This window comes from Mesoplodon bidens (genome assembly GCF_964165515.1).
Source record: "Mesoplodon bidens genome assembly, chromosome: 18".
Classification (NCBI taxonomy): Eukaryota; Metazoa; Chordata; class Mammalia; order Artiodactyla; family Ziphiidae; genus Mesoplodon; species Mesoplodon bidens.
The window spans coordinates 48,933,032-48,984,237 of NC_138175.1; the positions used below are offsets into that span (position 1 = coordinate 48,933,032).

At 51.2% G+C, this 51,206-nt stretch overlaps 2 protein-coding genes across 7 annotated transcripts; both read left to right on the top strand.

Moving 5' to 3' along the window:
* Positions 1-844: 844 nt before the first annotated feature.
* HNRNPUL1 (heterogeneous nuclear ribonucleoprotein U like 1) lies at positions 845-36,184 on the top strand. 6 transcript variants are annotated; one of them, XM_081216725.1, is made up of 15 exons: positions 845-907; positions 6,558-6,686; positions 8,672-8,828; positions 10,559-10,632; positions 12,176-12,315; positions 14,333-14,432; positions 16,232-16,344; positions 20,990-21,256; positions 22,385-22,507; positions 22,605-22,733; positions 30,261-30,429; positions 31,065-31,346; positions 32,487-32,776; positions 34,167-34,361; positions 34,945-36,184. In XM_081216725.1, exons 2-15 carry the CDS (start codon positions 6,563-6,565, stop codon positions 35,059-35,061), a joined length of 2,280 nt encoding a protein of 759 aa, XP_081072851.1. In that variant the 5' UTR covers positions 845-907; positions 6,558-6,562; the 3' UTR covers positions 35,062-36,184. The 6 variants fall into 6 exon arrangements, with proteins under 6 accessions (XP_081072851.1, XP_081072846.1, XP_081072847.1 ...); XM_081216720.1 differs by lacking the exon at positions 845-907 and adding an exon at positions 2,348-2,828; XM_081216721.1 differs by lacking the exon at positions 845-907 and adding an exon at positions 2,349-2,828 and having other exon boundaries at positions 8,675-8,828.
* A 2,487-nt stretch (positions 36,185-38,671) lies between these two features.
* Positions 38,672-49,397, top strand: CCDC97 (coiled-coil domain containing 97). Its single transcript, XM_081215929.1, has 5 exons — positions 38,672-38,871; positions 41,869-42,324; positions 44,124-44,402; positions 44,875-45,004; positions 46,937-49,397. Exons 1-5 carry the CDS (start codon positions 38,814-38,816, stop codon positions 47,055-47,057), a joined length of 1,044 nt encoding a protein of 347 aa, XP_081072055.1. The 5' UTR covers positions 38,672-38,813; the 3' UTR covers positions 47,058-49,397.
* Positions 49,398-51,206: the final 1,809 nt, after the last annotated feature.

The following is a 51,206-nucleotide window of genomic DNA, read 5'->3' on the forward strand; positions in this document are numbered from 1 at the left end:
CCTTTCCCCAAAGGACAAACCCCCTCCTTTGGGGCCATGCTGCCCCCCTGAGCCAGTCCCTTATGCCCCCCGAACAGAGTGTGGACTCTGAAACCTCCAGAGGGGCTCAGATCACATAAAACTTTGTAACCATGCTTGTCTCATCTTGTCTCCACTTAGCTGTCATATGGCCCCTCTCCCTGGCAACTCAGTTCCCCCAGTAAAAAGGAGGGTTTGGTGGGGTCTTGGAGTTCTCCCCTCACTAAAGAGGGTAGAAATGAACATATACATAGACAAAAAGACAGGCAAACAAAAGCAGACTCACTGAAACCCCTAGTGAGGAACAGGCACATAGATATTCACAGGGTCACACAGAGACCCTACCCCTCTCCAAAGTAACAGACCCATGAATTAATGGACATACTCAAGCACACCTGGTCACAAATACGGAGACACAAATTTAGACACAGAGAAACACAAAATTACACAGATACAAACATGTTTACAAACATGCACAGGCAGGCAGTCACCAGGAATAGGAAGAAACTAGAGTAACAGACACAGACACAAATACTCAGACATATAGAGTACGTATAGGGCACTCACAAACCCAAACGTTCAGATTCACATAGAAACACAGGCACAGAGCACCTCCAATAATCACGAGCCCACAAAGGGACTCCTGCCAAGCCAAGCCCACTGTGTTTTGCAAGCATCGCAGGCACAAGTTCCTGGGTGTGTCCACCAGCAGATGGAGGAATCCTTGGCAGCGCCCGGACGCCCCCCGGTGGTGGCTCCTGCGAACCGAGAACAGTTCAATCCGGGCCACAAACTTTTTTAGAACAAATCATTGTGGGAAGCTGGGAGGAGAGAGGAAGTCGGACGTGGGCGAGGGGCGGGGTGTCTGGACTGGAACCTACGGGCCCACGTGAGTGTCTGTCCCGCTTCTGAGTGGGTGTTGTGTGTCTAGGTTGCCGTGGTGTAATCTTGTAGTGTAACTGTCCTGTGTGTCTTTATCATTTGAAGCCGCCTGCCTGTGGCGACCTTAGTGGGCTCATCTACACCGAAGTTTGGTGTATTATCCCCTGAATTGATGCTTCTGATCCCACACACGCCATTTGTTTATCTGTTTTGTGTGTGCGCTTTTGTCTAAGTAGAGGTTTTGTGTGGCTTTTGTGGGCTTTAGGTACGGCTCAGTGGGCAGCGGGCGTTTGCATTGTGTATCTCGATAGTGTACCTTACAGAAGCTTTGTGTCTTTTGAGTTAGAAGCGACAGGTGGTGCAGTGTTAGACATTGTGAAACTCTGTGGAGTTTAGTAGTGAGGCTTAACTACGGACCTGTGTGTTTGAGCTTGTCAATACAGACACCGAAAAGGCGGATCTACTGAACAGCAGTTTAGAGGATGTGGGGTAGAGGCCCCTGAAATTTCCGGAGGGGAAGGCTCTATGATCGCGTGCAGAGTGCCCATTCCACGTAAGATACCAACCATAGAGAAAGACGGTAGCGCAGCTATAAAGAGACGCCCCGTGAGATGTATTATCAAAGGGGAGAGAGTGTGATTCCCTTTACAACTTTTCTCCCGCTGTTAGTCTAGCCTCTATTTTCAAACCTTCAGGATTCTCTGAAGTCAAAGGGTTGCTTTTCATAAAGGCAACTGAGTTTCTTCCAGATTAAGAATAATTTATCTACTTAATCTCGATTTCGTGTACTTCCCTCTACAGCAATATTCGTAAGGCCGACCGTAACCAGAATGGCCAATCTGGGTAGGTTTTCCTAAAACGATGCAACTATACTAGCTTTAGAGAGATAAGACAGTAACTGAGATTGGTGGACAGACTGTTTCGAAACCGCCCTAACGGCAAGGGGCAGGTCCTTAATGAATTCATCTCTTTCCGGTTTCCTAAAGGCAATTGTGAAAGGGGGGCGGGGGTGTCTGCCGACCCTCCATTTGATTGGTTTCTAGTGGATTTACCCGTTTGGACTCCTCTAGGGGCGGGAGATTTAGACCAATCAAGATATGCGTTACAGAGACACTAGTTTGATGAAAGGACCGCACAGGAAAGGCCGTGGGGCGGGGGGGGGGGGCGCTCATTCTGAAATCTCATCACTGATTGGTCCAAATCTTTACTCCCTTTCCCTCATTTGACCCTACGGGAGCGGGCGCGCGGGCACTACCCAATCACCGCGCGCTCCTCCTCCCTCCTTTTCCCGCCCTCCCGCTTCGGTCCCAGCACCGACGTAGGCCAACGCTTCCTCCCCGGCAGCTCTTAAGCCCTTTCATTGACGTTCTTTTGAAAGACGCGCTCTGATTGGCTGAGTCCCTGGGCCCGCGCCCATTGCCCTCATGTGATGGCCAATTGGCACCCGTGTTGCATCGCACGGGGCCACGGAGGAGGGGGGAGGCGGTGGCGGCGGCCATTTTGAGCCGCCGCCGCCGCCATTGGAGTGGGGGCCCCCCCCTCTCCCCCTTCGCCTCCTGACAGGAAAGGTTTAAGGGGGACTGAGCCCTGGGAGGCAGGGCCGGGCTCGGGGGCCGCCCCGGGGGCCCGGGCCATGGATGTACGCCGTCTGAAGGTGAACGAACTTCGTGAGGAGCTGCAGCGCCGCGGCCTGGACACTCGCGGCCTCAAGGCCGAGCTTGCTGAGCGGCTGCAGGCGGCGCTGGAGGCCGAGGAGCCCGACGACGAGCGGGAGCTCGAGGCCGACGACGAACCGGGGCGACCCGGGCACAACAACGAGGAGGTCGAGACCGAGGGGGGCTCCGAGCTGGAGGGGACCGCGCAGCCACCGCCGCCCGGGCTGCAGCCGCACCCGGAGCCCGGCGGCTACTCGGGGCCGGACGGACATTGTGAGAGTGCGCGGGGCGGGGGCCGGGGAGCCTGGAGTCCGGGCCGAGGAAGGGCTGTGGGACGCGGGATCCCGGCGCCTGAGGTCGGGGAGAGACGATCTGAGGATCGGGGGATCGCGCCATCCGCCGCTGAAAAGGATCTGGGGACAAGGCCCTTGGGACGACCGGAGGGTGGATCCTGGCGTTCGGTGCAGGGGAGATACTGGAGTGGGGGCTCTCGGTTTCGGAGATGAGGAAGGTCCGGGGGTGTAGAGGATTCCGGAGCCTAGGGTTCGGAAACCGGAAGCTGTGGTTTCTGGAGCCGGAGAGAGTCGGAAGAACAGGAGGTTTTCTATCGGGGGGCCGAGGAGGATCTTGGAAATGGTGATCTTAGGGTTTACAGCTGGGTAGGCTTGGGAGCCATGCTAGCCCAGTCTATGGGCTGGGCGTTGGGAGCCGTGTTTTCAGGGCTGGGAGAGTTTTGAGGATGGAGGGTCCTGGAGTTTGCTGCTGGATGGGGTACCGAGAATTCTTATGGGTTGGTTAAAATGGAGTGCTGGTGTCTGGCCCGGGAGGGTCTGATGGACTGTGTGTTCTGGTGTTTGACTGGGGAGCACTTAGGGGATGTGGGAGACCACCACGTGATTGTACTAGGGGGACTTCCATCTGGCTGAGGATGGCCTGGGGGACTCAGATCCGGGGCTGAAAGGCCAACCTTGAGGCAGGGGCAACCTGGGCATTTGATGCTGGCAATCTGGGGACTTCTGGTTGACTTATAGAGGAGGTATATGGAACCTTGGTGTCCAGAAGCTGGTGGAGGAGAGAAGGATGGTTCACTGGGTGAGAGACCTGGAGGTCTAGAGCTGGGAAGGCTCTGAGAACAAATAACGCCGTGGCTACTGCTGAATGGTCTTAGATGAACAGTATGGGATGTTTGGAGAACAAGGGTAGCTGGGGGTGGGTGGGGTAGATAACAAGTAGATACTCGATGGAGTATTTAGGGGATTAGAGGGTCCTTGTGTCCAGCACAGGAGTGTGTAGCTGGTCTGTCAAATGTAGGGGAGGGGAGAGTGTGTAGGATGTGGAGGGTGAAAGAAAACCTGTTGACTTGGCTGGGGACCTCAGGGTGGAGTAGGGGGGAGTGTTTCTGAGGCCGAGCATCTCCACAGGAGGGCTCCTTGGTCCCCAGAAGCAGTTATTTTTGTGCTCAGGGATTGGAGGGGGCCTCAAGGGGTAGCTGGGAACCTGTGCATCAGCCAGGAGGTGTGACTCTGAAGGAGTCTCTGAAGGAGAGGGGATGGAGTAGATCTGTTACTTTCTGAAGGGAGGCGACCCCGGTATGGGAGGGACTAAATCTGGAGTTAGAAAAGGGTGGCTTTCTAGCAGGACAGGGATCGGAGAGGTTGAAGAGTAAGTAGAAAGGACTCTGGCATTCAGAGTTTGTGTTATTTCTCTGAAAAGAGGATATTCTCAGCCATAGGGCTAAGGAAATGGGGAGAACAAGAGGGTCAGAGAAGAGACTGGATTTGGGGTTGGCATTGGGTATTTACTTGTTGAAGAGAGATGGAATCTCCTGGAGCAGGGCAATCTGAGGGTAGATTTGGGGTGGAGAGCGATTGTCTAGAACTCAGATGCTGGGGAAAGTACTTCCCATTGCAGAGACCTGTGAAGGAAGGAAGGAGTGGCCCAGTGTGCCTGCCTAGGGCAGGCGAGACCCTGGCAGGAATGCCTAGGAAGAAGGGCCAATGGCTGGAGGTGGCTCCAAAGAAAAGTGATGTGCTTTAGAGCATAGACTCTAGACTCAGATTTTGTCTTGGGCAAGTCACTTCACCTCTGTGAGCCCTGGTTCCCTTGTGTGTAAAACTGGGATAATAATAGTGTCCCCACCCCCCAGGGTTGTTACGAATGAGATTACATTCGTAAGGGGCTTAGCACTGGGCCTGTGTGTTATTAGGAGGTGGATGTTTTAGAGAGCGGAGAAGGGCCCCAGAACCATAGCTTCTCTGAGCAAGGCTTCCTCTGTGAGCACAGGAGATTCTCAGAGAGATGTGAGGCTTCCGTGGTGAGAAGAACACTGTGCTTGGAGCCTGGAAGAAAGAAAATGGTTTGAAAGGGTCCCTTGTGTTCTAATTAAGGAGTTATTCTGCGTCTTCCTTTCTCCCCTACACCTTATAACAAAATCCTTTGGGTCCCTTTTTATGCCCCCCTCCAAACCCCTTCCTTCAACCCTGGTAAACAGACCTGTAGCAGACCACGTGATCTGTGGCTTTCCTCCCTTTGGCCGCACCTGGTTTGTGCCCAGATATATTTGTCCTCTGAGAAAGGATCCAATCAGTTAGCAAGCAGCAGAATAATCTGCCCTTCCCTGTGGTTCTGCCTCACTAGTCCTGGCACAGCCACTAGTAGGGCTCTGGAGGCACCTAGCAAAGCTTGCCCCTGGGGTGGAGAACCTGCTCACTACTAACCCTAGGTTTCCAGAGTTCTCTCTGGGTTTGCCTACAAGGTTCTTGAGGGAGTTTCAGGTTTTAGTCCCACCTCTGAGCTCTCACATGTGTCATCCCAACCCCAGGAATGTTTTCTCCATTCTGGTCACTGAATTATCATCACCTATGTATCCTTTGAGTCAAGGCTTATCTCTTACTTTCTGGGTCCCTGATCTTAGCCCCTGGTACTTCTTCATAGCCCTTAACCCAATCATAATTTTTGTGCTTACGTATTTGTTTAACGTGTGTCTGTCTTGCTAAACTGAAGGTTTTAGTGGGGCAAGCGTATTCTCAGCTGTATCCCAGCATCTGGTATGTAGTATGTACTCCATAAATAGTTGATGTTATTATTCTTTTTTCTTTCTTTCTTTCTTTTCTTTCTTTCTTTCTCGGTGCTGCATAGTTTGCAGGATCTTAGCTCCCCAAGCAGGGATTGAACCCTGGCCCTGGCAGTGAAAGTGCCGAGTCCTAACCACTGGACCTCCAGGGAATTCCCTGATACTGTTATTCTTGCCACCCTTCAGTTGAGTTCCTCCTGAACCCACAAGACACCTTCCTGAAACCCTTCCCACCTAACTCCAAATATTTTAGGATTTATCCCTAATGAGTCTGAAGGCCACTATTATCATGGCTCCTGTTTTCTTAACAGTTCCTTTCCTTCCTCCCCCATTTCCTCTTCAACTGAGATGGTTACCCCTGATCTTTACAGCTATTGCAGGGTGGAAGAGATTCTTAAAGAGGGTTGGCTATGCAGGTGGGAGTAGTGAATTGGGTCGGACAGAGGACTGGTTTGTGCTCTGAACAGTTTTTAAGGTTGTACCCTAAAGGTAACTCTCTAAGCATTATACCACATCACAGAACAGCTAGGCTGGTAATTTTTAAACTGTGCTCCATGGAATCCCAGGTGTCTGTGGAGTTACCTCCCACCCTAGTGGGGACTTAGAGGGCAAGGTCAAGCTGGACCCCTTCTCCTACTCTCCCATCTCCTTGCTTCAACCAGAGCAGTTCTGCTTCATTTGGTTTTGTATGTTGGGATTCTGTAGAACCCAATCACAGATAGATCTCCAACCTTTTGAGGGGCAAGAGAGCATGTCCTCAGGCAGCTGGGGCCCCTGATTTCCCAGGTGGGTTTCCATCTGAGGGTGTTATCCCACCTTTTAGCCTTTGGCAGACTAATTGTCCCCAGTGGGGATGGTGTCGTTTTGCATTAAAAAGCTACCTCTAGTCCCAAGAAACACCCTTCTAACTGGCCATTTTTTGTTTTAAGATGTCATGGACAACATTACCATGCAGAACCAATTCTATGAGACGCAGGTCATCAAGAAAGAGAACGAGTCAGGCTACGAGAGGAGAACGCTGGAAATGGACCAGCAGCAGCAGCAGGCCTATCGCCCAGGTAGGAAAGCGCACATGATCTGTCTCTCTTGAAGGAAATAGAATCTACGTGTGGGTGGCCCTTACCTTCTGTCTAGTTTGCATCTTTCTCTTGGGCATTCCACTTGGGCTTTGTCACTCTGGCAAGGTCTTTGTGAAGGAAAGAACTTAGTCCCACTCCCAAGTGTTAGGAGAGGGGAGTCTTCACGGTGTGTTTCCAGATGTTAGTACCAACGTCCTAGAGAGATGAGACCTGGAGGCCAATATTTGAGTCTTACTTAGAATCTTAGAACATGGAAGCCAGAAAGGACCTTCTAAATCTAGTCCAGTGTTCCCCACGTTCTGAAGGATATCATTCCAGGAGATATTATTAGGGACTTCTCAGAAAAAGGTTCCTTGGACAAACACATCTGAAAAATGCAGTGTATCCTATACCACCTCTGGGAGAGTCACTGTGCTCGTTAGAGCATTAAAGACGCTGAGAAGTCCTGGATTGGGAAAAACTCTGTCACATTGTTTAAACCCAGGATTTCCCAAACATGTAAATGTGTCTTTGTAGAACAAAGTTCCCTGTAGTGCCAGTTTGGGAAACCCAATTGTACTGTAGCTGTCTCCCCATTTTATAGATGGGGGAGGTGGCAGGGCCGGGGTTGGAACCAGGAGGCTGGCTTCTGGGCCCTTTGCTCTTGGTCAGTAAGCAGCACTCCTCACCAGTAGTGTCCTGGTGTTGGGGAAGCAGGGTCCTACCGTTGAGTAATGACAGAGCCAGGACTGGCTCCCAGTCTTGTGCTCCTTTCACTGTGCTGTGGCCCCAATGCCTTTTCTTAGTGAATCTAGCTGGTTCTATCTGATTCCATTCTGGTTCATCCACAAAGTGAAATCCCCAGACATTTCTTGTGGGTGGCTCAGGACTTTAATGAATGTAGGTTAAACCGTAGATTTGTGTCAGGCTCTGTGAGACTTGTGGGATCATTTGGCCCAAGGAGAGTATTTTCCGTGCAGTCATTTATCAAGGCCTCCTGTGAGCCCAGCTCTGTGCTGGGAACCATGGAAGTTCTCTTCAGGTGAGTGAGCACCATCTCTGCCCTAGCAAGCAACGAGCCTTCTCTGAGAGGTTTGGTCTGCATGCCCAAGCCAGGGGGTGATCCAGGGTGGTCTTGAGTTGAATGCTGAAATGTGTAGATGTGAGTGATCCACAGCATCCATAGATGCTGTGAGAGAGATGAGGCTAGACTGAATCCATGGGTTTCCCTTGGTAGGCACGGATTCTGGGAGTCTGCCTGAGACTGGGATTTTCCTGTGGTCCACAGCATGTTACTGACTTCCTATTTGTGGTGTGACTTAATGAGGCCATCACACCTGTGGGCTGGCTTAACTGCAGACCCTCCCTTCTGGAATGATTCTGGGCTTTGTAATAGAGTGATTAAAGCCGGTAGAGTTAGCTGTGGGACCACAACACTGTTGAATTGACTTTCTCCCCTCCATTGCTAGACTGAAGAAACTTTGTAAGGACTGAAGTGAAGAGATTCTTGGGGAGGAGAAATTAGAGAATGTGGAACTGTGGAATCTTAGAAGTTTTGGGGGCTCCCTCCCACTTGGTGCAGGCCAAGGTAGCTGCCAACTTTCATGGGGCCTTTGGCAAGATAGCCAAGGCAGTCATTCGCCTTTGGGTAGGCCCTTAGTGAGCTTGTCCTTGTTGAGTGCTGAAGTCCCCTCTCCCTCCCCACGAAGCCTGAGAGTTATCTGACTGACATCTGTTACCCCATCAACTGCTGGTGCTGATGTGCCTGGATGGCCATCCCCAGCCTCCCTTTATTCTAGCCCTGTTCTCCAGGACAGCCGTCTTGGCTCCCTCAGCAGGCTTCCATTGAACTCAGCAAGCTGCCTGGGCCCAGACCTCATCACCATAGTCAGGATCCTTCCAGTATCTCCTGAGGTAAAGGGGACCAGGAAGGTGATGGCTGAGGAGTTTCTGAGTGTCTTGACCATCTGGATTTGTCCTGACAGTAGAAGTGAAGACAGAGATGAAGCAAGAAGCACCCACCAGCTTCCTCCCACCCGAAGCATCTCAACTCAAACCAGACAGACAGCAGTTCCAGAGTCGCAAGAGGCCTTATGAAGAAAACCGGGGACGGGGGTATTTCGAGCACCGAGAGGATAGGAGGTGGGTCTGTGAGGCAGTGGTCACCCTTTTCCCAGTAGGTCTGTATGTCTGTAGCCTGGTGCCCACTGGGACCTTCGTACTAGCCGGGAGGGGCAGAGTGGAGTTCTCCCTCCCTCACACGCTCCTCCAGTTCTTCCTGCACTCACTGCCAGATTCAGCTTTGCTAAATATTTGGTCCTTCCCTCAGTTCTTCCCTTCCCATTACTTTCAGGGTAAAGTTCAAACACATGTGAGATGCCAGCCTGCCTTTTCAGTCCTTTGCCCCACTGCTCTGCAGTCCAGCACAGTGTTCTGTTCTTAACGGTTGCTTGATATCCCTCAGTTGAAAGAAAGATTTATTTCCTGACCTACTCCGAAACACACCCCTTCCATCCATCTGTTCATTCATTCATTATCAGCACTCATAGTGCTTTCAGACGTGCCCACCCTTGGGATAGACCCTGGAGGCACAGGTGATTTGGACAGTGGGTTTTGTGTAAGGGTCAGGAGCTCATGGGTGGGAGTGGCCTCCCCCCTGGTCATTTCCTTTTCCCTTCCCTGACCAGCCTTCCCCCTCCCTTCGCCCCCAGGCCCAGACCTACCCCTTCCTCCTTCCCTCCTTCAGCTCCTGTGTGAAGCCTTTTCCAATCAGGGAAACTAGGAATGATCACTCCTTCTCTATTCATCTGGGCTGGTCATCTGACACATTTTATTTCCTATCTGGTGGAGTCCATCCTCTAGTTAGCTTGTGACTGTTTAAGACAGGGCCTGGGTCTCATGGCTGTGACTCAAGTCAGGAGATGGAACCCACCTCTTATGAGTTTCTCCTACTACCCCCCATAGAACAGAGACCTAGAGCTACTTGCTGATGGAGGGCAGAGGAAGAGCACTTGCTTTCATCCAGGGGTGACAGGAAGCTTCCTAGGATAGGCTTACCATGTGATGATCTCTTTCTTCGTACCAGGCTCTGTGCTAGCCTTGGACTGGCAGGGTCAGAAGGGCACTCCACCAAAGGAAAGCCTGCTGCTGGGGGAGTGCCAGGAACTAGATGGGCACAGTGTACCTGGTCTGAGCGTATGGTGGACTGAGGTCATCCAGCCTGTCCCGGGCAGGACGCTGAACATTAGACTCCACACTTGCACCCCTTTCCCTTATTCCCATATGTTGGAAACCACCAGTATTTTCACATAGTCTCTTTTAGTATTTTGGTACAAGTGACTCTTGTTCATAATTAAGGACATTTTTAAAGAGAAAGAGACTGAAAAAAATGGGTCATTTCAAATCCTTTCAGATGTGGAGTTTAAGGAAGCCTGGAATATGGACAAATTGTAATAAAAGGTTTATCTAAATTCTTACAGATTCCCACTCCTGGCCCAGTACTCTTTGGGCTACCATAGGCTTCCACTGGTAACAGAGTTCAGCATGGAGGTAATTCTCAGCGTGTAAAGGGGTGGATCAGAATCTGGGGGTGTGAGAGAAGAGTCTTCTTGGAAAAACTTTCTAAATGATTCTGATGGCCCTCGTCAGCAGGGCAGGCCCTCTTCAGTCCCTGACCCTACCTTAGGAGTTAACAGTCATTGCTCTCACTGCAAGGATATAAGAGTCCAGAGTTCTTTTGCTAACCTCTGTGGCAAGAACTTGAAATCCAGGAAGCAGCTTGGAGGCCACTTGTAAATTCAAGCAGAACCTTCAGTTCCCTTCTTCCCTTGTCTGTCCGTTCTCATGTAACTTAATACCTCTTTATGACACAGGGGCCGCTCTCCTCAGCCTCCCGCTGAAGAGGATGAAGATGACTTTGATGACACCCTTGTTGCCATCGACACATGTGAGTCTTTGGAGTGCCTGTTTGATACTGCCTTCCAGTCAGTATTGGGAGGCTGCCTTAACCTTCACAGAATTCCTGCCCGGCACCATCCAGAGCCAGTGTTAGTTCAGATGTGAGAAACAGCAGAGCTCTAGAATGAGGGTGCTGGTTTGGAGACAGAAGATCTGATCTCAGCTCTAACTGTGAGATTCTGGGCAAGTCATTCTACTTCTCTGAGCTTCTCTTCAGGGAGGAATAATCCTGCCCTAATACCTCAGAGGACTTTGAGTGACGTTCATCAGAGAGTGGATACCAGAGCAAGTTGGAAAACCCTAGCACCCTGTAAACACGGAGGGTTGTCATTTAAGCGGGAAGGGAACCTGAGTGCTGCTGGGGAAACTTAACTCTTTGACGGCCGTTTCCCCAGTTTCCATCAGCTGCTCACGTTCCTGGTGAAACCAATGCCGTTTTGTCTTCTCAGGCATTAACCTGGTCTGTCCTCCAGTTCAGTTTTCTTTCCTCTGGATAAGTGGCTTTCCCCTTGACTGTGCATCTAAACACTTGGGGGAATGAATATAGAGGTCCTGCCCCTCCTCAGACCTCCTAAGACAAATTCTACGTGGTAGAGCCTGTGAATCCGAATTTTTAAACACACCCAGAAGCCCAATCAAGTCTGAGAACTGCACTTTTCAACAGAGTGGAAAGTTAACAGCAGTTCATTCGTGTAATTCTTTACGTAGCTCATGTTTATAGACCAGTGGCTTCATGCTTTGGAAGAGATAAAGACATCTCGTACACAGTCCCTTCTATCGCAAGATCTCAAAGACATTATACCCAGCGTAAAGCTAAACATTTTTTTAAAGTATTGGGTGGCGATGGTCCATGAAGCAGCATCTGACCAAATGCCAGTTGTACAGACCATGGCACTCAGCCTTTAGAGAAAGGAGAGAGCCTACTGGACGAGATGGTCAGAAAAGACTTGAAGAGGAGGGAGAGTCCGAGCAGCAGAGTCCTAGGCCCACACGAGGAGGTGGGAGTCTGTGGTGCACCTGACAGTGGTCCTGGGTGGTGGGTGTGGATCAGGGCCAGATGTTTGTGCAGCTGTTGGCAGCAGGAGTCTGGCTTCCACACTAATAGAGTTAGCATGGGAGATGGTTGAAGTGTATGGCAGTGGGGATTAACCTTTTTAAATTCTAAAATCCCTTGAAACTGGTAAGAATATGGATCCTCTCCCTAGCAAGTGTATATCCCCACTAGAAGCATGTGTGTATTATTTCCAGGGGCCCCCCGACAGCCATCCTGGGACCTCAGCCAGGTGAAAAACCCTCGTTCCTATGTGGAGTGGCTGTTTTCATCCTGTGCAGGCCAGTTTGCAGTAGTCTAGGGCCTTTGTGCTAAAAGGGAGACTGGTTAGGCGATGCGGCTGGCTTCTCATGAACCTGCCCCCACGGTGTGTCAGCTTGTGTACTCCTGGTTAACACTCTTGGGGAACTTACCTCTGCCTGTGCCTGTCCCTCTCGGGACCATTAAAACATCAGCCAAATACAGGCTTTTTCCTCCACAGATAACTGCGACCTCCACTTCAAGGTGGCCCGAGACCGGAGTAGTGGCTACCCACTCACAATTGAAGGTTTTGCATACCTGTGGTCAGGAGCCCGTGCCAGCTATGGGGTCAGAAGGGGCCGTGTGTGCTTTGAGATGAAGGTGAGTGGGAGCAACCAGACGGGATAGAGACAGAAAATAGGTCCATCCTTTGGAATAGCCTGTCACCAACCACCTTGGTCAGAGCCATGATTGCAAAAGAGATTTGACTGAGCATAGACTGTGTCCCAGCAAAAAAAAAAGTAAAATGAACTCAGAAGAACTATGTCATTGCTAAATAATATATGGGGAAAGCAGGCCGACCATACATTGCTTCATCAAACAGATTTTCCCTTGATGGGGTTTGACCCAGGTATTGTATAGCCAACCATTCTAGGGATGACATATTTGTAGAACTAGGAAAAGGAGTTGATTGGAAGAGCAGTGAGCTAGAAAGAATTGCTCATCACCAATTAAAGGGAGGACAGGGAAGAGCAAGAAAAAGAAAGGTTCTCCCATCAAGTCATCCTCTACCATCATCTCTCCACAGTTCCACGTCTGGTTATGTTTATGAAAATAATATGTGCTCGTGTTTAATAAAGTTCAGAAGGCACAAAAGACTATAGGGTGAAAACCAGAGTTATACTCACATCCTCCCAATCCCCATCCTATTCTCCAGAGATACCTTATGTGTTAACAATTTCTTGTGTATCCTTTGCATATCCAAACTTATTTATGATAGGTAATACTTACAGAACACATTGCACGTGCTAGATACAGTGCCAAGTTCTTTTCATGGATATCTCCATTAATCCTCACAGTATCATCATGAAATACATACAGTTGTCCCCCATTTTTTAGAGGTGGAAGCTAAGACCAAGGGTTATCGTATTTGCTTGGCTAAGACGCTGATTCTAAGTTGTGCATTGTTTTGTGCTACTCGTAGAGAAACACTGCCAATTATACTGACAGGGCTTTCACACATCAATTGTAAGATATATCCTGACTTTGGAGATGTTAAAATGTGAAAAATGTGTGTTCAAAAGTCAGTGACATAGGGTAACTTTCGGAAAGCCACAATCTAATGGAGATAGATATTGGTTATTAGACAGTCTAACCTCTGATTTAATTAAAGGTTAAGTCAGAAGGTACCTTTTTATTTTCTTTTTAATTTTTATTTATTTTTGACTGCATTGGGTCTTCATTGCCGCACGCAGGCTTTCTCTAGTTGCGGCGAGCAGGGGCTGCTCTTAGTTGCGGTGTGCAGGCTTCTCATTGCGGTGGCTTCCCTTGTTGCAGAGCAGGGGCTCTAGGCACGTGGGCTTCAGTAGTTGTGGCACGCAGGCTCAGTAGTTGTGGCTCGCGGGCTCTAGAGTACAGGCTCAGTAGTTGTGGTGCACGGGCTTAGTTGCTCCGTGGCACGTGAGAACTTCCCGGACCAGGGATCGAACCTGTGTCCCCTGCATTGGCAGGCATATTTTTAACCACTGCGCCACCAGCGAAGTCCCCAGAAGGTACCTTTTATTCTTTCTGCTGCTTTTACTTAACACTGTATCTTGGACATTTTTCCATACCCCAGTGTATCAGCCCTGCCTCATTCTTTTTAACTGCTGCATCACATTCTGTGGCAGGGATGTGCCATAATGTGACCAGTGCCTTATAGGTGGTTTCTACTTGCTTTCTCCCTCCCTCCCTCCCTCCCTTTTCAACGTAAACACTGTCTCACTGAATATTTTTGTGTGTATGTATCTATAGGATAAACTGGAAGTTGAATTGCTTGGTTATTAGAGCATGTGCATTTGTAGTTAATAAAGACTAAGTTGCCCTCCAAAGACATTGTACCAATTTATGTTTCTACACCAAATGTTATGAGAGTCCCTGTTTCCCCTAAAGCAAGTGTTAAAACTGAAAAATAACTGTTTCTGAAACTCCCTTCTCTGTGGCCCTGAACTCTTCTAAGCCCTTTAGAGGCCCTGGTTTCAGTACAACAGGCCCTTCAGAGCAGTGTAGATACCTTTTCCCCAGCAGCAAAAGCCATTTTTTTTTTTTTTTAACATCTGCGCACTTCCCTCCTGTATTGCCTCGTAACCCATCAGCCTCCAGAGAATCACTTCTGAGCCCTCTTGTTCTCTGTTCCCAGATCAATGAGGAAATCTCTGTGAAGCACCTTCCATCTACAGAGCCCGACCCACATGTTGTCCGTATTGGTTGGTCCCTGGACTCCTGCAGCACTCAGCTAGGTAAGAGGAGGTCAGCCAAGCAATCCAGAGAGTAGAGCGGGTGCCTCTGTCCCTGGATTCTCAAGCTTCCTAAGTTTCTCTTTCCCGCATTGGACCCAGAACAGAACTACCCTGGGGTGGAACAGACAACAAGGATTAGGCTTGTGCCGCTGCCCATCTTCAGACATACAGGATTCAGTTGGAAGGACCACAGTGATATAACAACTTTTCTACAAAAATTTATCCTGCATATTTAAGAAGAGGGTCCAAAGTTCTCTTTAGAATAAACTGTTCCCTTTCTTTTAAAAAAAAAAAAAAAAAAAAAAGACCAGTTGTCTCCTGTTCTCAAACCAAGCTGAAAGTAATAAGTTCCTCAAGTCCCATTAAGTCCTATCTGGAATTTTCTGTCCAGAGCTTTAACCCAGTGTAAAAAAGAAAGCAGAGACCAGTGGGGCCAGGGCTGGCTGGTGGAGAGAGGCAGGGGCTGCCTTGAGAGGTTTTGAATTTTCACAGAACCCCAGGCCTCAGTGACCTTCTGACCCCAAGTGACTGATTTCAGTGACCAATGCTGAGACCTTCTTCCTTGGTCATAAAAACATTCTGATTATGAAAATAACGTGTAAAGAATAAAATGAAAATAATGTATGCTCCTTGTGAAAATTCAGGCCATTACAGAAGAGAAAAATGAAAATCCTTCTAAACCTATGAGATAACGACCAATGTTAACATTTTCACCTGTAGCCTTCCAGACAATTCCTTTGTCCTTTGTGTTTCTCAGATGGGGCACATTATACGGACTACTGTAACCTGATTGCTTTTTTCCCACTTAATATCCATGGGTATATTTTTGTAAATAAGTATAGCTTTTTTGACCACTGCATAATTTTTCACTTTACAGTTGTATCATTTATTTATCAATGTTTTGTAGGTCATTTAAGTTGATTGCAAATTTTTGCTGTTAAACACTTGAGCTGTCCTTGTGTGTAATTAGTCTGATCTTTAAAAGTAGAAATGCTACGTTAAAAACAGTGAACACTTTTCATTTTGATACATATTAGCAGTTTTTATTTAAGATTCATGTGTCATCTCCTTTTATCTTTCTTTCAGTTTTAAGGTATAAGTGGAAAGTAGTTGATACAGATAAAGATACAAAGCCCAGAACAGTGGAGCGGATGTCCAAGGTTACACAGCTGATTCATACTAGAACTGGGCCTGGAATTCGTGCTGTTGGCTCCTGCTTTACTGGCAGGATGCTCCTTGGGTTCCTCGCCTAGGATCTCTCTGTAACCCAGTTGTCAGCCAGGGCCCTTGGGGTCTCAGTCATATTGCATCGGCACCCAGTTCTGTAGCCTAAGGCAATCCAGTACCTTTCCTAGGGGTTAGACCTCATGGTCTGCAAAAGCAAAATCCTTTTACTGATTTCTGACCAAAACTCATTGGCAGCAAAAATTGACGCCATTAGGAGACTTAACTGAATATTGAATGTCACAGCAAAGGGATGCATCTCAGCATACAACCTTCCTCCATCCCAGCTCCTCTCTTCCCTCCTCCCTTTTTTTCCCAAATTCTCCCTTTCTGTGCAAAGCAGTTCAGTTCAGCTCCTACTCCCAGACTTAACATCTAAAGCCATCAAGCCCTCAGAAGTTCTGCATAACGAGGGGCTTCCTTTCAACAGAACCTTTCTTACCTTCCCCGCCCAAAGCATCTGATGAGTAAAACTAGTAAAGAAAATGATTTTTTTATTTAAAACTACATGACAGCCATAAAGGCTGTTGTGACCATCGCAGGTTTAACCTGCCTTTGCCTGTTTCTTCCATCAGGCGAAGAGCCTTTCTCCTATGGCTATGGAGGCACTGGGAAGAAGTCCACCAGTAGCCGGTTTGAAAACTACGGAGACAAGTTTGCAGAGAATGATGTGATTGGCTGCTTTGCGGTGAGTGCTGGCAGCCTGTGGGAGTTGACAGGACCAAATGTTGGTCCTGTCAGGTCAACCTGCAGACTTCTTTTTCAGAATACCTCTGTCCATTGTCTGCCCTGTGTCCAGCCACTCTCGCCATACCTCTTTGTCTCTCTTTGATGCACTGGAACGTTTGCAGTCATTTTGTGCAAGATTCTGCCATTCTACCCCTTCAGGTCTTTTGTGCAAAGCCATCAGGTGGCACCCTGAAGAAGTTTGGGGATGTCAGGTGTGCACAACCTTCCTCCCTTCCTAGATACCAGAGTTACAATTTCTAAACAGACTCAGGAATTTCTTATCTTCCTTTGCTACAGAATAGCCTATCCATTCTCAAAGGCAGTGATGTTGGCTCTTGTCCCACTTTAGCATCATCTCATCCCAAAACTTCTTCCTTCCTTCACCTCACATTGGTTAAGCCAGGCTTCCAATAGTGCGTTGCCTTTGAGGACAGTGGGGATGGATGCAAAGCAGAACAAGATAGAGGATGCCTGAACTGCTGCTGAACTTCAGTCCCCAAGAGCAGTGACCAACACTCACAGGGCTGTGGAGTGTGGCTGTTGCCTCTGGGTCCAGAATCCCTAGACCCAGACCCAGTCCCTGCTCTTCCTCTCACAGCCCTGGACTACCCTCCCTGTATTTCAGTTTCCTCTCGATGAGAATGTTTACATCTACCCTAGAATTTCATGTGGACTCATGAAGTTAACCCATTAGAAGCACTTACAACAACGTCTGGCACATAATAAATGCTCAGTAAATACTACTTAACACCATTATCACTAGAAGTTAAATGTTTGTAAAATGTGCCAGGAAGCCCCAGGGAGGAGTGGCTACCCGGGTGGATGCTTCTTCTTGGTTTTGTTCCCTCTCCATCCTCATATTTGTACACAGGTACTCTTTTTCTTTCTTTCTTTCTTTCTTTTCCCTTTTTGAAATAATTTCAAACTTAAGGAAAAGCCATGGAATTCTCACAGAGCCCTGTCAGATTCTAACATTCGCTTTACCATTTTTCCCACATATATGTACATACATGTATATGATTTTTATCTGACCTGTTTGAGAGTAGGTTGCCTACATTGTGTCTTTATTCCTTAATAGTTTAGCATGCATTTCTAAGAATAGAGCTATTATCTTAACCACAGTACAGTTATCAAATTTAACATTGATTTAATGCTATTGCCCACTCCACAGTCCACATTTAAATTTTGTCAGCTGTCCCAACAACATCCTTTAGAGCAATTTGGTTTCTGGTTTAGGATCACGAATTGCATTCTGTTGTCATGTCTTTTTAGTCTGAAACAGTTTCTCAGTCTTCCTTTGTCTTTCACAACCTCATTATCTTTTCAATAAAAAGCATGTTTTCTTAAACAAAAATTAACCATGTTTATATTCTGCACATTGTTCCAAACCTTGCATTTTTTTCCATTTAACAGTAAATCTCAGCTGTCTTTCCCTGTATGCACAGATAGTATAGATCTAGCTCAATTTAAAACATTGTTGAATAGTTAATAAATTCCTGTGGTTTCCAAAAAATATACAGAAATACAGAAAGGTATGCAGTATAAAGTCTTATTGAGACCTTCCCCCTCTACCCATGGTTCACATATGCCCTCCCCTACACATAAGCCCACTGGTATTCAGGATTCCTTTATCAAAATACAAGAAAGATGATTGTTATTTTTCTTCTTTTACACAAAAGGTAGCATGTTATACATGTTATTTTGTATCTTTTTTTGTTTAACTATGTATCTTACAGTTATTTTTTTAATATATCACTACACAGAGGATTTCTTTGTTCTTATATATAGTCCATAGTCATTGTGTTGATCTACCATATTTATATAATCAATCCTCTATTAATGGACATTTGGTTAGTTTCTCACCTTTTTACTGAGTAGCTGCCTAGTATTCTGATGCAGGTGTCAGTCTCCCCTGGCAGACCTGAAAATTATTTGCTGGAAGTCAGTGCTGCAGTGACAGCTTATCTTTTTCCCACTTACCAGAGTATCTTGGAGGGCTTTTCGTGATCCCATACACGGATATCCTGTGTGATTTAGTCTCTCCCACTTTCCCTTTGGAGCACATTTTAGCAGTGCTGGCGTGAGCAATTTGGACATCTTTGCATTCTTGTGGGAATATGGTTGTAATATTTACCTCTGAAAGTATAACTTCGGAGTCAAAGGTGTGTTTTTAATTTTTGATAGCTACCATCAAGACTGTACTCCAGGGAGGTTGTAGCAATTTAACGTTTCATCAGCGTGTGACTGGGTTCCCCAGACTCTGTCCCATCTGAGCGTGAGGTTCTGTGAGTGTGTGGCCGTTTGGAACTTTAGGCCTAACTCTTGCTTCAGCCTGTTCATTTTTACTTCTGCTTTTAAGAGTCTATGTTCAGTTTCCTTTGTTTAAAGAATGCCATCACTTTAAAAGACTCAGAGTGAAGGGCTAGAAGGGGTGTGAAAAGTCAGTGACCTGAAGGAACTGGTGGGGAGGACATTTGTGTCAGGACTTCAGTTCTCAACATTCACAAAACAGAAAGGACAAAACGGCCTTCCAGGTAGAGAAAACAGTGTAACTCACTTCAGCAAACCATAAGGAGTAAAATACTTGGAGCCTCAGGGACGACACTAGGAGATGTGAGAGGTAAGGCTGCAAAAATGGCACACTTTGAATAATGCCAGGCGTAAGGACTTTGGGTCCCTAGGCCCTGGTGTGGCACTTGGGAATGGTTTTGCAGAAGTGACACAGCTACCCTTGCGTCTTTGACAGTTGGCGCCGTCGGTGGTGGGTTTGTCAGTTGAGGGCACTGGTTTGTGTACAGCATGGTAAGTTCCTATAGTGAAGCTGGTGGACGTAAGGAAGGCTGTCCCCCACGATGTTCATTTCCACGGTAGAGCAAAGGTGACCTGGGCCACTCTTGCTCAGGTGAGAAGACGTGGCAGGGACCATGCTGTGAGGATCGAGGCAGGATTTAGTCCAACAGATGTTTGCGTGTCTGCCCTGCATGGTCTCGATCTGTGTGGGCGCTTACGGACACTTACAGATATAAAGGACTGTGTAGAACTGTGCCCTGTGAGCACTGAGGAGGGTGGTGAGGAGGCTTCTTGGGGGAAGGGGCTTTCACAGCTTCTCAAAGGGCAAGTCCCAAGGTGGTCTCCGCGTGCAAAAGGGAGGGAATACCACGTCTTGTACTTTTCTGTCAGGAACCTGACCTTTGCTTCCGTCTCCTGTATGATCCCAAGTTTTGAGTCTCCCATAATTGTAAACCTTTACCCAGCAGCCAAAGTGATCTTTCTGAAACACAGTTTTGACCAGGCCATTCCCCTGTTCGAAACAAGTCAGGGGCTCTGCTCTGCTGCTGTCAGCACGAGTCCAAACTTCTGAGGTAACAGAGAGCCCCTCCGTCGCTGATAGCAGGGACCATGTCTCCTCCCCACCACTTTAGCCCAGAGCAGTGCCTGGCATCTTGGAATGAGAGCACGCATTCATTATACACTCACTCTGTAGTAAGCACATTCACCTGTTAAATCCTCAGAACAACTCTGTGCAGTGTAGAATCTTATCATGGCCCCTCTTTTTTAAAAAAATAATTTTAAAAATATATATTTATTTCTTTATTTGGCTGTGCTGGGTCTTAGTTGTGGCACACGGGATGTTCGTTGCCGCGTGAGGGCTCTTAGTTGCAGTGTGCGGGATCTAGTTCCCTGACTAGGGATCAAACCCAGGCCCCCTGCATTGGGAGCTCGGAGTCTTAGCCACTGGACCACCAGGGAAGTCCCTGGCCCCTCTTTTTTGATAAGGAAACTGAAGATGGAGTAAATGGTAGAGCTGAAGCAGCCTGCCTTCCAAAATAGGATCTTAACCACTAAACTTCAACCGATCAGTAAGAACTCAATAAATTGTTGAATTAATGAATATGGTCCCTTCCTGGCTCTCCAGCTGTACCTGAAATTACTCCCCAACCCCCAATCCTTTATGATTCAGCCAGTCTGACCCTATGTTCTCTCACTGCCAGATTTGTACACAAACAACACTTTTCTTTAGGACTCTCTCCTCTCACCCCAGACTTGGCTCCTTCCCGTTTGTTGTTCAGGACTTGACTTCCTCCTCAGAGCATCTTGCTCCTGTGTAGGTGCTCTTACTGAATTAGGATGGTGTCCTTCTCTAATTCTCCACTAGGCTCTGAGCTGTGTCAGGCCCAGATCACTGTAGACATAAGCATCAAGAAGAGCATATAAATGAATGCACGTGTAGAGCTGGGCCTGACTTAAAAGGCCCTGCTGTGGCTTTCTTTCCATCTGTTACCTTGCTGGGGATGAGAATGGACAGGACCGCTTTTGCCTTCCTCTCCATCTCAGGCTAGGCACAAGACTCAAATACTTGGAGCTTCCTAAAATTACACACTTCACATCCACCAGCTTTTTGGGTCTTGGGCAAGGAGGGCTTTGGGCTGCATGTTGTCTGAGCTGTTCCCTGGTGCTTCCTGATGCATCTGTACATCGAGGAGGGACGCACTTGAGTCTGGGATGCCAGCTCTGTTTCCACTCCCTGCGTCTGCTCTGACTTGTGCCTCCCTGTGCCTTAAGCAGAACATTGGCAGTTATCTTTCTCTGGCTTTTTTTCCTAGGACTTTGAATGTGGAAATGACGTGGAACTTTCCTTCACCAAAAATGGGAAGTGGATGGGCATTGCCTTCCGAATCCAGAAGGAAGCCTTAGGGGGTCAGGCCCTCTACCCTCATGTCCTGGTGAAGAATTGTGCAGTGGAGTTCAACTTCGGGCAGAGGGCAGAGCCCTACTGTTCTGTCCTGCCAGGTTTCACCTTCATCCAGCACCTTCCCCTGAGTGAGCGAATCCGGGGCACTGTCGGACCAAAGAGCAAGGCAGAGTGTGAGGTGAGTGGGCCTGGAAGCCTGAATTGGTGGCCGCCTCTCCAGAGCCACGTTGCTGCCAAGACAGAGGGGAGACATTCAGTAGCTGAGTGTGGTGAAAGCTGCTGTGAGAGTGAGGTGAGGGCTGTGGGTGTGTGGCTTAGTCCAAAGAGGGAGGTGCCAAGGTAAGACACCTAAATGTCAGAAAGATTCCAAAAGGAAGTTGCCACACTGCTCCTCGGGTGTGGTCAGAATCTTGGAAAAGGAGGCTTTCCTCCCAGCGGAAGAGGGTGTGAAGGCACTTCCTGGTGAGCGAGTTCTTGGAGGAGGTTGTGCAGCTCCACGCTCCCATCCAAGGCTCTCCGAGAACAAAAATGGCAACTGGACTTAGAGCTGATTTGGTTGCAGAAGCTGCACTGGTGGTCTTTGTCCTCAAATAATGTTTCTTTCTGATATATAAGTAATTTTGTGTTTATTCTAGAAAATTAAGAAACATAAAGAAAATTAAAGTTTCCTTTAATTCCACCATCCACAAATAAGTTTCCTTTGAAAGTTTTGGAGCTTATCCTATGCCTTTTGCTGTGCTAGGTGCCATTTATACACACACACTTACAGTTGAGATCTTATGGTATAAGCATTTTGATATCCTGCCCTTTCACTTAATGTTATTTTGTGAGCTTTGTCCCACCACATGAGCACCTCTTTTGAAACTCATTGTTATTAGCCTCGCTATTTTCCTCTTTTTGGGCATTTTGGTTACATCCAGTGTTTGCCAAATTGTAAACGTACTGATTAGAAATGATGCTTGTCTTTATGCATACAGTCTGTCCCCATCTGAGACTCCAGGAAGGTTGTACCACTCCTTGTGCCTATTCCGTGGACCTTTCCCTTTCAGAGGCCCCTGAATCCTGCCTAAACAAAAATGTAAATACTCATAAGAGCAGGCCCTCTGCTGAGAGTCTGACAACCCTCGTCTCTTTGAATCCCAACAACAGTACTATGAGGTAGATGCTGTTATTGCTTCCATTTCCCAGAGGTGGCCATGAGGTTTAGAGTCACCCTCACCGTCACCATCAAGTCAGGGTGATGCCAGGCTGCCATGCCACACACTGTTTCTGGTTCACAGTGTCCCTCCTGGTCCTGTTCTTACAGATTCTGATGATGGTGGGCCTGCCTGCCGCCGGTAAGACCACATGGGCCATCAAACATGCAGCCTCCAACCCCTCCAAGAAGTACAACATCCTGGGTACCAATGCCATCATGGATAAGATGCGGGTAAGGATAGCCCCTGGTCTCTCCTCTTCCACCTCCCACTCCCTGAATACTGCTCAGCAAACAGGACCACCCACCCCTCACCACCCCCTGCCCACAGGTGATGGGCCTACGCCGTCAGAGGAACTACGCCGGCCGCTGGGACGTCCTGATCCAGCAGGCCACCCAGTGCCTCAACCGCCTCATCCAGATCGCTGCCCGAAAGAAACGCAACTATATCCTAGATCAGGTACTTACTGGTGACTGTCATGCCCCAGGAGAGGGAAGGGGCCATTGGGTGCCTGGGAAGTCCTCTCTGGTCCTTGTATTTTTTTCCCCATAATGCTCTTGGACTGCAGTACTGGTTAGAGGTCAGCCATACATGATGGCACAGTCCCAGACTCTTAACACAGCTTTCTGAGTCTGGTCTGCAAGCAGGGGTCTGGAGCAGCAATCCAGGCCTAGCTCAGGCCCCAAGCAGCACAATAGAACATTTTGTGAGAGCAAATTTGTGAAATGGAAAAAAGGCATGGATTTCTGAGCCAAACAGACCTGGGCTTGAATCCCAGCTCCGCTGCCTCCTAGCTGCGTGCGTGTGGGCAGCTGACTTGATCCTCTGAGTCTCCTGGTCTGTAAAACACAGCTCAAAATGGTGACCACACACCTAACGTGGGCACTGGCACATAGTAGCTGGAGGTGGTTGTTAACCTACAGAATAGGTGTGTCCCAGCTTCTCTTAGCATGTTTTTATGACTGTCAGGTACCTATATGTCACGTATTTTTTACCTGCATTTCAATGAAGAGCAAGGTTCTTAACATTAGGCAGTTTGGGAACTTTTGAAGTTAAACACAGAATTTTGTATGAAGATGCAGATATGTTTGTTTGTTTGTTTGTTTTGTTTTTTGGCCTCACTGCATGGCGTGTGGGATCTTAGTTCCCTGACCAGGGATCCCATGCCCCCTGCATTGGAAGCGTGGAGTTTTAACCACTGGATCACCAGGGAAGTCCCAGATATGATCTTTTTTTAACTAAAAAGTTTTGAGTTTGGATAGGAAGATCGTCCATGGCTTTCGGCATTCTCAAAAGTATGAGCGACCCAAACCTGGTTAAAGATCCCTGTCTCAGAGTAATGAGTGCTTCATGTTTACCACCTATGAGACCTCCTTCCTTGACGTTTGTCCTGAAGGCTTTCTCAAGTAGCAGATTTTGTATTTGAGGATGTACAGACAAGCCTCTGTTCCCCCTCAGCCTTGTATTTGTGTTTTCTTAAAAACCTGTAAGTGTGCAAATATGTAAACTAAGTAGCACCCCCAGCCTGGCAGCCTTAACTGGAGTGCCTTCCATATATGTAGTCCTGGGTACTTGGTTACCATGAGTTCAAAGGGCTTCTGATGAGGGTGGAGCTGGCTTTAGTGGTTGACTGATCAGAAAGGTGGTTGGAGGGACTTCCCTGGCGGTCCAGTGGTTAGGACTCCACGCTCCCACTGCAGGGGGCCCAGGTTCGATCCCTGGTCAGGGAACTAGGATCCCACAAGCCGCATGGAGAGGCCAAAAATAAATAAGTAAATTAAATTAAAGCCAACTTCCAACCTTTTTAAAAAAAAAAAAAGAAGGAAGGAAACGTGGTTGGAAACTCCAGGGGATCAAGGTGCTTTTGCCTAGGAGTGAGCATCTTACACAAAACAATTAAACAATTAAGCAGGAGCTTCTGGGTTGGTGAACAAGTGGAGATTTGGGGAGGGTGGGAACTTCAGAAGAGCATGGAGGTTCTGTGCCCCTTCCCACATAGCTTGCCATTTGTGTCTGTTCCATCTGGCTGTTCCTGCATTATATCCTTTTATAATATATTGGTAATCTAGTGTTTAGAGTTGAAAAATTGATGCCTCGATATCCAACCTTTGAAAGGAGTACATAGTAAGAACTGATTCTTAAAGACAAAAAAAAAGGCTACTAGCTGGTGATAGTTCTTTATGACAGACAAATTAAATGATCTTGCCAAGCAGTTAGGTACTGAGAGTAGAAATCTGGTTTGCTGATGAAACAGTTATGCTCAGTTGGCCAAAGCTATGCAATACAATTGGCATTCTTCTGTGATGGTGGAGATGTGAGATTTACTCTGGGTTCTGCTTTTCTGGAAAGCAGACATGAAAAGGTGTACTACTTTTATCCAGTGACCAATGCCGCAGCCATGGGATTGAGCCCTGAAGACTCACATTTGTGAAGAAGACAGGACGTGATCCCATAATAGTAAATTTTGATAAAAAACTACTAATTGGGCTACTGTTTAGAATATATTTATGGGGGAAGGGGACGGTTGGGCACAGGGCAGTCCAAGAGCTACTCAGGGTTGCTGCCCCAGCTCAGCCCCATCAGCAATGCATACAGCCAGCCTTCTCCCCCGTTGAAGACTTTGTTTGTTTGTTTGTTAACCCCTAGCCTCACTTTGCCCCATTTTTCTTGTCAGGGCATTTTGGAGTTGTAGTCCAGCTTGGCCTCAGTGGGATTCTGTCCTGAAAGATAGATCAGTGGTGTTTTAATACCTTGAGAATTCCTTTTTTGGATACCCAGCAAGTACTCCCTGCCTGTCTTTTTCTCAGTTTACTAGTTAAATCAGCTGTGAAACCCATTTCAAATATGTGGCCCGTGGAGAAAGTTTATAATCCTAGGGGTTATAATTGTCTTAACATTTCTGTCCAGCATTTCAAAGTGAGCTTTCTCTAGAGGTCAGGGCCCCAGCCCCTCAGCCAGGCACAGAACAGTTGAGCACAGTAAAGACTTGCCGTTGGCCCTCTCAGCTTATGCTGCCTTGTTCAGGGACAGGGTCCAGGGCTGTTCCAGGTGCACCTGTGGTCTTCAGGGCTGCTGGCCTCCTGGTGGAGGAAAATGCAGGTCAGGCCAAGTGTTCTAGGCCAACAGCAAGGCCAAAGAACCTAAACTCTGAAGGTGGGGGAGCAGGGTTCTCTGGTTGGCCACAGATTGGAGGATTGACTTGGGACCCGAAACTAGAGATTACTGAGGCCTGGGAAGAGGTCTGAAGCCAGTGGTTCGACCTGTTTTGGCTTAAACCCCAAAAAGTGTGTTCCAGAAAACCCTGGGTGGGTGAGCATGTGTGTAGGAGATACAGAGCAGGGCCCAGGCCAGACCCTGGCATTTCCTACCCCACCAGCCTTGGCAGTGAGGGGTAAGTTGATGCTTAGCTGTCTCCTGAGTTAGATGGGATTCCCAGAGCAGAAACTGGTACTATAGGCAAAGTCCCTGCGGTCCCTGGATCTCAGCCCAGCACCATCTTTTTTCTTCTCTGGTTTTTCCTGAGTGGTCAGACCTCCTCACATTTGGCTCTTCTGGGTCTCCTGTTAGTAGTTTGACCTCAGAAATGCCCCTCCTTGAGAGGGGAGGAGAACGTAGCTACAGAAGCCAAGCTAGGCCAAGTGAACCGTGTAGCTGGGGCTTTTACCTACATTCCATGGTGACCTGAGTACCCTCTTCAGATCATGTGAGTGTTAGAGCAGTGGAACAGCTGAGGAGAAAAAAGAAAGAAGAGGTAGGTGACATTGCTTCAGGTGGCTCTGTTGCCAGTGGAAATCCTCTGGAATGAAACGCTGCCTGGCCTGTCCCTTGCCTACCAAGGTGCAGAGTAGGAGCTGGCCTCTGTGAGGCAGGAAACTTGCCTTCCTGGAGGCTTCTGAGAAGGTCCCTGCAGGGCCATATGTGAGGGCCCAAACCACCCCCAGGGTTGAGGTCTGCAGGCTAGGAGTTCTCTTAGGATTCTAACAGCCCAGAGCTGGGCCAGGCAGTGATCAGAGGCAGGGCTGGATATGGCAACATCGCTGACCTCACCTCAGCCCTCAGAACAAATGGTTGTGGTCCTGTTTTGCATCCCTGTTGGCAAGAGCCACGCCTTTGCCTGAAACAGAAACCCAGGGCTACAGAGGAGACCCAAAGTAAACTGCCTCTTGTTGGCAGGCGTTGGAGAAGAGGATGTTTCTTTCCTCTCTCCCCCCCACCCCCAGAGCCTCAGCCCATTCCATTGTTGTTGTTGACACTCTGGCCAAGTCTCTTACCTCACAAGTGGTTCGTTCTACTGGGTTCACCTCACGCTGAGCCTAGAGTGAACTCTTGTGTCACCAGCTTTAAGTTTGCTCCCCTGGGATCCAACCCTGTCTCCTGCTGCCAGCCTGACCTTGTTGAGTTGTGGGTGGGGGACAAGAGTTGACAGGGGACAGAGGGGCTCTGAGAGACCTCAGGCTGTGAGCGGCCTGCTGTGTTCCTCCCTACTCCCCCAGACTGTCACACACCAAAACTACCCCCGCAGCTGCTCTAAGAAACCCAGCCCCTGTCCTCTGGCCCACATCACGGGGCAGTGGAAGTAGCCCGGGGCCAGGGAACACAGGCGGCCCCTGACCTCCTCAGAGTCAGCGTCTTCAAGCGGGGTGGGGCTGGGAGAAGCAGGCGAGGGAGGCTTCACAGCGGGAAAAGCTGACCTGCCGTTGTGCTGGTCTCTTAGCAGCAGCCCCCAGCAGCCCCCAGCGACCAGAGCAGTGCCGGGCCAGCCCAGGGGCTCTGACCTCACTGTGTTTGCTGTGGCAACGGCACCGACAGCTAACTCCCTTTCCTCCAGGGAAGCCAAGCATTTGCATTTCTGCTGGCTGGCCTAGATGCTCTTCTTTCCTTCCTCAAACCGAGGAGGGAGAGGAGGGAGGCGTGGTCTTGAAAATTGTCACCAAGAGGGTTCTCAGCACCTCAGTTCCAAAATGTCTGAGGAGCCATTCCTCAGAGTCTAGCCACTTCCCAGGACGGAGGCCAGCTGTTGATGAGTCCTGTCTGCTCCGCCCCCATTCCTCCCATTGTGAAGCTGCAGGGACTAGCCCTCTTGGCAGTGATGCTTTTCTTCTCTGTCCCCTCATCAGGACATGGACGGGGTAGGTCTCATCCATAGAAAACCACCAAGAGGTATTTATCCATGTCCTGGGGTTCAAAGGGATCAAAATAGGATCACTTCTTACGGGCAAGCAAACAGTGGAATGGATTGTCCACAGAGTGGCTGGGGCCACAGTCACCCCTGGCACTCGCCTACTCTGGGTTTTGTGCCAGGAGAAAACCTCATTATTTAGCTAGAGGAAAGCAAATTCTATCTTCCTGTGACCAGATGCCACCTGATTTGCTTTTAGGAATGGAGTCTAGGAAGAGCGGTGAGGAGAAGGACTTGACTTTTCCTTTGTTAACCTGTGTGCTTTTTAACCATTTGTGGCTCAAGTCCTCTCCTTGGGCCAGTGCTCAAGGCACAGATTATAACACATGTATGCCCACCACACACACCCACCTTGCGGACCCCCACCCCCAGTTAATGTTGAGACATTTTCCCTGGGGAACAGGGAAGACCATCTTTGCCTGCTGTGTGTGTCAGGGCCACAGGGTTGGGTTGGTTTAGAAAACAGCTGTACCCACAGCCCACATCTCCCAACAGGTGTGCACTGGCGTCCCTGGTCTCTGGCTGACCCATAACCCAGCTTCCTGTTCCTTGTGTTTTGGAATAGGCTCTCTTGTGCCTCATCTTTTCCTCAAACTTAACTTTCCTTGGTCCTTTCCATTGGGAAGCCTCTCTTAGGACAGTATCAGTCCTGTTGGTCATATTTGCAGACTTCTTTCCCTGCCATTTTCACATCTATAAATCCTCACCAGAGCCAGGAGGAGGGTGATAGGATCGCTGTCCTTCAGATGTAGAAATCTGAGACTCAGACTAATTAGGTGACTTGTCTACAGCCTCACAAATAGTAGAGGGCACAGCTGCGATTTCACCCTCAAGCCTGTTCCCCAGAGCCTGTGATCTTTCCACCCTGCCTCACCGTCCCTGCCTTTCTGATGGGAAGTCACTATAGCTTGACATTCCTTGGTCTGAGTTGCTTCAACTCAACCTTACAGTAAGAGAAGGTCCAGTGCACCCCACCCAGTGACGGCCACGTCGTATCAACCATGACCTCCATTTGTTGAGTGTTGGCTGTGAGCCAGGCCCTGGGCTAAACAAGGGCTTTCACTCACATGAGCTCCTCCAGTCTTAACAGTGACCATATGATCTTCCTATTGTTTTCCCCTTTCAGGGCTTGAGACTTAGTAGGTGTGCAGACTGAGGCTCTGAGTGGAAGTCACTCAGGGCCACACAGTGTGACTTGACCAAGTCACCTTAGAGCCAGGGTGTGCTGAGCCATCCCCCCGCGCTACCTGCCTCTGTCAAGGCAGCTTCCGCCCTGGAGGCCACAATGTAGCCCCCACTCCAGGAGTTCCTCACACTTGGTCAGTTGCTTTGTGGTCCTTTTCCCGCTCAATCCTCACCAGGCCCAGGAGGGAGGCTTTTTTTCCTCCGTTTTAACAGATGAAGCAACTACAACGACTGGCCACGGTGAGTGAGTGGCCACACTAGGACTTGATGCTGGGCTTTTTCCACCCTGCCAGGCTGCATCTTCAAAATACAACATTTTTTTGTCTGTTTGTGCATGCCCCTTTACAGATCTCTTCCCCTCTGTGGCTTCTCCCTTGAGTACCTATCAGAGCTACTAAAAGTTGTTTAAATGCAACATTACTTATTACTCCAGTTCTGTTGAGTGTCTGAATGGGAAAAGATACCCATACAGGTGCCTGGGTCCCACCTCCAGAGACTGGGGTTGGGGAATACTCTGGTGGGGTTTGAGCCACTCTCTTTTTCAGTAGTGTCCGAGTGATTCAGGTACACAGGCTGAGTCCGTGGAGCACTGGGGTTTGACAGATCTGGGCGCCAGTCCCAGAGGGCCCAGCATGTGGAAGGTATTCAATGAACGGAAGCTGTCTTTACTACGGCTCTCAATCAGATGTGTCATAGAGCACCGCTCTATGCCAGCACCAGCCCAGGAAGCACCTAACCATCACCTAGAAGAAGGGAAGAGAAAGTTAGTAGCAAAACTGCACTTGCTAAAAGCACAAGTTATCGCCTTGTCAAGCTCCCTGGTTAGAAGCTTGTGGGTGAGTCTGGTGTTTTAGAGCAGGACTAAGGGAATAAAAGAACCACAGTGTTGATGAAAACGATCTATACAACTGTCAAAGGGGCTGGTTAATTATGGCATCCATTCTATAAATATTATTAAAGGAGAATACCATGGAATTCCGTGGCGGTCCAGTGGTTAAGACTCCGCACTTTCACTGCCGAGGGCACAGGTTCAATCCCTGGTCGGAACTAAGATCCCACAAGCTGCGTGGTGCGCCCCAAAAGGAAAAAAAGGAGAACACCAGCACAGAAAAATGACAGAAACATTAAGTGAAAAAAAGACTTCAGAAGAGTGTGTGTTGTTTGATTCCATTAGTGTTAAAAATCACACAGATATTTCTAGAAATACATAAATTCAATACAGGTCATATCTGGGAAGTAGGAATGGCAGTAGGTGGATGAAAGGATTCTTACTCTAAACTTTACAGCTTGTACTCTGAACTTTTTTACTGTGAGCATGTGTTACTTTTAGAATGGGGGCTGAGGGGGCTGTAATGCACAATACCACGAACAAACTGGATTAAAAAAGCAAAGCCCAAACTTTAGGAATCCCTTGTCCTGTTACTGTCAGCAGCCACTTTCCCAAGTCAGTTCATTTTCTGAGGGTAGTCTCAAGAATCTTAAAAGGGAAGAGTAGTTTCCTGAGTTTCTCTGCTTAGGAGAACTAGTATCCCTTTCTCAGTCCCTGGCCTACATAATACCCCACAGAGGAAAAAACCAACTTGTAGTGACCATCTCTTGCCTCTTCTGTTACCTACCCCTAGACAAATGTTTATGGGTCAGCCCAGAGACGAAAAATGAGACCATTTGAAGGCTTCCAGCGCAAAGCTATTGTCATTTGTCCCACTGATGAGGACCTAAAAGACCGAACAATAAAGCGAACCGACGAAGAAGGGAAGGATGTCCCAGATCACGCGGTCTTAGAAATGAAAGGTAGGAAATGAGCAGTTCCCAGAGGGACATCGCAGCAGGGTCCTTAAGAGAAAAAGGGCCTTGCACAGTTTTTCCCTTCCCAGGTCCTTGATTATTCTTTTTTTTATCTTGTTCTTTCTTTCTGTGCTTCTGCTTTGTCCCTTCCCTGTCTAGTACAGCTGTGAATGGAAAAGCTGCCTGTATCCCTCCTGGGGCAAGGTTTTCCGACTAGATGGGGCTGGGGCTGGGGCAGGATGAGGAAGAGGATGTGTGGGAACAGGTGCCGAGAGACCTGCACAGTTGGTCGTCTGCCTCTGGCACCCACTGGGTGGGCTGGCTGAGCAAGCCTCAGTTTGCTTCTCTGTAAAAATAAGGAAGATGATTCCACCTTCCAGGCTCACTCCCTGGGTTATAATACATTGGTTTGGTGGGGCTTAGCCACCTCTTCAGGAAAGGGAGGAGAGGGTCTTTGTTAGCCCCTTACTGTTGTCAGGGAGGCCGAGTTTGGGACCCTGTCTCTCCTCTGTCGCTTATACTGCAGTCCCCTCCTCCTCCTCCCTTCTGGCAGGCCAGTGTCCTGGGGGTGAAGGAGACCAGACCTCAGAAGGTGCTGACCGCCTCTTCTTGTTCCCTCTGGGGCCCTCCCTTCCTCCTAGCCAACTTCACGTTGCCAGATGTTGGGGACTTCCTGGACGAGGTGCTGTTCATTGAGCTGCAGCGCGAGGAAGCAGACAAGCTGGTGAGGCAGTACAATGAGGAAGGCCGCAGGGCCGGGCCGCCCCCTGAGAAGCGCTTTGACAGCCGAGGCGGCGGGGGCTTCCGGGGCCGTGGGGGTGGCGGCGGTTTCCAGCGCTATGACAACCGAGGTCCCCCCGGGGGCAACCGAGGAGGCTTCCAGAATCGAGGAGGAGGCAGCGGAGGAGGCAGCTACCGAGGAGGTGAGGCATCTCACACTGAGCTGTCCCTGCTTTTGGTTCCTGGTTCAGGGTTGCGTTTTGTGACTGCTTGCTCAGTCAGCAGATGACCTTTCCCTGTCACCCGCTGTGGGCTGAACTCTGGTAGAGAACTGAGATAAATCAGAGTCGGGGGCCTCAGGGAAACTCTCCCACTGTCGTGCTCCCCCTGGACATTGCTCCTGAAGCCCTTGGCCCTTTGTATGTCGCATTGCTATTATTTTTATGAATCTTTCCCACCCCCCTCATCTGACCATGAGCTTCTTGAGAAGAGGGGCCGGACCGAGTTTACTGCCAGCCCTGGGTCCCACCTCAGGACCTGGCACAGGGCAAATATTAGGACTGGTTTTGCTTCTAAAACACATGGAGAAACAAGCTTGGAGAGGTTAATTTGCCCAAGATTCACCCAGCTGAATCCATAGTTGGAATCAAGTGGTGATAGATCCAGAGCCCAGGTTCTTACTAAGTTATGCTATCTCTGAAGTGTATGATCATGATTTAATAAGCATGCCCTACTCTGTTTCAGTCTTGTGCTGGGTGGTTTTAGAGACAGAGCCTTGACCCAGACACTATATCACCCTGTAGTGACAGTCCAGAAGGATTCTGGGCTGAATGGCACAGCCCGGGGGTACTTTGAGCTCCAGTGATACCTGATCCAGCCTGCAGGGGAGCAGGGCTCAGGAAAGGCCTCCCAAAGTGCTGATGTCTAAGCTGAGGTCCAGAAGCCAGTAGGAATTGGCTGGGGGAAGGGTTCTGGGCTCACGAAAACTGCACAAAGGCTCAGAAGAGGCCAGCCCATTTGGCCAAGCCTGAAAAGGACTGTCCCCAGTGCTTAGATGTTGGGGACACAGTAGAAACTAAGACAGCCCTGGTCCCAGGCTCACAGTCCAATGGGCAAGACAAACCTGTCAGCAGGCCGTAACAACTGAGTGTTACCAGGGCGGCATGGGGGAGTGCTCCCAGGGCTCTGGGGAAGGCTGGAGGGGGTGCTTTACTTGTTCACTGGGACTGGGCTCCTGCTCCGTGCCTGGTCACACTGGAGCTACAGCAGTCCTTAAGACAGCCCAGCTCCTGAGGGTCCCAAATTGGGAACAGCAGGGCCTCTCACCTGGTTCTCCAATGCAGGTTTCAACCGCAGTGGAGGTGGTGGCTACAACCAGAACCGTTGGGGTAACAACAGCCGGGATAACAACAACTCCAACACCCGAGGCAGCTACAACCGGGCTCCCCAGCAACAGCCGCCGCCACAGCAGCCACCGCCACCGCAGCCACCGCCACAGCAGCCTCCACCGCCACCCAGCTACAGCCCTGCTCGGAACCCCCCAGGGGCTGGCAGCTACACTAAGAACAGCAACATCCCTGGCTCGAGCGCCAATACCAGCACCCCTACTGTCAGCAGCTACAGCCCTCCACAGGTGAGAGGATAAGCGTGCGTGCGTGCGTGTGTGTGTGAACAGGTGAGAGGAGATGGGTCCAGGGAAATCACCAACATGTGCTCCAGCCACAGGTCTTAACTCTTACCTCCAGCCCTGCCCTTTCTCCCTTCCCTGCCAGTGCTTTTGGCTGAGACAGACCCTAGATATTCCCAGATGCCTTCCAGACCCAGAGTAAATCGGGGGACCTACCTGTTCTGTCATCCCTCTCAGGGCGGGCTGTATGTGTTGGTCCCACAAGTACATTTCTCTTGGCTGTGTTCTCTTGGCTGTGTCACTGGCCTCACTGAATCCCCAAGAAAGCACTCAATTGGAGTTACCCCTTCAACCTAGGCTTGAAGGGGCTGATCCCCTTGTCTTCAGGATGTAGGGACAGACTCAAAGGTTGGTGAGGACTTGACCTCTGCCCTGAGAGCTTCAGGCTCAGTTTGAGTTTTTAGAGAGCCAGTGCTCAGCTCTGTACGCACAGGCCCCGTAACCAGAGCGGTCCCCGTTTACTGGCACCTTCCACACTCCAGGCCTGGAGGCAGCTGCCAGGAGACACAGGTGAATGGTTCTAGTCCTGGTCTAACCAGAATATTTCCTAGAACAGGAGTTGGGCAGACACAAAGTCAAACCCCAGCCCCACAGCGTTCTGGTTTTGTGACCTTGGACAAACAGCTTCACCTCTCGGGACCTCGTTTTCCTCATAAAGGACTAGAGTTAGTTGTAGAACTCACTTCCAAGGTTTGTTGTGGGGGGAAGATGACATCATAGCTTTGCAGGTAAGGCTCTGGAACTAGGCGGACCTGGGGGCAAGTCACAGCTCTGCCACTTTTTACCTGTGTGGCTTGGGCCTAGTGATTTCACCTCCCTGAGCCTCACCTTCCTTCTCTGTAAAATGAAGCCAATGGAGCCTGCCTCAGAGAGTTGATTGCAGGATTAGAGGAGTTAAGGATCCAGCCTGGACATGGGAAGCACTTAGGAAATTGCCACTACTGTTTTTCTTAGCAGGTCTTCCTATAACAAATACCACCATTTATTGTGCCCAATGGATGGTGCACGTAAGCTTAGTGAATACGCAAGGCAATCCAAAGGGGTGGTTCTGTTGTAATTCTCATTTTACAGAGAAAAAAAAAAACCACTGGGATTTCAAGAGATGCTGTGTGCCTTGCTCCCCCAGGGTCTCAGAGCTGGGATTAGAGTCCAGAATGTAGCTCTTGATCCTACCCTGTCCTGCCATGTCACAGAGGTGACCCACCTCCTTCTCAGCCCTGAAACAGCCTCCACCAGGGAAGTTCCTTTGTGGACCCACTGCTTACAAAGGCCCTTCCTGCATCCCAGCTGAGCTGGCTATTTCACAGAGACCTGTTTTTTTCCCTCCACTTTCCAGCCGAGTTACAGCCAGCCACCTCCCTACAACCAGGGGGGTTACAGCCAGGGCTACACAGCTCCACCACCTCCACCTCCGCCACCACCTGCCTACAACTATGGGAGCTACGGCGGCTACAACCCAGCCCCTTACACCCCTCCGCCGCCCCCCACCGCACAGACCTACCCGCAGCCCAGCTATAACCAGTACCAACAGGTAAGTGCCACAAGCGGAGGGGGGAGAATGGGGAGACTTCTAGGGGCCCCACAGGGATGTGTATTCCCAGACCTGTGTCCCTGCTTATCCCTAAAAAGATGGGCAGCTCTCTGGCCTTGGGCTGATGTCCATCTAGTACAGTATAGCCGTGCCGTTTGTTGAACACTTCTACACTGGCTGCTAAGTAACTGCCATCCTAGTTCCTCTCCCCAGTGCAGCAAGCAGAGGGCTTAGCAGGGGGCCTCAAACCCTGATTCAGTACCATGGCCAGTGTCCATTCTGATTGACTGATGCTAGGCCCCATGCCTGTTTCTGAGTATTTTGAACATGGTATCTAGCTATACCTGAAAGGGCATTAGGTTGGCAAGCCAGGATACCTGGGCTTCAGTCTCTAACTGCCCACCCATGTGACATCAGGTCATTCACTTATCCTCCCAAGGCACCTTGATTTCTCTGTCAGACCTATGTGTTGACTGTCATCACCATACCCATCTCCACCATGGGTGAGGGTGGGGTCAGGGAAGAAGTCAGATGTGGGTCTGGATGAATGACAACCTGGTGCTCTTGGTTTCTCTCTCCCCAGTATGCCCAGCAGTGGAACCAGTACTATCAGAACCAGGGCCAGTGGCCGCCGTACTACGGGAACTATGACTACGGGAGCTACTCCGGGAACACACAGGGGGGCACAAGCACACAGTAGCCAGTGTGTCCTGGAGGCCCCTGCCGGCTTCCTCCACCAGCGCCCACCTTGGCCCCCCTTTTCCACCCCCACCGGGTCACGTGGTGCTGGGGGACAGGTCCTCCCAGGGCTGCCTCTCCTCCAAGGGGCTCTTCCCCCACACAGGGCCGGGCATTTTCCTCCGGATTCAAACAGGCAACAATGACCATTTATTTTGTTTGTCCCCCCACCCCCCTCCTCTTCCTCTTCCTCTTCCTCCCTTCCTCCTTTTTGACTAAAGACCCCCCCACCTCCCTTGGTCGTACCGTGAGGCTACAGGGCTGTGGGGAGGGCCCCTTCCTGTCCTCTGGTCCCAGCCTCACTCCAGCCCCTCAGCTTCCCAGATTCTCATGCAGTTGGTTGTAAATTCTTCCAGGAGCTGTTTTACTGTCTACTTTTCAGGATTAAAAAAAAAAAAAAATCAAAAACTTAAAAACACACACAAGTTTAAAAAAGCAAAATGCAGAGGGAGGAAGAAGCGACAGATATTTTTTTGGTAATAATGCTTTTTTTTTTAATTTTTAGAATTTGTCCCTTTTTACTGTGGGTCGGCTGTTGATATTTCATTAGGATAACCATTTCTTTGCTGAGTTCAGGTGACCGAGGAAGAGCCACACCCTCAAAACAAAACACACACAAAACAAAACCACAGAATCATCTTTAACCTAACTTTTTATACAATGTCTCAGTTTCCCGTAACTTTGCACACAAGCTTCTGTGTTGAGTTGAATTGTACCTGCCTTTTGTATTTGGAGAGAGTGTGACTATTGAACTTGAAACATTTTATTCCGGGCGTCTTGGTAGTTTCTGGTGGGATTAATCGGGTGAGAGGGAAGAAGGGAGTTGGGGGGCTCCTTCCTTTCAGAACATGAAGTTTCTCCCACTGCCTCCTCTCCAAAGGTCTCCCAGGTGCCAGACCTAAAGGTTTTTCCTACAGTGATCCTCTGATTATTTTTACTTCCCCTTGACCCATATGTTTTAACAGGACTTTAACAAACTGCACTTATTAAGAAATGTGTTTGCCCTGTTTTGTTTTGTTTTTGTTTTGTTTCAATAAATGACATGGCACCTCCTAGCAGGAAGGAAGCAAGGTTTCAACCCTGAAGTGTTACTGCAGTTGGCCTTTAATTGGGGTGGGAGCCTTTTCAAGGGGACATTATTTACTCATTAAACACTTACTGTGGGATTTGTGTGCCTGTCCCCATTTTTGGCGCTGGGGATGCCCCCTTAAACTTGAGGCCCTCAGTTTAAAATCCACCAGTTCACTTTTAACGTGGTTCTCTGGTCTCTGCCCTTTCCAGTTCACCCACAGTCCCAAATCCCTCCCGGAATTTGCGAGTAGGAAAGGATGGAACAAGTCCTGAGGCAGAGAGCAAGGTAGGGTGATGGTTGGAAACTAGGGCTGGACTGTTGGGGTCATCCCTTGGTGTGACTGCCCATCCACATCAGGCCTGGCCTCTGTGCTGGACTTAGGATGGTTCTTGACCGCGCTCCTGGATCCAGGCTAGTGGGGATTCCAGGAGCTTCTTTATCCAGCCAGTGTTAGGTACTTGCTCTGTTCCTTACCCACACCCACTCTGGATGGTGCTGAGGACATAGCATGACCAAGGCAGTCCTGGACCCTGCCCTCACGGGGCTCTCAGTCCAGAGGTAACACGGACCTGTCATGGAATGGTGACAGTGCCAAGGTCAGCTGTGGGAGCTTGGGGTGGAGGGGGGTGGTGAGGTGAGGGCTTCGTGGAGAAGGGAGATTTTTTTTAGAGAGGAATGAGCTGCGACAAACGACTTTGTGGGGCTTCCCTGGTGGCGCAGTGGTTGAGAGTCTGCCTGCCGATGCAGCTGACACAGGTTCGTGTCCCAGTCCGGGAGGATCCCGCATGCCGCTGGGCAGCTGGGCCCGTGAGCCATGGCCGCTGAGCCTGCGCGTCCAGAGCCCGTGCTCCGCAACGGGAGAGGCCACAACAGTGAGAGGCCCGGGTACTGCAAAAAAAAAACTGTCTGACTTCATCCCCGCAGCCTATCCTCCTTCCCCAGCAACTTGAGTCATTTCTTCAATCCCCTTAGGCATGCTATACTCCTGGCCCCTTGTGAGGGACAAGGCTGGGGCACAGGAACGGCCAGTTCAGCTCCATCTCTCCCCTCACAGGAACTGCCTCAGAGCCTTGTGAAGGGAGCACAGGCTACAAAACAGGGAGGAGGAAGGTTGACTACTTTTGAGGTCAGATGCAAGGCATCTGAACATGAGGTGGAGCCAAGGTTGATGGCTAGTTGGGCTGAAGGGAATTCTAGAGTGGCCTCTCCCTACTGAGGGAGGGCCTCCCGTCCTCTAGGCTGGGAAGTCCCCTTCCCTGCAGGTCCATGTGTTGGGCAACAGTGCCCTCTGCTGGCCTCTCCTGGCAATATGTCTAAGTGTAGTCAGTCCCCATCTATCCCAAGTGACAAATTAGTCACTTTCCTCCAGATCCCTTATCCTGGGATTGCAAACGGGAAGTTATTCTTCTGCCTTTGGCCTTAATATCTGGGTTACTGCATCAGCCTCACAGATCTCTCTCACCTCCAGTCCCTTACCCTGATACCCCCCTGCTCACTCCCCACAGGATAAAGGAGCTCAAGCTACTTAATATGGCTTACAGGCTCCACATGCCTGGCCCCTGGTGACCTCACTGGCATTACCTTTTACCACTCCCCTTTCAAACTTAGGATCACTAGTTTGTTATAGGGGAATCACAAATCCCTTTTAGAATCTAAATGCCATGAACTTCTGCCTTGGGAATACATGTGTACGTGGAATTTTGCATAAAGATTTGTGAGGTTTTCCAATCCTTGCAGCCCGATCATGACCTTCAAGTTAGAACTCCTTTCCTATTACCTGGCCATACAGAAGCAACCAGAACTATTGATGCCTGCCTTCCTCTCCAGGGGTTTGCCTTGCCCATCCTCCTACATGAGACCCTTCTCTACCTCCCTCTTATCCTGGTTCCTGATCATTTTTCCGGTCTCAGTTTGGGTGTCCTTTACTCTCAGAAAAGAACCTTCCCTGGGTCCTGCAGGCTGGGGTGGGCAGCTCCCTTAGCTCTCTGGGTCCATCAGCCCTGCCCACTCAGGCCACTGGTAACACTTGAATGTGAGTCCCTACCCGTCACGTAGGGCAAATCAGGACGAAGGTCTCTCCACACCTGAAGATTCTTCAGGTCCTGGGAGCACAAAGTGGGAAGTTGAGTCTCCGATCTCACCACCTATCTCATGCTAAGCAGGGATTGGGTGTGATGACAGAAGCAAGCGACAAGGCTTAGTAAATATTCTTGACGTGGCGAAGAAACAAGATAGACTGGGGTCTAAACCAGAGCCCAAGCCCTCAGAGGCCCTGGAGAGTGGTCATTCAAACCATTTATCCCCAAATTAAGCATGCTGGGCTCTGGAGTCACAGCAGTGCACAGGGTGAACAAGCCTTCCCTCCTGATAGTCCAATTTCGTAGCGGTTCAAATTGCGGGGGTGCGGCGTGCCGGAAGAATCTATCTGACCCTGGTGCCCTTTTCCTGCCTGGGGTGGGCGGGGCCGGACGGAAGCACGCATGCGCATAGGAAAATCCAACTTCGTCCCGGAACTTTGGTTCCTGGTGCCGCGGGGCACCCGGGCCCGGGAGTGTGCTCGGCCGGAAGTGGCCGCTGAGGACCTGGGGCGGGTTTGGTGTGCGGGGCCTGCCACAGCAGGTAACAAGTCGTAGAGAATCGGGATGGAGGCCGTAGCGACAGCGACTGCGACTGCGACGGCGGCGACGGAACCCCGTGAAGGTGAGGTCCTGGCCACGCGGAGGCGGTGGGAGGGTGGAGTTGCGGTGTCACTGGGAAATGATTCCCCGTGAAGGCGAAGGAGGACTCTTTAAAAGGGGACACCTGCCCTCGGCCCTAACTGTCCCCTTCACCACTTTGTCCAGATTAACCCCTTTCGTTGCAGGCTGACCTCCTTTATCTCATCCCCTCCCCCGAAATTAACCTCTTCCAAGTTCCAGCCGGCTCTTTCCGTGTCCCAGGCTAATCCAGTTCCTTACCAAGCTCTCAGGCTAGCATAAACGTCTCTGTCCTGGGCTCTCCCATTGTCCCAGTCAACCGTGCTTCTCAAGTTACCTCCTTCCCTTGCTTCCTCCTGTCCCATGCAAACTCTACTTAGACCATACTAACGGCTCCCCCCATTTCATTCTAATTCCCCTTCTCCGAAAGTCCACAGTCCCATCTGCTTCCTCAGGGTCGTTAATTCATTTCTGTGCTCCCCCATCTCTCTCTTTTGCATCTTCAGTCTCTTTTATTTCTCCTGATGCCTCCCAACAGTACCTAAAATGCTTTTGTTTTGCTCATTTTAAAATTCTATCCTGGTGCTTCAGAGTGATCCCGTGTGGGGTGAGGTGCGGTTGAGAGATTGGTTGAAACATCACTGGACAAGAATTGGTCATTTTTGAAGCTGGATGATGGATATATTGGTGGTGGGGGGGGTCATTGTATTTTCTACTTATGTGCATGTTTGAAAGTTTCCATAATAATAAGAAAAAAGCTTTAACCTAAAAAGATAATCTATCCCTTGATTCCATGCTGCCTTCCAGATACCATTTATCTTCTCCAAAGAGTCATGCACACTCGCCTCCATTTCCTCACTACCCACCCACTGCAGTCTGGCTTTTACCTTCAGAAACTGCACCCATTGGGGTCTGCAGTGAACGCCCTGTGTAGTTAAACTGAGTCACCCTGTTCAGTTTTTTCCTTATTAGACTACTTGGAGAATTCAATGCCATTGACCCCTCCATCCTTCTTGAAAATATTCCTTTGGTTTCTGTGACACCACTCCTTCTGATATCCTTCCTATCTCTCGGGCTCCTCCTGCTCAGCCAGTATTAGTTTCCTGGGGCTGCTGTATCAAATGATCACAAACTGGGTGGCTTAAAACAACAGAAATTTATTCTCTCACAGTTCTGGAAGCCAGAAGTCTGAAGTCAGTATCACTGGGTTGAAATCAAGGTGTCAGCAGGGCCATGGAGAGCTCCCTCAGAGGCTCTAAGGGAGAACCCATTCCTCACCTCTTCCAGCTTCTGGTGGCTCCTGGCATTCCTTGGTTTGTGGCCACATCACTCCAATCTCTGCTTCTGTCTGTCTTCACCTTGTGTTCTCCTCTGTGTGTGTCAAATCTCCCTCTTATAGGACACTTGTAATGGCGTTTAGGGCCCACCTGGATAATCCAAGATAATACCCCTATCTCAAGATCCATAATTTAATCATATATGCAAAGACCCCCCCCCTTTTTTTTTTTTTGGCCATGTAAGGTAACATTCACGGGTTCCAGGAATTAAGACGTGACTATCTTTTGGGGGCCATTTTTTAGCCTCTCACAGCCTCCTTCATAGACATGTCTTCTCCCCATCCAGTCAGGACTGTTTCTTGGCCCCTCTTCTCTTTTCATACCTTACACACTCCCCCCACCCTCCCCGCAACTTCTTATTTCCTTCAGCTTTACTTCTGTTCTTTGCTCTGACGACTCCCATAACTCAGTCCCCAACCCAACACTTCTCCCCTGAGAAGTCTCCCATGTACCAGCAGTCTTGTAAATGCTTCCCCTTGGATGTCTCCTGGGCCTGTCATACCATCCATGTCCCAAACCGGCCTCAGCATCTTCCCCCAGACTTGCTCCTCATCCATGTCTCTGTGTCAGGGACAGTTTGACCAGGCCCCTGGCCAGAGCCCTGTACCTTAACTGGATACCTCCCTCACCTCCCAGCCCTTCATTCCAATAACTTGTCCTACTCGGCCTCCCAAGCGTCTTTTTAACCACGACCCCCTCCTGTCCCCTCCTCCACAGCCCCTTTACCTGGTCCAGCCCAGTCTTCTCTTGCCTCAGTCATTAAAACCCTCCCTGAAACCCGTTGTGCCTGTAACCACCACCCTCTTTCTCTTCCCCACCCCAGCCAAGCTAAAGGAGTTGTCTGTACCTCCTGTCTTCACTTATTTCCTGCGTGCTGTAGCCTTGCTCCAGTTGCCACCACTTTTGAGAAGCAGCTTGCACCAGGGTTTGCCCAGCGCTCCGCTTTTCTGTTACCAGTGCCTGTGCTGTCTTTGACCTTGCCTGTCTTCCCCCATCAGACAGGGTGCCCTCTGGGAGCTGAACTGGATCCCTCCGGGGGTCCTCAGCATTGCCCAGCTCAGTGCCTGGCATAGATTTAGAGTTGCTGAAGAGTGGTTGGATGGATATGCAAATGAGTAGGAGAATGAATGAGTGTGAGTAAACGACTTAGTGAATGTATTGATGATTTCATGAGCAAGGGAAAAGGCAAAATTGAGTGAATCAATGAATGAAGTGCTCAAGGACCAAGTAAATACACCAAGCACACTACCTCAGGGCCTTTGCACTGGCTGTTCCCTCTGCCAGTTCCCACAGAAATCTCGTGGCTCAGTCCCTCACCACCTCAGGTCTCTACTGAAATGTCACCTTTTGGGCAAGGCCCTCTCTGACTGTCCATTTAAAATTGCAGCCTCACCCCCATTCCCTCCTCCTTCCCTCCTCATTTTCCTACACAGCTCTTGGAACCACCTAACACACTCTATGTTTTCACTAACTATGTTTTCATATGCCTGCGTTCCCCACTAAACTGTCAATCTCTTGCTTACTGTGGTATCTCTAGGGCCTAGAACAGTGCCCAGAATACAGTAGGTGCTCAATAAATGTGAAATGAGTGAGTGAGTGAGTGAGCACCCACTGCCCCATCTGCTCTCCCATCCTGGACTGACTGATCTCGCCTCTCCCCACAGGCTGCACGGAGCCCAGTCCTGGGCACTGGGGGGAGCTGAGCTGGACACCGGTCCCATCCCAACCCCAGGACAAGGCAGAAGCAGCAGAGGGAGAGCCAAAGGCCCTAGACACTGACCCCTCAGAGGTCGAGGACGCGGCGGTGAGTGCCATGCTGCGCGCCGTGGCTGCCAGCCGCCTGCCCGTGTGCAGCCAGCAGCAGGGCGAGCCCGACCTGACGGAGCAGGAGAAGGTGGCCATCCTGGGCCAGCTGTACCATGAGAAGCCACTGGTGTTTCTGGAGCGCTTCCGCACGGGCCTCCGGGAGGAGCACCTGGCCTGCTTTGGCCACTTGCGCGGTGACCACCGCGCGGACTTCTACTGCGCCGAGGTGGCCCGGCAAGGCAGCACCCGACCCCGCACCCTGCGCACCCGCCTGCGTAACCGCCGCTACGCTGCCCTGCGTGAGCTCATCCAAGGTGTGGGGGTGGACAGGTTGGGTGGGAGGGGAGACTGAAGCAGAGGAAGTGAGAAACAAGGATGCAGGAGCAGAAACGCAGACAGAGATCCTGGGAGATAAGTTTTAAGACAGTGACCCGGGGAGAGATGGAGACAGAAATGTGAGGTGACAGGCTGAGATAGGGAGAGACAAACAGGGACCCACGGGAAGAGAATGGGGCAGCCAGTGAGAAGGGTCAGAATTTAGTAGATAACAGAAGTGCCATTTCAGACCAGCAGGCCGAGGACACACAGTATCCAGCACTGTGAGAACTGGTTACCCCTCAGGGAAACTAGATCCCTACCTTACACTGTACACAGAGGCATTGACAGAAACCTAGGGGAATATGTTCATGACCCAGGGGAGGCAATTCCTCTTGAAAAAGAAACACATGTGAAAAGCATGGAAAACATTGGTACCTTTCTCTTTTTTATTTGTTTATTTATTTATTATTTTTGTAACATTGGTACCTTTTTGACCATGATGTAGGTACAAGCAGCTTTGTGACCAAAGACACCAGAACTAAAGTTAAAAGATGAGAGCAGATGAAGGAGAGAGTGAGTTAAGATTCTACTTAGGGAGAAGGCACAGGCTGTAGAGAAAGGCATCCGGAGAGAGTGGAACACAGTGACAGATGAGGAGCAGGGATGAAGAGAGGAGGGAGGGTGAGTGAATGAAAGAAGTGGGGTTAGCTGGCAGGAACTGAGACAGCCAGAGCCACGGAGATGGGTGGAGACGGAGGGGCAGAGGAGAGGAGGGAGAAACAGACCCAGAGAGAGAGAGTGACAGTGAAAGATAGGGAGAAGGAGGGAGAGAAACAGAATGTGGTGGGAAACATCGGGAACAGAGAGAGGGGGGTAAGAGAGAGAAGGCAAGATGGAGGGCAGGACAGGGATGGTCACAGGATTCCTGGGCTCTGAGGGCGGGGCTAGGACCAGCGGTGGGAGGAGCTGGGCAGGCTTAACTGTTATCTGAGGGACAGAGCTGCCTATGCCGGAAGAGACATCAGGAGAGGTATGAAGGCCCTGGGTTTGGGGAGAGGGGAAGCCAGGCCCTCAGAAGGGGTGGTTGCAGAGAGGAATGCTCTGGGGAGAGGTGAGATCTGGGGTCTGGAAGACCAACAGGGACACCCACACCTGGGCAGATGCCCTGCTAGACCTGACGCTGTACACACACATGTCTGCTCCATGAAGATGTACACTTATGTGCCCAGCAGTGCAGGCGTGTCCAGGTGTGTGCACCAACAGCCAGAACGGGGCTCAGCAGACAGGCACACACAGTCTACATACTGGCTTCCATGCACAGTATACCTGCCCACAACGTCCTGCACACCAGCTCCCAGATGCAGGGACCCACAGCAGTGTACACACACACACACACACACACACACACACATACACACACACACGAATCCTGCCCAGGCACAGTTGTACACGGGCCCTAGGCCAGCAGTGCCTCGGGCCAGGATGGCCAGCAACCTGACTGTATACCCTACATGTTTGGACACATGAGTCCACACGTAGATACAGGCCTGGTTGTGCACACGTGCTTAGACACGTGCATGAGTTCTCATGGTCACGACCTCAGGCATCTGTGCATGTTTGCATACATTCCTGAATGTGGACGATCACAATCACACTTGTGTGTCTACGGCTTCCTGTCAGCGTGGTCCCACGCCTGGGTGGACACAGGTCTGTGCAGGCACACTCACCCTCCGCCCAGCCCCTCGCCTGGCCCGCAGGCCCTTGACTCCACGCCCACCCTGTCTCCTCCGTGCAGGGGGCGAGTACTTCAGCGACGAGCAGATGCGGTTTCGGGCCCCGCTGCTGTATGAGCAGTACATCGGGCAGTACCTGACCCTAGAGGAGCTCAGTGCCCGCACCCCGGCCCACTGGCCGCCCAAGCCTGGATCCCCCGGCACTCCCACCTGCTCGCTCTCCGACCTGCTGCTCCAGTCCTACCAGGAGCGGGAGCTGCAGCAGCGGCTGCTCCAGCAGCAGGAGGAGGAGGAGGCCTGCTTGGAGGAGGAGGAGGAGGAGAAAGACAGCGGCGGGGAAGGTGAGGGCCGGCAGTGAGGAGGCCCCGGTGTCGGCACAGCCCAGCCCCAGGCTTGTGTGTCTCAGCTCCACAGCACTAGGCCGGGCCCGCCTGTGGGAGCAGATCACGTCCCTGCCCTGCGTGCCCTGCGTGCCCTGCGTGCCCTGGCCCTTCCCGTCCTCTCCAGCATCCCTGTCCCCACTCCTCGAAGACACCAAGCAATCCACCACCTCCAGGCCTTTGCTCATGCCGTTCCCTCTGCCAGGAGTGCCTTCCCTTTACCACCCTTCAGGCGTCAGGTCCTAACCCTGCTCTGTGGCCTCCAGAGCACTGTGTTGTCACGTGTTCAGTGTGTGCCCCAGGAAGGTAGGGACGGGGCCGTCTTGGTCACTGCTGTGTTCCCAGTGCCACCCAGCACAAAGGATGCAGCTCTCTGTGGAGGTGTGTTCAGCACAGTCCTCACACACCCCACCCTGGGTGTCTCCCCCTACAGACCAGAGGCCTGGCAAAGACTTGGAGGCCTGGGTCCCCGACTCGGAAGAGAGGCTGATCCTGCGGGAAGAGTTCACCAGCCGGATGCACCAACACTTCCTGGACGGCAAGGATGGGGACTTTGACTACAGGTGCTCCCGTGCCCTCCCGCGCGCCCCCACCAGTCCCCCTGCCCGGCACCCCACAGGACATGGGCTCTGGGGTCACACAGCCTAAAGCTTTCAGATCAGAGATCAGTGGGTGACCGTGGAGTAGCTTTGCAGTCCCCTCACCTGAAGGAGGGGAGTGAGCAGGGCTGACATTCAGCTCCATATTGATGAAACATTCCCATTTGGGTAGGTGGTGGTGGTGGCCTGGTAGGATGCCACTACCGCAAGCTTCCTAAGTGTCCCCCAGGACCCTGGACTTCCTCATGCTGCAGGAAGTAATCCCTGGCAGGGTAATGCCTGGCGTGGAGGGGCCTGTGGTGGGTGCCCCTGCAGTGCTGGTTGTTCATTTCTCCAGTAGAACCCCAGGGATAAGGTACCTGGGCCACCTGCTTTGGAAAAGGATTTTGCCATCAGGGAAAAGGACACAGGCAAGTGAAGTATCAGAGTAAAAGATAAATGGTTTTGTCAACGGAGGCAGCCTCGCCTTGTGGTCTGGAACATCAGGTGTGGGAGCAGAGGGCCCTGGTTTCAAACCCAGCCCCCCTGACATACGAACAAGCAGAGCCTCAGGGCCTCATCAGTAGAATGGCGGCGGGGGTGCGGGGGGTGGTGTCATGATTGCCACAGCTACAGCAGTGCCTGGTACCAGAGCATCGCTGGTCCAGTCCGGGATCCCCAGCTCCAGAGGCGAGTCTGGCTGACCCACTTTTACATTGACTGATCTCAGTGTTCCACACAAAGCAGTGAGTAGAGTCCCTGGGCTGTGGGGAGCCCTCCGTAAGGGCACCACTGCTGTCATAAAGCTAGGTGCCCACGAGGACGTCGGCCCTGGTGTGAGGAATGGGGCGTGGTGGGGACTGAAGCCTGTTCCCTCTCCGCGGGGCAGCTGCTGAGCTGCATTCAGCCACCAGGTGCTCAGCGCTGCTGGGTCCAGGCTCGGGATCAAGCAGGGAACAAAACCGATGGAAGGGTTCCCTGCCCTGAAGGAGTCCCCCTCTGGCGAGGAAGGCAGCAAGGAGCGGAATGGAGGTGCTGGAGGTGCGAAACATCTAGTGGTGATGGGGCCAGGAAGAAAGACAAAGCAGGGTCCCGGCGTTGGGGTTGGGAGCAGGGTGATGAGGTGACCAGGGAAGGCTCTCTGAGCAGGTGATATTGGAGCAAAGACCTGCAGGAAGTGAGGGGTAAGCGACATCAATACCCTGGGGAAGAGCGTTCCTGGCAGGGGGAACAGCGGGTGCAAGAGCCTTGAGGGGCACAGAGGAACAGCGTGGTGTGCGAGGGGTGAGGGGTAGGCGGTCTCATCAGGGGTGGCGGGGCTGGATTGGACAGGGCTTCCTGCACCAAAGAGAGTGTGAGGGAGCCTGGTAGGGTTTGGAGCACAACCGGGGGTCCTCCTCACAACTTAGGATCACTTGTTGCCTGAGGGCAGGGTTTCTCAACTTCAGCACTGTGGACCTTTGGGGCTGGATAACCCTTTGTGCAGACTGTCCTGTGTGTGGCGGGTGTCGAGCAGCATCCCTGACGTCCACCACTGGATGCCAGTAGCAGCCCCCCAACTTGTAACCACCAAAATGTCTCCAGTTATCACAAATGTTCCTTGGGGGGGGGGGCAGAATCTTCCTGGTTGAGAACCACTGCCTCAGGGCCCAGATGTGGGCCCATGTGTCACCACATCTTCTGGCTTTTTAAGAGAAACCAGAAGTTTTCATGTAAAATCTCTGCTTTGGAAAATGTTGCTTTTTGTTTGAAGCCCTGAGAGACACAACATAACCCAGCTGTAAGTTCGCTCTGACTTACAGCTGCCAGCGTATGGCCTTTCACTTCAGGGGGCCCCAGGCCCCAGCTCCTCTCCACAGAAGCGGGGAGGCTGGGGTGCAGGCAGAGCCAGCCCCTGACAGCTCCCTCCCCCTGCAGCACCGTGGACGACAACCCCGACTTCGACAACCTGGACATAGTGGCCCGGGATGAAGAGGAGAGGTACTTCGATGAGGAGGAGCCCGAGGACGCACCCAGCCCAGAGCTGGACAGGGACTGACGGCTGCGGCGCCCACCCCGTCCCCCGCCCCAACGAGGCCGCTGATTACAGGCCAGGCCGGCTCAGTGACTTTCTCTAGGCGACAGCAGGGTGGCTGCCCTCTACCACCAAGCCTCGCTGGGTCTGGTCCCACCTCCGCGGCCCCCTCCCCCTTGCTCTCCATTTCCTTCTCCCCCTGAACCCTGGTGCCTCTCTCCCTCCTCTCTCCTCTCTCTCAGTCTTTTTCTCACCACCTTTCTGTCTCCTGCTTTCTGTGTCTCCCGCTCTTTCTCCACCTCCCTCTTTTTCCTTTCTGTCTTTCTCTTTCTCCCCCTCTCTCTGTGCCTCGGCCTCTGTCCCCACAACAGGGCCCAGGATGAATATCCTCCCCTTGACCTAGGCCAGTGGGGCCCTTTGTCGCTGGAGCTGGCAGGTTGAACCCAGAGCGGCGCTCCGCCTCTCCCTCCCCAGCCCCGCCTCTCTCTCCTGCCCCTCTGTGCCTGAGGCTCAGGCTCACACTCGCACCTCCTTGCCTCTGTTACGTTCCATCTCCTTCGGCCTCCCTCTCTGGGCCCATGGCTCTTCCTGCCCACACACTTCCATGTTTCGCAGCCTCCGTGCTGGCTGTGTCCCTCTCTGTCTCTCAGCCTTTACCTCTGGGTTTCAGTACCCCCCGCCAAGGCCCTGAGCATCCCCCATCCTGGCTGCTGTGGGCCACAGAGCCTGACTGCTGAGTAATGGGGCCTCGCTGTGGGCAGTGGGGAGACCTTGCGGGTGGCCACCGGCTCTCACCTCTCCCTCAGGACCCAGGTTTGGGAGAGGTGAGCAGGGGCAGCGTGGGATCGTGGGCCTGCCAGGTTGGTATAGAGGGAGAGGAGGGACTTTCCCCTCCCAGCCCCACCAGCCTCCCTCTGCCCAGCTACAGTTTTCCCTTCCTTCACTTCCTCCACCTCCCTCTCCCTCTCCTGTTTACACTTCCCAAATATGCACAGGCTGTTATCATGGGTCCTGAGTCATCCCCCCCACATACACACACACAGCCGGCCCCAGCATCCCTGCCCCAAGCCGGCCCCACCGAGCCCCCTGCCGCCCTGGGCTAATGGGAGCCAGATGGCCGCCTGGTGACTCAGCCACTGGCCTGTGGGAACCCAGGCATCCCGCCTTCCCATGCCCCCATACCCAGCTCACGCTCCCCCAGTAGACATACGCAGGGAAGGGGCCAGCTGCTAGCGGGGGAGGACACAGGCCATGTGTTGAGAGAGGTGGGGCCCGGGGACCCCTCACTCCTGTGAGCCAGGCCTGAAGGACCCTGAAAACTGCCTCCGCCAGCATGGGGCCCAGAGTGCCGGGGAGACCCCACGGACTCCTGGGGCCACAGCTTTTGACCCCCAGGCCTCGCCTCTGCCCTCTGGCTCAACTGGAATTAGAGCCAGACACACAAAGTGAGAGCTAGACGGAGGCCGAGGGATGTTCAGACTATTAAATGAGGAAACTTCCGGTTACTGAGCAGTTCTGTCCTGTGCCAGGCCCAGCAAGGTGCCTGATGCTGCGCTGAATCCTCCACACAGCCCCGCGAACGAGGGGCTCAGCTCCATTCCGTATGTGGGTCACAGGAGGCCCAGAAAGGAGACGTCACGTACTCAAGGCCACGTGGCCATCAGAGATGGAAACTCGGGTGTAGAATCTTAAGTCCTGGAGACCACCTCCTGGCCTGCCTGTCCGCCCTCAGGGCCACACAGAGTAGACAGACGCACAGACTTCTTCAGGGCTAACGACTGAAGGAGAGAGTTAGCTGTTGAGGATAACAGCAGCTAAAACCTTTGGGGCCCTCCTGCCGCGCTAGGCACTGTCCTTCCTATGCACAGACGGACGGCGTCATCTAGTGTTTAGTATCTGTCACTGAACCATCACAGACGTCCCATGCAGTATAAACTGTCAGTACTGGGCTTCCCTGGTGGCGCAGTGGTTGAGAGTCCGACTGCCGATGCAGGGGACACGGGTTCGTGCCCCGGTCCGGGAGGATCCCACATGCCGCGGAGCGGCTGGGCCCGTGAGACATGGCCTCTGAGCCTGCGCGTCCGGAGCCTGTGCTCCGCAACTGGGAGAGGCCACGGCAGTGAGAGGCCCGCGTACCGCAAAAAAAAAAAAAAAAAAAAGTCAGTACTGATAGGGTGTCTCCCAGAGGAGGCCCAAGGCGATCCAGCCAGCTAGACTCACAATTGGGAGAGATGTTTGTCTCTCAGGTACTTGTATTGATGCCCTCAAGTTGTGAGAGGTCTTTCATAATACAGGCATCAGCCCTGGGTGATGGGCACATTTTTCACCAGTCTATCATTTGATCATTAAATTTGTGATACACTGTGCCGTATCTAAATTTGTTACATACATTTTTTAAGTGATGAGAGTCAGCAATTGAGTCAGAATTAGGGTTAGTCAGACGGCAGAGAAGGAGCGTCTGTCTCAGAGACCGAGGTGGAGCCCAGAGACACTCCCCCATCACAGCCTCAGACCCGCTGAGACCTGGAGGTGCCCAGAGAGGCGCCTGCCCCTCCACTCCTGGTTCTGGGGTTGGGGTGGGCGGAGAGGCTGAGTCAGGGAAGGGAGAGCCCCCCCGAGGGCATCCGGCCCCCATCCCCGTGTCTCCTGTCTGTCCCGGCCAGGCTCTGCTGGCTGCTACCCCACCCCCGTGTCTGACGCCTCTTTGCGCCCTGCCCCCCTCCTCATCCCCTCCGACCACCTGCCTCGCCGTCCCTTCTCCCTGCTGCCTCCTTCCTCTGCCTCCCCCCAGCTCCGTCTTCCCTTTACGTCTGTCTCTGCAGCTCTCTGACTGTCGTCGTCTCCCCATCGCTTCTCGTCTCCCTTCTCAGCCCCTTCTCTTCCCCCTCGTTATGCCCGGGCCTCTGCCTCCTCTTCTCTCCTCTCCCTCCTTGTCATTCCCTCCCTCTCCGTCTCCGTGTCCCCGTGCCTTTCTGTCACAGGCCCCCCCTCCTCCTCTTGTCTTCACCCTCATTTTTTCCTACCCCTCTCTCCGCTGTCTCCTGGCCCACCGCCCTTGTCCCATCTCTGCTGGTCTCTCTCCCAGATCCTGGGAAACCCAGCGGGGGTGTTGGGGTCAGGGCTTCACTGGTGGCCCCTGGGAGCCCAGAATGAGGGGTCACCACCTCGCCCCCACCCAGAAAGGGGGCAGGGAGGCTGCAGCCTGTCTGGCCAGAAGGAAGTGACTGTGCTGTGGCCTGGTCACCCCCGCCCCCAAGACCTGCCCGGCTGCTGCCGCCCCCGGGCTGGGGCCAAGTAAACACAGCCGCCGGCAGCCCAAGATATTTATACCGAGGTCCGGGCGTGGGTCCAGTGCCCACCACAGCCCCTGCCCTGCCCTGCCCGCCACGGCCAGCCCCGAGCCAACGTGGCACCAGCCGGCAAGGGGACGCGCTGCAGACACAGCCTCCACTCAGCATGGAGGCCGCATCGCTCGGGTTGCCAGCGGCTTCACTAGGGACACGGGATGCCCCCCCTCCCTGGAAACACCAGCACAAATGCAGCCTCACACGTGCAGCTGCTTGTGAACGTGAACACACCCCACTGAAAACTCGAGAGTGATAGAGCAAAATAGAGACCCACACGACTGCTCACACACTGAAGTCATCAGCCCACATGTGGGGACACAAAATGCAGACACCACCTGCTCACAGATACCCACAGAGGCTGAGAACACCAGTCCGGAGATGGACACACTGGGAGGAGGACAGCAAGCCTGTGGGAGACACACCCCGTAGACACACAAACATGCTCGGAATACCAGCAACGCACACACTGATCACAAAACGTAACCCAGAAGCTACTCACCCACAGACACAAACACTGGGAACCGTCACACACAGGCAGTGAAAACATCCTGAGTAGGAAACACAACGTACAGGCACACACACAATACCTCCTGGAAACACACTTTCCTCACAGACCCATAAACGCACACGGAAAACACCCGCACTTCCAATCAAACTTATGCTAAGAATGTGCAAATTTACACCCAGAAAAGAAGAGCAAGTGTGCTGAGAAAAAATCCAGACGCATAACACACCCCAGGGATACAACCAACTCATACACGCCGACTAGCCGAGTCACACTGTGTCCGTACACAGAACCCAGAGTGCACACCGGCTTGTGCAGCAG

Excerpts from the sequence above, each read along its gene's own strand:
- HNRNPUL1 (XM_081216720.1), top strand. The coding sequence starts at position 2,534 with ATGGATGTACGCCGTCTGAAGGTGAACGAACTTCGTGAGGAGCTGCAG. Across the intron at positions 12,316-14,332 it reads GTGTGTGCTTTGAGATGAAG|ATCAATGAGGAAATCTCTGT; the intron begins GTGAGTGGGAGC and ends CTCTGTTCCCAG. Across the intron at positions 34,362-34,944 it reads GCTATAACCAGTACCAACAG|TATGCCCAGCAGTGGAACCA; the intron begins GTAAGTGCCACA and ends CTCTCTCCCCAG.
- CCDC97 (XM_081215929.1), top strand. The coding sequence starts at position 38,814 with ATGGAGGCCGTAGCGACAGCGACTGCGACTGCGACGGCGGCGACGGAA. Across the intron at positions 38,872-41,868 it reads GGCGACGGAACCCCGTGAAG|GCTGCACGGAGCCCAGTCCT; the intron begins GTGAGGTCCTGG and ends CTCTCCCCACAG. Across the intron at positions 45,005-46,936 it reads GATGGGGACTTTGACTACAG|CACCGTGGACGACAACCCCG; the intron begins GTGCTCCCGTGC and ends CTCCCCCTGCAG.